The sequence below is a fragment of the Scomber japonicus genome, chromosome 12 (assembly GCF_027409825.1).
Source record: "Scomber japonicus isolate fScoJap1 chromosome 12, fScoJap1.pri, whole genome shotgun sequence".
Classification (NCBI taxonomy): Eukaryota; Metazoa; Chordata; class Actinopteri; order Scombriformes; family Scombridae; genus Scomber; species Scomber japonicus.
In genome coordinates, this window is record NC_070589.1 from 13,535,298 (window position 1) to 13,607,386 (window position 72,089).

General features: G+C 40.0%; 1 protein-coding gene across 1 annotated transcript; it reads right to left on the bottom strand.

Moving 5' to 3' along the window:
- Window positions 1–800: 800 nt before the first annotated feature.
- On the bottom strand, window positions 801–45,407 carry kcnn1a (potassium intermediate/small conductance calcium-activated channel, subfamily N, member 1a). Its single transcript, XM_053330569.1, has 9 exons — window positions 45,110–45,407; window positions 27,794–28,267; window positions 24,414–24,509; window positions 23,640–24,058; window positions 12,290–12,431; window positions 10,973–11,083; window positions 8,404–8,531; window positions 5,661–5,730; window positions 801–3,054 (listed from the first exon to the last, which is right to left on the bottom strand). The coding sequence occupies exons 2-9, from the start codon at window positions 28,181–28,183 to the stop codon at window positions 2,749–2,751; spliced, it is 1,662 nt and encodes a 553-aa protein (XP_053186544.1). The 5' UTR covers window positions 28,184–28,267; window positions 45,110–45,407; the 3' UTR covers window positions 801–2,748.
- Between the last annotated feature and the right edge of the window lie 26,682 nt (window positions 45,408–72,089).

Below are 72,089 nucleotides of genomic sequence, written 5' to 3' on the forward strand. Positions count from 1 at the left end.
CTTCGGGGGGGGGATGCATTCATTCAGCATCTCACAGGATTGGACTTAGACCCGGTTTAGCCCGAAGCATCTTTGAAATAATTAAGATCCCGGAAATAATGATGATTCTATTTGTCTGTGAGTTTAAGGGGCCATACAGATGATCTTTAGCACTAACATCCTTTTGGGACTCAGATTATCTACCATTCAAACTACTTTAAGACAGCATGCTAGCCCGCTAACCCGCTGACTGCTTCATCTGCTCTTTATATGTGCATTGGAAAAAAATAACTTTAAATTTACAAGTCATCACAACTCTAAGATGCGTCATACCATGCCTCTGATATTCTTAAATTTCTATTTTTTCATCTATCATAGTGAATGTGTTTCAATGTCATTTAGAAGGACAAAACAGAGGCCTGTAATGTTCAAGTAAAAGTTCAACATATTGGGAAATATGCTTATTCACTTTATTGCGGAGAGTTTTATGAGAAGATCTAATTTGTGTATGGCAAATATGAAACCACAGGTAGCAGCCAGTAGTTTGGCTTAGCATTAAGACCAGAAATAGCTGCAAACAACATTCACCTACAAGCAACTGTAAAGCTCATTGATTTACATATTATGTTACATTTGTTAATTCAAACAAAAACCATAAGTGCAAAGTGCAAAAGAGCACATTGTAACATTGTGGTTTTTAAGAGAGGGGCAAGAGTTTATTGTTTCCTGGAGAGTTTGCATCACTGTGTTGCCAGGCAACCAGTGGAAACTCCAGGAAGTAGCCAAGATTTAGTCAGAAAACCCATAAAACCATGACAGGCCAGGTTAGTTGTTTCCCACTGTTTCCAGTCTTAATGCCAAGCTAAACTAACCAGCTTTTGGCGGTAGCTCCATATGTATTGTAGAGCCATTAGACTGGTACCAATCTTCTCATCTAAATTAGCAAGGAAGCAAATAAGGTCCATTTCTCAAAATGTTGAGCTATTCCACTACTCTTGCCAAGAGACCAATTCACTGTCCTGTAACCATCAAAGTTTTCTTCAGCACTTTTATTTGTATCCTTTCAGGATTCTTTTGTTATAGCAGTTTTTCTTTACCTCATATTTTAAACAGGGAATGCATTACAGAATCACATTACTGCAACTCTCTAGGTTCCGCAACTCTAAACACCCTAAGTGTCCTAGTAAAAAATGTTTAGCAAAAAAATAAACAAAAGAAAATGAAAGAAAAGCAACAAACAAACAAAAGTGAAGATAATAAAATCAAAATCATGTAAAATCATCAAGCCATCCAAGGAAGATTGAGTTCTATTGTCATTTTTGCACAGAACCATGCAGGGGGGTAGGGCTGGGTTCTCAGTTCGACCAGTGATGTTTGCCTGTGTGGCCGTATACCAGCAGACCTCAAGCCATGCCATTATCTTAAGACCACAGGAAGCTCTAATTAGTGGTGGTGAGAAAGGTAGACTACATATTTCATTGTTGTGTGTATGAGTGTGCAGCATTGAGCTAAAAGTGAACTCATTCTCCGAGACACACTCACAGAATACTCTCAGCCAGTCTCACTTTTGCTTGCTCTCTGAACTTTTTCTTTTTTCACTGTGTTAGTATAAATAGAAAAAAAAGGTTTTCAAAACATTTAGAGTTGCTGTGTAATGGAGGCAATGTTATGCATTACATTAAGACATTTTCTTTAAAGTTTTGGAGAGGAATGTATCTGAAAAAGGAATGCAATGCTGTATTCAGACTGTTAACATCGTAAAAAAGCTCTGAAATTAGTAATTAAATAACCCTCTACTATTTATACATTCAGGCACTGAAAAATCACATGTCAATATGTAACTAAAAAAGATAGTCGCTCTCATTTTTCCCTTGGTAAGAACAAGGAAGCTGAAACCTTGAAGTTGGCAATTGTGTAAATGTTTCCTACCCAGTAGTAATGCCATATGCATCCCCTTTGCTTTTCTTTTGTGTGACAGTTTCCCCTCCCCCTTAAGTGCATTTCCAAACACTGACTTGAAGTCAGTGCTTTCATAGCCTCTCCTAAAGCTTTCGTCTTAACCTATGGGAAAGAATCCATGACACTAGTCTTTTGAAAGGGAAATCCAATGTTTTGTCTTACTCTCCTCACCGGACAAATAGACAGACGGACGGATGGGTGGACAGATGTCCTCCATGGCCTCGGACGGCCAGCAGGTGAGCCGAGGCCCTCAGCTCCACAGACCAACTTCCTCCCTCGTGGTTAAGGACTCTCTGGTGTGATAGCCAGCTCTCACCCCAGCGACCCTGAACTCAGTCATTTTTTTAACTATACAAGGGCTTTTACAAAAAAGCTAACTTGAACAGCCATACAATGGCTAAAACATAAACCATATCTCTACTTTATCTCGGTTTTTCAGTCATTTTTAAATTTTTTTGTCTTTTTAGTTTTTTGGATGCATTTGTGTTTTTTCTTGATTGAAGTCTTTGTTTGCCTTTCTTTGTTCTTTTGGAGTAGCTCTGATCCAGTCCTGTGCTGAGAGGCTCAGTCACAGAGGAATTGGTTTTTGAATTTGATGGGTGGGGAGGAAGGAGAGAGGGGAGGGATGGGAGGGATGGGAGGGAGCGAGTAAGGGCAAGGGTTGGGTCAGGGGTCAAGATTTGGGTTCATTATCAGTCCAGACATGGACTCACAGGGATTATAGGGACGGTTTAGGATGGAACAGAATGAGGTGAGAAGTTGGTTTGGGAAAGGCGGGACTCGGAGGTGATTGCAAAGGGTTTGTCAAGGTTATCCGCTATCAGAGGAGGTGTGTGGAGCTGTGGAGGGTGAGCGCCGCCTGCGAGCAGTGGAAGTCCAGGATCGCTCAGAGCGTTCAGAGCGCTCTGAGGCTAGTGAGGCAGGCCGAAAGCGGTGAACAAAGCCGTCCAGGAAGTCCTGCTGCTGCTGGGTTATGGCTTGGGAGATGAGGCAGGGCAGCGCCTGCAGGCTGCCCGTCACCGAGTCCAGCTTGTCCTCCAATGTGCCGATGCGCTTGTCCAGCTCCTCACTGCGCTCCTGCAGCTCTGACACCAGGTCATACATCACATTCTGGGTCTAATGAAGGAGAGAAAGTAAATGTGTTTGGGGAGGTGAACAAACAGGATGAGAGAGAATGATGGTGGGACAAAGGGAAGGGAATAAAAAAAACAAAAACTGCTTTTTAACTAAATATCCACAGGTAGAGCTATAAAGGCAACTTACAGATTTTGTTTAAAATTTTAAACATTAAATGTTAAATTTTATTCACCGAACTTGAATTGATGAATTTAAAAAGGGCAAACAGTTTGGAATCATGTGAAGAGATATAACATCAGTTGGAGGTACATTGTTTTAATATAATTTTAACCAAGGCTACATGCAAATAAAAACAACTGTCATTGCTTATAGTATGTACTTTCCTAAGAGAAAAGGGCTTATCATGTAATCATAAATTAGATGCTTGACGAAAATTGTGGTCTAATTCTGACTTACGCAACATGACACGAAGGAAATGATGACAGGAAGCAATATGAAGGGGTATTGGAATACTTTCAGCAAGTCAGCCCAGATGTTTATCTTCCCACCAATTCAACAACTAATTTCTCCAATCTGTTTATAGGCAGAGAAGGTCTTTCATGTCTAATGCATTAGCTTGACACAACTCATCCATGTAATGAAAAGTGTTTTTATTGTTATGGCACTTATTGTTTGGCAGTGGTGCCATGTAATCCCCCTGTGTCTGCATTTATGCATTATAAAATATATAATATATTCTATTCTGTATTTTGATTAATGAATTTCATGTGACACATAATTTAATGGTGACCAACACAGCTCAGGTCACAGACAACTTTATACCTTTCTGTTTGTCTTTTCCAGACATCACTGAATTCAAATTTCTTATGTATAAGACAGAAATCAAAAGATAACTCTAGGGTTTAAAAAGGAGACACTGAACAGTTAAACTACAGTAGGGTGTACACAGACGGATCTGATCATTGAGCAGAGTAAGGCCAAGTAAACACACATTAAAGGAGATGACCTTAGAACCTTTTAAAATACACACTGGAGTGCAAATGCCATCCACATCAAATGAGGCTGCAGTCCTGCACCTCCCTTTGAACCCCCTCTCTGCTCTGCTCTGGTGGGTCAGCTGACATCTATGTGCACCAGGACAGAAGCAACTGAGACGTGACTGCATTCAGCCTCTTACAGCCAGATACTATTTACAACATATGGTTTGGTTCAGGTAACAGTGTATTTAGGACTTCAGCTAATATTTTTATATAAACAATGGGTCACACTGTAATGAATGGGTAATGTGAAAGGTTCCACTTATAGGGCCATTTTTTTTGCTTTACTGCTTTAGTTCATTTTCACCACTGGAAACAATGATAAGAGCTAGTCACAAACTTTGAACTCTGTCATGTGCCATAACAACTTTATGAGGCAATAATGTCATTTTTGTATTGAAATGTTATTATGCTGTATCCGATTGGTTTATTTAATAATTATGCCATTAAAGATTAAATATGTAGTTCTGTCGTTAAATTCATTCTTAAGCTTTCAAAGCAATGCTAACATGAGAACATAATGAGGTTATAGGTTACATAACATAAGGTTAAAGGTCAGTTCATATGCCTTTTATCTATCTAAGGCTTTATTTGGTATTTCCTTTATTAGTAAGGTCACATTAGAGATACAAGAAACCTTATGAGTTTAGGATCAGACAGGAATCCATCAACCTCTAGCTGCTGGGACTTTCCTGATAAATGAGTATCCAGTGAACTAAGAACTGTCAACCCAGCTACATTGGCCTAGATTAAGCATATAATAGTACTGGAATACAGTTTATGACTGTTTATGATAAAATACTTTTTAGATTTCAATATTTAGGAAAACACACAAGATTTAGATGAGATGTTTGATAACGCTCTCATGTCTGTACCATAAATATGTAGCTACAACCAGGAGACTGTTCGCTTAGCTTAGGAAAAAGACTGGAAACGGGGAAACAGCTGGCCTGGCTCACTCCATAGATACTACATTCAACTTACCAACTACTCTAAAGCTAACTAATTAATACATTACATCTTGTTTAATCCATACAATCCATACAGTCTTTAATCAATATTCCAGTCTTTATGCTAGGCTGAACTGTTTACTGGTGGTAGCTTCATATCTAGCATACAAACATGAGCTCTTGGATACTTTTGCTGGGGCTAATTTGCAGGAGCTTTAGAGCCAACATCAACCAACCATGAAACAAACTATAGTAGTAGGATTTCACTGTTTAAAAAAATAATTCTTTACTGAAAATGTCAACTTCTCATGTACCATATGAGAGTGGACAATGCAAGCAACAAATGGAAAAACCTTAGCAAGCAATGCTGCAGAACAAACAGCTATTAATAGGCATGTAGGATGAGCCGACATCAGCTTGTTGGCAAGGTAGACACAAAAACTTGTAAAAAAAGGGTTTAGAGCAGGCTGATGCCTGAGCTTTTGACTTCCAGGAAGCATTTCTATATACTTTTGGAATTTTTACCATTTTTAACAGTTATCTGACATCATAACAGTATAAAATACAGAAAAACAAAAAAAAGCACAATATGTCCTTGTAGTGTAAAAAGATATGAGACTTTGGATCTTTTGGATCCTCCATCAAAAATGAGATTTACCTTTGCCAGGTCCACCAAAGTATTGGCCTGATCATTGAGTTTCCTCTGTTCCATCTTCACACTGCGCAGTCTGGGTGGAGGCACAAGGAAGTGGAAACAGGAAGAGGACGGAAGGAGGAAGTGGAGAAAGGAGAGAGGGAAGGAGGGAATAAAGGACAATAGGCGAGGAGGGTTTAAAGGGGGAGAAGGGAGTAGGGTGTTTGCAGTAGTGGAACGTAGAGAGACAGGTTGTATGGGGTCATGAAGGGGCAGAAAGGGCCAATGGGGAAGAAAGAAGGAGGAGGAACAACACATTTTTAATCAGGAGTGTTCTCTTACTGATGACATTGAAAAGAGAGAGGACAGCCTGCATGCATCGTAAATATATGCACTTTACATATCTATATATATACATATATAGAGAAATATATATGTATACATATAAGAGCATTCCTGGTCTTGGTCAATGCCATACCAACCAAAACATGCAAAATTACAGAAGCATACTACACTCATTTTGAAAATAGGGAGTGTGTTTATCATGTTTTGTCATGGTATTTTCTCGTTATAACAAGATCTTTTTCTCATCATACTGTAATGTTTTAAGTACAAATTTTTGCCTTTAAAAAGTTATTTTCACTACAATGAGAAACAGTCTTAATACTGAGAGATGATCTTGTTACAGCACAAAAAGAATCTGTTTCCAAACAAGAGGAAAAAAATCTCAATATGAGGCCAAAAAACATAGAATTATTATTATGACAAAGCATGAGGGTTTTTTTCCAGCAACAATGCAATATGCTTCTATACAAGAAAACCTCAAATATATGTTTGAAATTAAAACATTCCCAACCCTTACTGCCCAAAAATAAGACATTAAAAAACAGAAAAAGATGACATGCCCTTTGTCAGTGCTACACGCAGCTCAGTGGCAGGACTTCATATATACACACTGGTCATTCAGTAAGCGTGCAGTGACTGTGAGTGACTTTGTGCACAATGAGACGTGAGTATTTCAGTGGACTTGTGTGTGTGACTGTGGGTATGTACATGAGTTGATATGTGTGTGTTTTTCGAGGATGCCACAGATAAAAAATGAAGCCATAAATAAACTTTCTAATGACATTGCTGAACATACGACAACATAGAAATTTCAAATAACTTGTGCAATGATACACTGGACATGTTTTGTGATGCTTTGAACATTGTGCCTCCTTATCTCTGATCAAATACATTATGGCACTGTAAGAACTGTTAACGCTGATGTGAATAATGTGTCATTGTTAGCGATGGCATCACACAGCCATCATCTAGAAGTGTGAGGGGAAGAATTTCCCTGTTCGGCAAATTATGAGACAGGATGACATTCAAGGACATTTATTCATGTGCAAATCAGTATATCAGAGGAGAGTGAGACTGCTCGCTTACGGCTCTATCTCTGTGGGAAACCGTTTCAGCTCATATGTGTCTGCTTGCTCGGCTTTGTTATCCCTTATGCCTGTCGAAGAATTGGGGCTAAAAGCTAAAAGCACTACTTATTAGTGTAATGCATTATGGGCACAATTTCTAGAAAAACCCCAACCTACATGTTGTGTCATAGCTTTTTGCACAATGTATGGCATGTGCTTTGTCATTTCATCTCAAATAAGAAAGGGAGAAAACAAAGCAAAAATCAATATTCAAATCACAGCAAACATTTCAATCTCATTAGAACTACAGTACGTTACAGTGTGCGTGTTTATGTCATCACAAAATTATCAGGAGTGTAGGATGAAGGTTAATATAGCCTCCAGAGTAGCTATATTAATCATGGACAACATTGTACAGTACATTGTAGATGATTATGAACCGCTAGCCAGGCCAACAAAGCTCCAAGCTCATTCGTTGCAAGATGCTTTTTCTTTCACACGTTCTATCCAGACAACCCTCCACTATTGACACTGGTGGCAAAATGTTGATGCTTATTTTTGTTTCATTCCATTCAAAGGGGGTATGGGAGGGAAAGGGAAATAAATGGAACACTGAAGTAAAGTTAAAAAAAAAGAAAAGAAAAGAAAAACAATTCAGCATCCAGCATTTCTTTCTTTCTTTTTTTTGGATAACAAACGCTTTTTTTTTCATGCATGTCAAACGCAGACATGGAGAAAAGGGGAGGAGGAAGGAGGAGAATGTTGAGGAAACAATAGGAGGAGGATACATAGAAGACTCAACTTACTTCTGAGCTCTGCAGTGATAGAGCAAAACAAAGACAGAACACAGTACAGAGTTTTAACCCCACAACATTCACGAAACGAGTGAAACCATTACACTTCTCACTGTCAGCACAGGGTAAAAAAGGGGGGCTGGAGGGAGAGGGGTAAGGGTAGGGGAGGGGAATAGGAAGGACCATTATGCTAGATTGCAGTGTGTGTACTTGTATATGCGTATGTATGTGTGTGAAAAGAGACTTTACATGTGTATGAGCATAACAATCACAGGAAATGGTACTCTAGGAGAGTACATTGTAGCAAACAGTAGAGGTGAGTCACAGCTAGGACTATACATTCCTGCAGTTTAATGGAAATACAACTTATATCTAAATATTTTGTACCACAAATAGCATTAAAGAAAATCACATGGAAAGAACATCTTAATAACTGTATTTCAATAATATTATTTTTGCATGCTCTGGGATTCCCATTCATGGTTGGTGGTGAACAACATTGTCATATTCCCTTTAAACATTTCATTAGATAACATGTATCAAATGCAGTGCAGGACTTACTGGTGAATGGCTTGGAGAAACTTGCGCTGGTGTTTCCGCACCTTGGCATGATCTATCTTCTTGACCAACTTGGTGTGTTTGTAGATGAGCCATGTTTCCCTGAGTACATTGGCAGCTGTGTTCTTCACCTGTGAAACAAGGTTGAATGTGATGTTCATGAACTCGTCTAAAAGTTTGCACTAGCGCATAATGAGATTCGAGAGTCAAGCATACAAGATTAATATCCTCTGAAATGGACAGAAACAAATGAGCACGTAAATAGGCTTGGGCGGTAAAAATCTCGAGGGTGTGATTTTCAATACCGTGAAAATGACAGCCTCATCGAAAATTTGGAGTTTACGAGAAGTACTTGAAGGTGGCATGTAATCCCACCTCTGGCCACAATGTGGGTTCTAATGGTATAATGGCGCTGCCCGCATTTCTGTTGTTGACTCCACAGCAAGTGAAGACTACTGAAGAAGTGACTCAACGTTTCTAACTTTGCTGAAAACTTTCGCTAAAATATGAGATATTCGTGTTTGCTTGTGTTTTTGGTGAATGAACCTCGCTAAAATTTTATTTGTTTGGGTGGATATTCGTCTTGTGGCCTTCAGTGACTTTGTTCCTGACATTTACTCAGCTGCTTCTCCGCTATGACACCTGAAGAACAGGTAAGACACTAATTGTTTTCTCTCCCGCCCCATGTGTTGAGGCTACCATCTTCACTGCAGGCGACCCCGGTTTGAATCCTGCGCCGAGAGGCCCTATCCTGCATGTCATTCCCCCTCTCTGCCTCCAGTTTCCTTTCTCTCTTTCTTTTATACAGTCTATGGTCTCTACTAGACAATATGGTAGCTACTACAACTAACTCTTATTGCAAATACAGTCATGGTATAATCTTGCTGCATGCTGTGCATTTCCTTATACTGAAATCACTCTAGGAGTTGAGTGTTTTCCCCAGAGATAAATCTGAGCACCAGACACAGTTGTTTTGCCTCTTGTTCCCCTTCTTTCGAAGCATACCCGTCTGCAGCTTGCAGAAAAGGGCCGGGGCAAAAGGGTGGTTCAGGGTGGCTTTTGATTGGTACAATGTCAAATTGTCGCTAGAAATGTGGGTTAAAGGTCGGTTGTGATTGGTCACTATAAATTTGGGCGGAGTTAAAGGTCGACAGGTCGCTGGTTGTTTAAAATGAACTGTGCTTATCTTTGACCTGTTAAAATCTATTATTGCTTGTTTTTTCCAGCCTGTCCACCAAATAATTAATCTCCCAGATAAATAAGATCATTCCTATACATTCAATAGTGCACTTGTGCCGCTCTAAAAGTCAACTAAAGTCAGTAAACAAAATCTTTATAACATATGATCATAAATCTGCAGCAGATTATTTATATATGTATATATATATATATATATATATACATATATACATACATGTGTGTGTGTATAAAATTCTTACAGTAATATAAGTATAAAGGTTATGAATATATATAGGTATAAAGATTAAAAATAGTGTATATAAATGTAACCAAAAACCATCCTGCAGAAAAGTGGCAATAACAGTGTAGATAATGTGTGTGTGTGTGTGTGTGTGTGTGTGTGTGTGTGTGTGTGTGTGTGTGTGTGTGTGTGTGTGTGTGTGTGTGTGTGTATATATATAATATATAATTTGTAATATAAAAACAACACTGCACAGCTAATGTCAGATCATTTGTATTTTGCACACTTGAGTTGAAGATAATGAGAAAAATGAGTGCTGAGGCCCGGGCCCGACAGCCAGGAAAACTCGGGGATCTGCAAGGCCCAGGTACTCCAACTGTTTTCAGTGAGCGACCACATTTGACTTTCAGCCAATCACAAGCGACCTTTAGACCCACCAACCAATCACAAGCGACGTTTAGACCCGCCTACATCCATTCAATTCAAACAATCACATGTGGGCGGGGCTATTTACCTTTACCCCCACCCCTTTCTGCAGGCTGCAGACGGGTACACTTGCTTCTTTTTCCAAAATTAGGTTGTACAAATATATAAATGAAAAATGAAAAGTGCAATTGCTTTTGAAGTTCTTCCCCTACAACTTAGTGCTGTCTCTGTGTTACGGGTGTATAAATAGCTACAGGTCTGTCTTTGCAGTGTTGCTGAACTGAGCTTTTATGTTTTGGGAGAACCGAGTTTGAAAGATGAAGACTTATTTTAACAATTTAATATAGAAAAAATTAAAAGTGTAATAATTTTTACAAATGCAAATGATTTTGCAGCCTCAACAAATACAGGTACTGGACCCTCTGCACATCCCTAACTCGTACTGGGTCAGGTGTTTGGACCCTGTCATACTTCTTTGTAGGCTTGTTTTAATGTAATTCTATAGTCCTGTAAAACTATTCAAATATCTAAGTCTAATGTGAAAAATGAAAAAATTACTTTTTGGTCAAAGTGCTCAAGACGCATACCCATACACAGCCTATGACGAGGGGCCATATGAAGGTTTTGTTTGAAAGGGTTACAAACCAAAAATGTTTAGGCATCCTTGCAAACAACAATAATATATGATCACCATTACTTCAAAAACAGCACTAAACAGTGACTCACTCGTTTGCAGAGTTGTGTGTCCATCATGAAGTTGTGGACATGCTTCTCAGCCTTGGTCAGCTCCAGCTTCCTGGCTACCACTGCAACCACCAGCGCAGTGCAGCCAGCTCCCTGTTCAGAGACACAGTCAGGCCAAAAAACACAGTGAGTAACATCTTTGAAGCTTCCAAGGTGCCATTTATTCACTTTCAAGTTCTATTGAATGGCTAACATGGTTTCTTAAACATCTTGTTACAGTTTCACAGCCATTTAATGTTTGTGGGTTGCAAACTGCTTTAAAAAAAATCACGTACTTCATGAGTTGTATCCCTTTTTGCAGTATTTCAGACAACGCTGAGTTTTAGAAGTGATTTAATGAGAGTTATCTAGTGAAGATTACATTGAATGTGGGGAAGGGGACCCTACTTGGAGTGTGCATCTCTCCAATATAAGACGATCTGATACGTAGATCTAGATACATTGGATACGATCCGATTCAGGAATGATACATTTTGAAATGGAATGATTTGGTTTGATTCGATTCGGTATGATGATTTTACATTATAACTTAACATGAGTCAATCCCATAAATGTGGCATTGCCTTCAAATTGATTTTTTTTTTATAAAAGACCAGGGAACAAGTATTTTTTAAATTTGTGTTCCTTTTTACATGTATCAGTTTCGAACCATGTCACTGTGTTTATTACTGTAACACATTGTTTGTTGAAAACTTTGCAAAGTCCCCCTGACAATCAAAACTAGTTTAATATTCAATCTTCATTATTGGCACAAATTAGACCCAAAGAAGCTAGCAAAACTTCAAAACCTACAAATATCATTTTAATTTTGGAAACAGACTGATGATGTAAATTGGAGCAGGATGACACCTGGAGATGATTTATTTAGATAGGTTTGTCTGTCTTTATTATACAAAGATGCTGGAGCTTTGTTCTCTATTTTGATGTAAAAAAACAACAAAGTTAGATCTATGCTTATACTGAGTGTTCGTGCCACAGTGGTGCACGTTTAAACACTGCTTCAACATCAGCCTGGTCTGTAAGTACTGAAACATCACAGCAACTAGTGTCTGAAATACTTCTGATCAACACACTGAATCAGCACCTGCCTGTGAATCTTTCTCCTTTTCTTTTCATTTCTCTGTACAACATACAGCATGACATCAATAATCAATTTTCTTCAGCCATAAACATAGCTGGAGCGTACAACGTGTGTTTGACACCGCTGTTAGACCGATCCAGAGGTCCATGTACCGATGTGCTAGCATCTTTTAAATCAAAACCAATTTAGCGGTTATTTGTTAAACCTGTAGTACCTACCATAATCCCTGTAAGCAGACACACGCCTTTCCCACAGTACGTGTGTGGTACCATGTCCCCGTAGCCAATGGAGAGGAAGGTAATCGAGATGAGCCACATGGCTCCCAGAAAGTTACTGGTGACTTCCTGTTTGTCGTGATACCTAAAGTAACGAAGATAAGCAGAGGTGGGAGACACACAATAAGTAAAACTTGAACACAGTTTCTGGAAGGTGAGCATGCTGAGGAATGGCATGTGTGAATGCTGTGTGAATTAAACAGGAGTGGTGTGTAGAGGAGGTGGTGGTGGTGAGGATTGAGGAGGAGGAGGAGGAAGAAATTATGATGCAAAAGTGTAACACCTGTTTTGTGAAAAGCCAGTTTGGGACACGGTCTAAAAATGCACCAAAGTCCATTCTGCTTAAAAAAATGAAGGTCAAAGTATATGTTCAATGGATTTGCCAGAGAGGCAATAATTCATTTGCATTGTTCTTTGCCTTTAGGTCATTTCTGTCTGAGACAGTCTGATAGAGAAACATGTTTAACTTTAACTTAAACTGAAATGTATTCAGAAAAAAAACAATTGGGTCAGTTTTGAGAATTTGATGAAATGATTTGAAACTGAGATGGCAATACCACTGAACATGTAACACATGTAACACATGTTCAGTGTCTGTCAATACAGAAATTAACGATTTGGTGATATGAATGATATGAAAGAGCATTCAAAAAATGGGTTTGAGGCCAAATCACTTACTCTTGTTGCACATTAGCATAGAAATTACAATTTTAGAAAACATGTTTCAAATGACAAAAGAGACAGGCCATTTCGCCGTAAGTGACTGGACAAAGAGTACCACCGGTCAAACTTGATTTGAATGTAACAACCCAGCAAATGTAATATCAGTGCATCCAAAAATGCATATACTGCTGCATTCAATCAAACTAGCAATTGGCTTATTGGTCACGGTTTGCTGCAAATCTTCCTCCATAGAGTTTATGCTGCCCCCCAAAAAAGGTTTGGTAATGCAAATCATCACTTCAAACATGTTGGTTGCTGAAAATAGCTGACAGCCATGCTTGAATTGTCAGTCCAAAGGCCCACAGTGCATATGCAAAGATATTTCTATAAAAACACAAAAACAAAAAAAAACAACACAGTGTACAAAGCTGGATTGATGATGACATTCCCATACCTTTTGGGGCAAGACAAAAGTCCATCAATGAGGCAAATCTGCCTTATCCACCCACCCTCATTCAACACGCCTGATTATTCCCAATGAGCTGTCTAGGAGGAGATCAGATAAGATTTAATTTTTGAGTTAAAATCAAATATTCATTAAACACTTTGAGACAACATCTCGCTAACATCCTTCTGACAAGACGTCGTAGATGGAGTCTAATTTCTCAGGATTTTGCAAAAGCTTTTCTAAAGGGGATTGTGACGGGTCCAATCATGAATTGCTGATGACTTCAAACTATCCAGCAGTGACCCAGCATGTGGACTCAAAATGGCCAGAACAATCACCTCTAATTAGCACACAAGTACAGATGGGAACACTTGGGGCCTGACTATGAATTTCTTCAGTTCTTCTCTCTACCAGAAGATAAAAACCTAAGTTGGGTTTGTAAAAATACCCGCACTTCCTTCTCCTCCAAGACAGTTCACTGTTATCAATTATTATAGATGAACTAATCATGCCTTCTGCAGTTCTTAAAATCTCCAACTCTCAAGTTTCTAATCATGCTCAAAGTCAGGGAGAGAAATAACTATGAGCACTTTTTTCCTTCAGAATGACAAAAAAGTGTGTGGTCTGTGGGATTCAAGCTTCATATATGACATGCAGAGAAGCACTCTGTACAATACCATGCAGGAATAAAAAAGATGTCTGCATCCTGCATGCTTCAAAGCCAGTATATTGAGAGCAGGGGAGCGATGGGAAAACCTGGGGTCCATTTAGAGATGAAAACCACCTCTGACAAATGCTGCAGTATCGCCAGGTGGAAGGGGATTGAACGTCTTCTCGGACTGCTTTCATTTGTAAACAATAGGGTAGGATTGGATGAGTAACAGAGAAAGAAGCTCATTGAATTTGACACCCCTGTCTCTTTTACCTGCATCCCAACACTTCACCAGCTGCCCTTTGATAGCTGCCAGGGGGTTTAACTTGATCAGCTGGCTAAATATTGTAATTACAAGTGACTAGTATGTTAATTTCATTCATCTTGTCATCAAGGCGTGCAGAGAGTGAGTCATGTCTTGAAGGCAGGGAGAAATGTGCTGTACCTATTTTGCACAGTGAACAGTTTGTTACAGTGTAATACAGTGGCTCTCTCCGCCCAATCTCTCTCTCTTTTTCTCTCTCTCTCTGTTGTAAATATAACCCATAAATGTGTTTGTCAAAAATGCAGAAAGCATCGTTTTTTAAGCAAGAATGTTTTATTATCTGTTTTCTTAGCAGTAGGTGTGGCGATGTTTTTCAACACTTATATTTTAATGATTGTCTACTCAGAAAAAGAGCAGGAGACAGCAATACGGGACCAGAGACAGAGGCTGAACGTGGGGCTAATCAATAGCATTTTGGGGCTCTCAATATACTGTGTCAAGTTTTGGAATAGCATGGAGAAGAGCTGGCACCACTTTCAACCTATTCCAGGACAAGAGGTATATAATGTCTAGGACAGACAGTTTTATCCCCCACTTTTAAATTCTCCCTGACAGACACTCTGCAGCGAAAGCATTATCCTGGCACCACTTACTCAAATATTTCTGAGATGACATTATTTATCCAATACCGTATAAAATAATACAGTCATTTACATCCAAATGGGCTCCTAAACTTGGTTTCTGCAGTGGGTGAGGGTTAGAGGAGGGAGAACAGCATGATTCACACATAAACATAAAACAAAAAAGGTAACATCTTTATGATTACATCTATTAATTAAACTGGTCAAGAATTCATATTTATCAACATCAGCTTCAGATACACAGTTCATTATAATACTTTTCTTATCAACAACCAGTCTAGTCCGCCCTGCCCATCACTGAGATGTAAAACTGACAGCATGTGCAATCATGAACGATTTCCAGAGAGTTGAAAAAAAAAATTAATTTCCTCTGCTATTGTGTGTAGTCAAGCTCATGGTACATATGGTGACTTCTGAGGAAATACAACAGCCATAGCTGACAGCACAACCTCCAAACAAGCAGAGTAGTGATGGATCAAATGTGAAAAAGCCACACACACACACACACACACACACACACACACACACACACGCCCCTACCAACATACACACACACACTAACACACACACACACACACAAAGATCAGCAGGATTATTTGAAATGTTTTTTCAAATTTAAGAAAATATAGAAATGCCTTTCCCGCTTTAAAATACTTTAAAATACTTATTACTAGCCAAATTCAATTATTTTCAATGCAAACTTTTAGTCTATTTTTTAAGGTCAGCAATTATTACAAAAGAATGGGTGCCATTTTTTTAAATAACTCACTTAACATTCATGAAATCTGCTACACAGCCATGACACATATATTGCTTCTAAAGAAGAGAACAGTTAAAGATATTGATCGCATTTAAAAATGTACAACTGTGTTTTGTGTCCATAAAATTCACATCAGATAGAAGAAGGTAGATAAAGAAGTGTGTATTTTGTAAAGGAGACTCATTCATGCTAAACCTAAACTAAAATCTATATTTCAAACTTCCTTCTGGAAACACACGTCCTTGCTTTCCTCTGCCGGGTCAGCTGCTACAGCAAAGTAAATGACCTCATTCACATTCAAGAGCTGTGATCACCTGCGTACAACAACAACAACCTCCTCTTCCTGCATTCTGGTTTCACATCAGCAAAAACAAATGAAAAAGAGTTTTCCAGCGAGTGTGAGTCTTGTTGATATAAATGAATCTGTGCGCTGACTGAGATTATTTGGGGACAAATATGTTGGGATGCTCCTCAGGGAGTGTGTTAGTTGCAGTAAACATGAGCAGATTAAACTCAAAGTGATGATGACCTAATTTAAAAAACTGCAAACCTAACAGTGTTTTATTTTTTTTAATTTTCTTCTCCAGCGCAGTCAATATGTAAAGTGAGCAAGCAGCAGACTGCAGCAGGTTTATGACATGTACATGATGCATGTTTCCAAGATAAAAATAGAAATAAACCCAGCTAACACTATTTTAAGCATTACAATATCTACATTTCTAAATGTTATGTAATGTAGTAAATGTTATTTTTAATATTCATATTGCATCTTTCAGGAACATGTACTGAAGTTGGAAAGTTTGAAGTTGTTTGGGGGAAAAAAACACATTGATCCTACTACAAACATCTGTATACAAGCACATATTTGAAACATTTCACATCTTAACTACTACTTTCCAGATTTCTCTGGTATTTGTAAAAACTGATCTTAAAGTTTATCTAACCTTAAGAAAAGCTTTAATTGGACTGAAAGTAAATAAAGTCTCATTTAATTTTTTTGTTCCGTTCACTTTAATTTAAAGTCCACCTCTATTACAATTAGTGTTTCCTTCTTGTTCCTTCAGTTTGATGTTAAAGGGGCAGGCCTATGTACAAGATTTGTGACATCACAACTAGTTAGGGAGCTGATTCTGTATTTTCTCAATGATAGAGAAGCAGGAGATGTCATTTTAAGGATTTGAATAAGGTCATTTGACTTTTTTGGTGAAAAAAACATATTTGACAGATATTATTCCAAGCATATTGTTGATTATTGAATATGTGGTGGACATAAAAAACTGTAGTATGTGTCATCTTCATCTCTTGGCTTCAACCCTGGAGGAGTGGGGGTCTCACCAGGTGTGTTATGATTGTACAAGTTTAACATGCAACATGAACCAGAAGATAGCCTTCATGATTTTTTGTGTTGCAGAAACCAGATTACCATCACCTCTGTATGAAATCATTCCCTGTTACACTCCCTGTGTATTTATTTTGAGGAAGGCACCGATGGTAATATGACCGCACCTTGATCTTGAATTATACATTACGTCTTGCTGTCAACCAGCTCAGTTGTGAGTCCAAAGGGAAAGACATGATTTTCCAGTTTTGTCAGAAAGTTGGATCTGCTACACTGATATAACTGCAAAAATCACCTGCAAATAACTCTACTAAGAATAATAAAGTAAAATACATCATGTAAGCCCTTGTCACAGTCTTGTAGGACTCTACCCTTACAGACTTTCATACTGAAGCTGATTCAAGATTCAAGATGCTTTATTTGTCAGTCATCATGTCAGACATGTGAGCGAGATATAGTAGTCATGTCTCAGATACTAAAATAAATTAAATCTAATTTAAGAACAAACTAAAACAGGCTAAAACATCATATACAAAGCACTTGAGCTGAGCACTTCAGTCAGTGTTGTCTTAAAGTCAGGTCCTTGCTGTGACCTGCTGTGCACGTCCTTCTTAATCTGCAATGCCACTAGACGGGAAGCACTGTTCACGAAAGCCCTTAATCTTAATGTTTCAGAGTTGGAGTGTGGTTATGTCTCTGGGGTTATCAGATAGCGAGTACTTTATCACATGTTCCACTGAATTAGGCTGGAGACACCAAAAAAGTGAGTTCTGGTATGCTGGTCCCTGGAGGGCCATTCTCACTACAGACAGCTGTAAATAAACCTGTATCCATACTCTGAAAAAAACTTTACAATTGGCCCCCATGTATTTTTTAAAAGGTAATCTGCTTTCAGAAATAATATCCTTACGGTAATTATATATCATATAACCAGTAGCATTACAGTTTACGATGCTGCAAACTCTGGCTATCCAACCTTCAGGGGACACAGATAAGTTTTAAAAACATCACCTCTCCACCTCTGCTGCAAACTCAAAACACCTAAGCATTTCCTTCATGTTCCCAGTCATCCCACCGGATGACATCCCACCCTAAACTACACAAAATATCTAATCTGTCTCTGCCCACAACACCAAATCTGTCAAGGCTTTAAAGTGGCACTTGCTCATTAGAAACTGTGAGATTACTGAGTGCCTCCCTAATCTCTGCCCACGTTCACACACAAAATGTTGAAATCTTAAATTATTCCTACAAAGTGGTTATGATTTAAATTGTTCTTTGTTTGCTGCTGTGACACACTTGGACACCTTTTAGGAGAGATTCATTCCAGGAGTTTATCAGTTCCTTGGCCCAACAGTGATTAAAGCATACATTTACTTTTGTTGCTCAATCTCTGTCAAAAAAATAACAAATAACTAATTTACATACTTAAAGGAATGCACATTACAGCATATACATGAAATCACAGGGTTTTCATTAATATAAGAAAAAACTAAGTTTCAGCTTGTGATCTGCAAGTTTAGTCTCATGCTGAGTTTGGCAGCCAAGATCTGAAACAGATTAAAAGTCATACATTTTGACTTAATTTTCAAAATACCATTTCAGAAAAAATGGTCTACTTGTTTGGGCCTGGGGAAAAGGAAAAGGGTCTTTTTCTCCTCAAATTCCCTCATTTCCTGTTTCTTTTTTCTCTGTGTTTTTGCCCTGTAATTGCTATACACTAAGTCAGTGTTTTTTGTGTTAAGTTGTGTTAACAGGTGTGCATCAGCTCACCCACACCTGCCTGCACATTCTGTGACATTTAATGGCGTGAGCTTACACAGCAGTGTGGATGGATATATAGGCAACAGAAATGAATATAAAGAGAATTTATTTTGTCTTTAAAAAGTGAAGATTTTAGTGTGTTTTGTTAAATGCTGTCATAGTGAAGAGCTTGCTGATGTGATAGGACAAGTGGGTCAACTCTGCAAAGTTATATGACATATTTATGGAATAGTGTAAATGGGAATAAACAAAGCTCTACTGTAGCTTTAATATGATCAAATAACAGATTTGATCTGAGATAAGAGGGTGTACAAGCTTGAGGAAATGCAGCAGTCACATGCAAGCTATTAAAAACACTATCTCTGCAGCTGTTGCTGGAATTGTGAGTATTGCTCGCTTCCTCTCTGTCGTGGCTCAAATCTTACATGATAACATCAAGTCAGTTCCTGCAGTGAGGAAGTACAGCTATCAGATCTTTTTTAAAACACCACACAAACCAACAAAAACATTAAAAAATAAAAGTGACTATAGCTGTCATTTGTCAGTTTCACATGAAGAAACCTTGTACTTAAAATAAGCAAAGCTCATCATTGGTTTACATCATGATCCTTTATGCAGAGCATATCTTGGAAAGATTTTCACTTACAGATTCTCTGCTATGTAAATATGCTTTGTGGGCTCCGTATATGACTTTAGGCTGCAATCAATACTCTGACTGCAGAGCGTGCATAGTTTAAAACATGTCATCAGATCAAGTCATTAAACAATGGAGAATTAAAGGTTACAACGATGGGCATAAAATTCATCTGTCTTTGTGGAAGAGACTTTTAACATTAAAGTTAATCTTGTGAGTGATGCTGTATCAGACACTTTCAAAATGCAAGAAACTATATAGACAATTCACAGTATGAGCTTGAGATTCAGTGTTAGAGTGCACATTTTCTCTTGTCACTCATATTGCTGCATTCTGAATATGAATTCAATGAAGTTTAAGTTCTTAAAATGTGAAGTTGTAAAATCTGTCTGAATATTTCATGTAAACCTGTGGTTGGTGTGTGAAAGTTCAAGTTGCACTGGTGTGTGTTTCTCTGGTTAGACATTGGGACGGCGTGTTCTTGGCTGGAGCTGTTTGTATCTAGTGGCTAAGCGATGACATAATCTGGATGTCAGACCTTCGGTGTAGGTGTAGCTGACTAGTAATTCAAGCCTGATAATCTGGCGCTGCACTCTGAGGGAAAGTCAGCTAAACTTTCTGAAAGCTTGTCTTCTATGCTGCCTACGGGTCCTCGCTGGAGAAGCGAGGTGAGAAAATGCAGCCTCACATCGCCTCGAAATAGAGCGTTTTGTTTCAGATAACAGAGTTAGAACAGGAGAGGAAGAGAATTAGGTAACAGTTAAAGAGGAAAAAGGAGCGAGAAACCAGGGAGGCAGGCAAGGCATGCATGCAAGTGTGTAACTGAGTTCTGGCCAGATTAGGCCTGCTTGTTATGGATAAGGGGGGGCAAAGGGACAGGGAATCAGTAGTGGGGAGAGATGAGGAAAAACGGCAAAGCATGCCACGTTAGATGGGTACAGTAGGAGATCTGCAAAGGATCAGTCAGGAGTAAGAGAGAGAGGGAGGGAGCCTTGTGGTAGTGAGGGAGAAGCCAAAAGAGCTTAGTTTAGGAGCTTAGTTGAGGTAGGTTAGCTCTGAAGATGGGCTGTATTAAGTAAGAAGGGAGAGGGGGACAGTGACCAGCATTAAATCCATCTACTGTAACTGTAACATTAGCATTCCTCCTTACTCCACCCTTCTCTCCAACCCCTCCATCTCCATTCCTCTCTGTCTCCATGGTTGTGTGTCTTTCACTCCCCCCATCTAGGCATTTTCCAGGTAGACTCCGTGCTCGTCCAATCTCAGACTGTACTGCCCTTTGATTGGCTCAGGAGCATTGTCACTGTGACAGTGTAACAGTGCATTTAACAAAAAGATACAAAACTAAAACACAGCACTTTGGGAAACAAGCGCCTCTTTTTACCCCACCCTCCACCCCCCTCTTTTTTTTTAACATGATATGATGGGATTGAGAAGTAAACATGAAAACTGGCATGCTGTTTTAATGTTTACCAGAGGAGGGAATGAAGGGGTGTGAGAGTTTTCAGTTCCTGGATGTAAATAAAAACTGGAGAAACTGCATTCAGCACTGAACAAATCCCTTCTTCAAAAGTGTCTCTAATTAAGAAAATACTGTGTCACAATGGATAGCAATGCCCTCACTTACCTGCCTATCATAGTACTGTGTAACACTGCTTATATGATATCACTGCTGTGCTGCACCCCAGACCAAAGTCAAATGCACAAAATAATTTGACGTTAGTCTTCTCCGTGGATACTCAGACTGTCTTTGCTACAGGAGACAAACTGGCTTCATTTCTTGAGCAAAATCTTTGGGGTCAAAGAAACAAAAGTCTGTGGAAAACCATTACAACACTGTTCAATTAATTTTGTGACAGGAGACACATAATGGGATGGTAATGTGTGAACACAAAGAACAGAAAGGCTTTTGCTTCTCAAGAAATCTTTGGAGTAGGTGCTAAAAAGACTTTTGTGCAATATGGATCTATAACAATTGCATAAGGAGAGGGAGAAAAAAAATTAGAAGAGACAAATTGCCCTCTGGCAGACTTGTGAAGGTGACTTGAAGGAGCTGCTCCATTTTAGCACAAATGTCCTCCTCCTCCTCATCCTCCTCCTCTTTCTCCTCCTCCTTCTCCTCCTCCACCAGGCCCTACCAACCTAACACAGAACCGTTAGCAAAGAGACGCTTGCTTCAAAGTGCTGCTTACACCATTGGTCTCTGCTTTGCTCCTAGCCACTAAAAGTCTGTTTTCTTTGCAGAAGGATGGTGCCACCTTCGTGCCAACTAGAGGGCCCTTTGCCACACTGAGTTTGGAAAGGTTAATCGGTTAATTGTTTTAGTGGGGCTGACCCTTCTCCCCACTACCAACCCAAACCCACCACCCCTCAAAAAATAAACCCCACTCAGGGCAGCAGTGGCGCCAGCTCGGTGCAAAATGATAAGTTGTTTTATTTTTCCACGTCTAGAGAACGAGGACTCACATGGTATCCCTATGGAGCAGCATAGTGGGGAAATAGAAAGTACAACAAAACATTATACAAACACGCACACACACCCACACACATACACACACACACACACCTACATGCTTTCACCCTTCCACAATAACACACATAGACACCCATCTGAACACACATGTTATTCCTGAAACTGAAACCAAAAGACTATCGGCATGCACTGCTCATGGAAAGTGTGTGTCACAGAATGTGTGTGTGAGCAAACCAATCTATTGAGACTCTATTAAAGATTCTGCCCTTCTCCTCTAATCATTTAAGTCCATATTTCCTAATTGACCCCAGCATATAGTAGGGTTGGGGATGTGCTGAGTCATGTGTCCACTGTTGTAGTTTGTTTTTTAGCATCAATCAAGCAGCATTTCTGTTCTATTTGATGAAATGCTGGAGACCAAGTCATATCATAAATTTAGGTGTTTAGTCAATTTAAACTATTTCATTGTTAAATCTAAGTCTGAGAATAGAAGGAGAATAGGAATAAAAATGTAACAGGGAAACAGGTGTGTTGAGCTGGAATGTAAAAAAAACCCACTAGTTGTACTAGTTGACTTAAGGTTGAGTCTGATGTCAGTTACGCCTCATTCATCTGCCTCCAGAGGAGCTGTTGTGAAAGGTCAGCTGATCTTTTCTCTGCTGTATCCCCCTGTGAGGTTTAAACCCACCTTCCAACTGTTGGAGGTGCTGAGGGTCCAAGAGGAGGGTCGGGCGTGTGAGGAGAGGTGGTTAGTGACAGGTGTTAACACGATGGGGGTAGTTAAGAGGAGAGGTAGAGGAAGGGAGGGGTGGTGCTTAGTAAAAGCAGGCAAGGTGAGCTGCAGGAGTTTACTGAGCATCTGTAGTCAGGGCATGACTGAAAGACTGATTGCAAATCCTTCCTCTCAGCTCATGCTTAACTTTTACAGTGCAGCACGTGTACAGTATCATATTGGGTCTGACAAGAACTGCTGCTATAGATCTTCCATCCTCCACCCAACCTACTCAAGTCCCCCTTCCACTCCAACTATGCAAAAATGACTTTAAAACATCAAAGCTGGCATTAACGTCCCATTTCCCTATGCAAATGCAAAATGAGGGGGGAAAAAAATCTTTTCATTTTCTCCCTGCCTCTTTCATTTTCAGTGAGAATCGTTGCTGCCCCCTTGAGACGAAGCCCGATGTGCAGTTTTGGGAAGAAAACGGGTTAGGGGATTCTGGGGGCTGCTCTGCATTACCAAAACAAACCATTCAGCAAACAAACAATTAGACACTCATGAATTATGGACAAGCTGTCTAAAATAGCAATAAAAACAACGATCGGGGAGTCGTGGAGCGATTGCTGAGCTAATGAAACGTATGTCAGGGTGTTTTAAAACAGGCAGTGGAGTAGTAAGTGTCTGTGCATGTGTGTATGACGTCCTGTACATATGTGTACAGTATTTTTATGTCATCTATCCTGATAATTTCACAATTTTCAGTGGACCAGTGCAAATGAGCGACAGAAAACAAGGTAACACTGAGAAGCGTGGGACAAAACAGAGAGAGTGAAGGAAGAAAGGTGTCTAGTAATCCACAACGCGTGATTGTGCATCAGCCATTTTGTTTTTCAATTTGACCCCAGCAACATCTATTATTCACAACCCTATGTTTACCTCTCACAGACGCGCACAGTCCATGCAGCAATGATCCAGGAGGATATACTGAACACCAGCAGAACAGTTCCTGGACAGATGGTCATGAGGGTCTTCATGACAAAGCGTGTGTTGAAGTTGATCTTGTTGAGGGCGCCAATGCTGCGAGAGGAAGCGTCCGTGAATAGCTTGCTGTGAAGTAACATGACCCTGCCGATCAGGTAGAGTCTCAGGAACATGGGGATGGAGAGGATGATGTCCACGTCGGCATCGGCCACCGACGGCGTATATGTAAAGGCCAGCCGCGCCGTCCAGGTGAAGACGTACTGGCCCGGGATGGGATGGATGGCACACACCAGCAGCTCCAGCACGATGAAGAAGATCCGCTCATACGTCATGGCTATCCTCCAATCGTCCGCACCATTGTCCACCATAAATAACTGAAGAAAAACAGACATACACAAGTAAGCAAATTAGCAGTTTATTCCCATAAGTCACTTTTTGAAGTGCAGTGTGTGGAATTTTGGCTTTTTCCCTTTATGTCCTCCTTATAATCTTAAACCCCACACACCCTCAATGTGTCCATCATTACAAAGTCATGCTGTGATAAAAGGAATTATTTGAAACAAAACCACAGATTTGATTTAAAATGCTCATCAAGATCTCAAGAGGGTATGATGAATTAGAATAAAATATTGATAAAATGATGCATCTAGAAATTTTTGGAGGATTAATATTGCAGATATGAAATTGTATTGAGTATTAAAATGTGTTATTTTTCTGTAGTAAACTCACCTGGATTTCCCGGGCATGGTACATTATTATAAGACCAAGCAATATAACAGTGGAAAGGCTGATAAGGCATTTCAGTGCAAATGAGTATGAAGATTCCTATGGTGAGAGAAAAAGACATAAAAACATGCTTTAGAAAACAGCCATATCAAATAATTAAACAACCCTTTTTTTCATCACATCTGATCTCATATATAGGATTTGATAAATATTACTTGCATTTATTATATTACTTTAATAGTGGATTTAATAGTGATTTTTGTTTGTCTATATTAAGCCTCAATAGATAGAAATAATGACATTCTGAGTATCTGAGTTAAAAAGTTACTGCTTAGCAACAAGGTGAAGTGATGCTGCTGAGTAAAAGATGACCTTTTAGGTGAATTCAAGTAAAAGCTGAACATATAACTCAATATTTTATATCTGCTAGAGGTAAAAACAAGAAAACAAATGTTTCTAATTCTGGCTTAGATGCGTAAATGTCCTTATATAAACTCATGTACATAAATACAGGCACACAAAAGTACAGCTATAGGAAACACATACTTGCACACACCACTTATTAGCTTAAAAGTCTAGCTGAGACTAGATAATGGGGTTTACGTCCAAACAGTGCAGTCAGGATGTTACTAAACAATGCAGCTGCAGGTGTAGGTGCAGCCTAATATTATCTATGGATGTTGTTCCCCACCATCTAAACTACCAATTAATCAAATCGCTGCAGTAACAGGGGACTTTCCATTTAATGGTAGGTGAAGAAAAGGCAAGACTAGCATTAGCAGCGGGGCCACCACAGCAAGCGTTACTGGTGATAAATAGACCAGCTGGGTGCTAGAGCTGCAGTGTTCTGTGTGTACATGAGGGCCATAGATCTAGGAAATGAGAACCTGTAATACAACCCACCCCTCACCCCCCCTTCTATGTTGGTAAAATGCCATTTGATAAATCAATTTAAAAGCTATGGTGTAAAAATGCCGCTCTGCAGCAGGCTAATGATTGTAGAGCTGTTATTATTAATAATGACACTGACAACAAAATGACAAAAACAACAAGTGGAAATATCGTTCATAATCGTCAGTGTGATGACTGTGAGCGTGAGCTGCTCAATATTACTCTGTCCTTCAGTGGTCTATATTACAAAATGTATTTTTAGCTATCAACTAGATTGCTTTGCCCCTCAGGTCGGCAACATGTTCTCAAGACATTCTAATGTCGGAAATTGTTTTGAGAAGTCCCTGGTGAAATAACATTGAGTAAACCAATTAATCCAGGTTCAAGGATTTTTCAGTCCCAGTGCTCCCTGCCTTAACGTGTTTCCCTCCTTCAGGGCTTAGAAAATCTTGACTGGGCCTCAAGTGTCTGCTATGTGATGTGACGTGACATGGAAAATGGACCATCTGCAGCACATGCTACTGGTCTGATGTGAGAGTGGTGCTATGCTGCTTAGAGAAGGGGGTTCATTTCCATTTGAGCTGAGGTCAGCTTGATGAATGGACTGAACCTCACTCAGTAACAGTCACAGCTAGCCTATTGACTTTCTTAAAATCCCATAAATCATGCTATGGATTACCACACCAACTTTACTATAGCAAACAGAGGTGACACACACCTACGTGTAATCAAAAACACATTCAAAAATTCAAATAAATTGGACAGACACAACTGGAAAAAATCCATCCCTTGTTGTTAAAGGAACATAAAAGTGGTTTTGAATATTTTAGCCCATTGCCTACAAATCACATGTATTTGACATGAATACCAATGGTTTTCCAACGTACACCAAAAGCTTTTATATTCCCCAACATTTGAGGTTTCTACCAGAGACAGCTGACATATGACATTTCTGACAGTAAAGATCATGAATTGAAAGGTTTTGGAGGGTGACTCTTACATGTTGGTTGAAGCATCCTTGAAAGCACCATCAAGTTTCAAAAAATGGCTTTTTCTCACAGGTGCAATACCATGTAACAATGACTTAACTTTGTTAACATCAGCATGCTAACACGCTCACAATGATAATGCTAGGATGTTGATATTTAGCAGGTGTAAAGTTTACCATGTTCACAGTGTTGCTTGAGCTATAGACTTTAGCTAAAAATTGAATGTCAAAATAATCACAGTAAAGGCCACTGTGCAATGAAAACCTGGAGGTTCCTTTTCCTACTGTTGTATTCTACAATATTCATGTCTGAAAAAAGGTTGGTTGTTGGGAATATAAAGCAATGAACAGTGAGTTTTTAAAGCTGTATCTAAAAACAGCTTCATTCTGACTCAAAATGATGCTGATGAGAGTGAACAACCAAAACTGTAAAGTTGCGGGCTCTAACACCAAAACAATTAGCTGAAAGATGCTATGGAGCTCTATGAAATTGTGTGTGACCCCTTTCACATTACACATAATAATCTGCATCAATTTTTAAAAAGAATATTGATTAAAGCAGCTTTAAATAAACAAACAATTTGTAGTTAATGAGCTCAAACATGCAAATCCATACATGAAATCCTCAGTTCTGCTCAGTTTGTACACATAAAACAATGTTCCCAGAGATTACAGACACCTGTTCTGTGACTATTACACACTGCAGTGTACTGCAATGTCAGCTCCCAAGTAAACAGCCCAATAAATGCTGTGGTTGAAGCTGCTCTGGGAGAAAGATATTCTTTGCAAAATACCCTGACACAGCAGACCTGACTGGCTGGTCGAAAGGGACAATAACAGGTCAAGGGGGGATGACCTGGTCACCACCATGACCCTGAAAATGAAATGCACTGCTGGTGTCTTTGCCCAGGAGTCCCATTTGTTCCAATAGCTTGCTGTGTTGTCTCCACTCTGATCTCCTGAAAGTAGAAGATGCAGCTGGATACTTTGAAGCATCTGGATCTTTATTCCCATCTTTTATTTCTATTGACCTTTCCCTTCGTCTCTACTTGTCTTTATCTCTCTCTCTTTGTCTAAATCTCTGTATCTCTCTTCATTCCCTTCCCCTTGTTTCCCCCGTAATCCCTCTCCAACTCCCTCTCCTGCTGTGAGTAGATGATTTTATAGATGCAGGCTTCAAAGGGAACAACAGACAGCCACAAAGCCACCAGTAGTGGAACCAATTCTTTGGATAAACTCCAATCTGATGCCAATAATGAAAAGCATATCAAAAGCAGGCCTACAGTCAAGAAATTAATTAATAAAAAATTAATAAAAGGTAAAAATGAGTTTGAGTGATGCCAATGGATACTTTGTGTCACCTTTATTAAAGAGATGCCAGTGTCTGTGCTAATAATCACTCCTCATAAATCTGACAGCTGCCAACCCCACACAACTCAAACATTAACAATAGCAATGACAACATAATGCTCCCACTCACGCATCACACACATGCGCAACCTACCTTAGTGTAAACCCCCCATGACAGTTCCGTCTCTGTCACCATGACAACAATCCCAAACATCCCGAAGATGAGTGCGTAGTCGCTGAGCCGCTTCCGCTTCTCAAACAGTGCCCTCCGGTGGCCAAGCTTGTAGCCAATGTCCCTGTTCTTCTTCTGCGGCGCCCTGCCTCCGCCATTCCCGCTGCCCTCCCTGACCAAGCTCTCGTTGGACGCCTTGCTAGGATCTTCGCCGCCGTTGCCCTTGGACACCACCACCTCCAGGCCAGAGCTGTGCAGCGTCTGCAAGGGCTGCGTCTCCGAGTCGAGCTCCGCAAGGTTGCGGCGAGACGAGGACGCCAGACTGCCCACTAGTGGTCTCACCACTCCGCCATTATACTTGCAGGTGTTCATGGCTATCTGAGGGAGTCGGCCACTGCTCTCGGAGAGGGAGGGCTTGGATCCAGCATGGCTCAGCTTCTTCTGCTCAGTAGTGGCCTGTGAAAAGGAGGGAGAGTCATAAATACAATACTATCAGAACAAAAACGGTGCAAACTGACAGTAGCTTGAAGAGACACACAAGATTGGACTTTAAATAGAGAGTTGATGTGGGAGTTCTACCTCTGTGGCTCTGGAGAGGGCAGAGAGATGGAAGGATCTTGCAAAACAATTTTGGTTATAAAAGCATAGACAGATTTAGTGCTCAGCAGGACATGTGTCAAACATGCAGCATGAACCCAAAATAACACCCATTTTTATTTGAGAGTCTCAAATACTCTAAGTCTTCTTTCCAGCAAGATGTCGTGAGAGCTGCGAGCAGGGAAGCATCTGTTCATTTAGAAAGCCTGTGTAAGAAAGCTTTTGTATAAAATATGACTTCACAGTTAAACTACAACAGTAAACCCCCCCCCCCCATGTGTTCTCTCTTTATTTGACAGTATGTTGCAAGCTTTCCTTCACGAAAGTGGCATCCAAATTGAATGGCTTATAAACAAATAAATAATGAATGGACCTTGATATATAAATAAAACTATATAACCAATAGCGAACCTTACAAAGTGCAGAAAATTGAATCTTTGCGCTGCACAAATTTAGATATGAATGATTAATGCACGGCATGACCCTGTTTCCTGTCAGATAAACACTCTTCCCCTGCAGAGATGCTCAAATCAGGCATGCTGCAGAGACCAAATGTGAGATCTCATCTATTTTAAGAGGAAAACAAGGAAAAACGTTTCTTTTGAAACTCAAAAGATACTGTATACAGTACTGCTAGTATCTGTTGAGGTAAAGGGCAACTTAGGGACACGCTGAGGAACACAGGGTGTTACATGTATGTTTTGGCATATAAATATAATGTCCAACCAATCAGTTGTATATTCTGTACAGGATTTCTAATCTGAATGAGATAAAGATATACACTAAACTTTTTTAACCATAAATCCCCTGTACAAAATGTTCCCAAGTTTTCTGACCTGATATCATGAGACACCACTCTGCTTGCACTGAGTCGTCTATCGTTTCTGCTGTTCTTGGCAGATAGGAGCCTGTGAATTTCTGTCCCGGCTATGCAGACAGAAAATGTTCTATCCACACAATGGCTGTACAGCAGTCACCCCAGAAGCATCTATCTGGCTGTCTATCCCCTGCCCTTCAGAGACTCAGGCAGATTATCATAATGGGTTATGAAAACTTCACATGGAACAGTGCTTTTTCCGAAACAAGTCGGGGGTGTGTGATAGCACCGCTGGCCCTTTTTTATTAGCCTTGACAAAGCATGCCTAATGCCTTTAAATGTGCTGGTGGGAATAAAGAAGGGCGGCCCTAATGGAAATTTACTAACTCTGGTCCTGTGATGCTATCGTCTTGCGCATATTGTGGCTCCATGAGAACAGGACTAAAGGTTAAGGATTAGTGCAGCCCATAGTGTTTCTAATCCCCTTTTCTGTATTAAATTGCTTTTTAATCTGTGCCATTAGGACCCCTCTACACTTTTGAAGACTGCGCAGTGAGTGAACTTTAGGTTTGAATGACAGGAAATACTGTAGAAATAGCTACTGATAGGGCAGTATTGTGGTGGTCAAGCTTAGGAAGGAATAGCTTAGGAACAGCTTGAAATGTGGAAACTTAATATCAGTATCATAAAAATAACTGTGCATGATGTGCGGTGACAATAACAATGGACCAAGATAAGTTACACATAATCACAACAATATTGTTATTGAGGCCATGTACTAAGCAGTGTAACATAGTTTAGGGATATTGCTGGTGTGAAGTTGATCATCATTTTACTGCAGGTCCTTTTAGTAGGCTATTTTAAGAAGTTTTGTCCCTTAATGGTGCATAAATTAATACCTGCATCAAGATACACAGTGGATCAAGCTGACAGTCTTTTGAATGTGTTGAATTCACAGCGTAACTGATCCTGAGAAACTACAAAACGTCTTTACTCCTTTCATTTTATGGTTCTGAGAGTCACAACATGTTGGTGTCATTCATTCTCTAAAGAGACTTTCTTGCTTTTGTGTAGGAAGTAAATATCTCTGTAGTCCTGCTCTGAGCTTGGAGTATTTTTAGTCACAGTCAAACTTTCAGAGGGTTTCTGAGATGCTTGATATGTAAATATGAATTCTGGACGATAATATTTGATAAAAAGAAAATTCATGACACTCACTCAGACAGAAATTGTTGGTTATATTGTTTTGCACTGCTCTAGAACATGCTGCAATTTTACTGCTCTCTCACTACAACTTTGAAGCATTAGAAACGTAGGAGTCAAAGTGTGATTAGTGCCCCCTACTACAGTAAGTGAAACATTGTACAAGGTTCACTTAGTTGAGTGCATAGTTGTGTCTGAAGCCATGTGTAAAGACTGCATTTAAAGACCAAGTACAAAAGAGTTGACAAAACTGCTGTCTCATTTCAAAAGTTCCTCCAACCAAGAAGTGCAGCTTTCACTTGCCAAATTGTTGAATACAAAATCACCATATTAGCATCACTTGGAGGATTCTTATTCTGATACACTTAATTATGCAGAGTCATTGTCAGATCTAGGCATTTCTGTTTCTGTTTCTGTGCTCAATCACTGACTTTGGACAAGAGAAGATTATTTCTTTCCACTCATGTCCCTCAATTACTCTCAAAACTTTAAACCAAGTCACGTTTTGATGATATATACACAAAACACCACCAAGTCAAATAACATAACTAACCCAAAAATGAATGCTCTTATTGGTTTAAGGTGTGGATTCACAGGTCAAAACTCTGAACTTCGAACTCTGAGTGAGGGCTATGGCAATAAATATAATATTTAATTTCTCAAACATAATTCATCTTAAAAACCTTAAAACATTTGTATATATTGGGAACAGAAATGCTGAAAAACTAGGCTCAAAACAGACTCCTACTTAGGTTTCAGATGACCAATTACATGACGATTGATCAGAGTAATATGGCTGTGTTGTGACAAGTCATGGGACAAAACAGGAGCCTGAGGCGTAAATGGAGAATGTCTCAGGAAGTGTTGCTCCAGTAACGTAAATGAACAGGATTGATGATGGACACCGAGAGTGCAGGGCTGCTGTTACATCCTCAGCTTTAGTTACTCGTTTCTGGATCATTTGTCAATGTACCACATCAGGAGGACTGACCCAAATATGGGCAATCTTCAGTTTGTGTGAGCACAGACATTCTGCGTTTCTACACATAAGGGATCAAATGAAAGAGAGCATAAAAGAGACACAAGTTGCGAGATGTATACACGACTTTTCCTCCATAAAACTAAAGAGTCCTTCACAGACTTTGCAGCAGGAGTCCTCACATCACATTCCAAAACCTCCAAGCACTCAATCAATTCCACTTAGCCAGCCACCCGAGCCTCCATCACTTTTCGCATTTCCCCTGCAACCCGACTAAACAGCGCAGCGGAAGGGCACGGCAGGCCGACGTTGCCCTTGTCGTCCCCTGATACACCCGCAGAGGAGACAGAGGGAGGCTGCCTGTCCAGCCGACCAATGGCTCAATTTCATTCTGAATGGCACGCAGCATCCAGGCTCTATGAAATGGAGCCTCATAATCAAATTGAAAAGCCTCAGTGCAGAACAATTTAAATGAAGGCAACTCTCTGCCTCACTCCTCTCTCTCTCTTTCTCTCTCTCTCTCTCCTGCCAGCTCAAACCTAATAGAAAATCCTCATTCTTTAGTGTTGTATGGGGCTACTGTGCTGCAGTTTGAATGCTTATATACCCTAAAAATGGAATTGTGTGTTTGTGAGTTTGAGCATGTGGGTGCCAGTCTGTTTAATTATGTGTTTGTGTGTGTGTGTGTGTGTGTGCGTGTATGTGGGTGGGTGGGTGGATGTGCGCATATGCGTGCTAGTTTAACAAGCTGAGCCTCCGCCAGGCATTGGATTAGGTCGGATATTGACGCAGACAGTGTGCAGCAACAAAACAAGCACGAGGAAAAATTGTTTGAGAAGGTGTGCGTGTGTGTGCGCGTGCGTGTGTGTGTGTGTGTGTGTGAGAACGACGGACAGATGCTGACAAGGTTGACATGAAAGGAGGATTGCAAAAGAAGAAGAAGGGAGGAGGAGGAGGAGGAACTGAACAAAATAAGGCAGATATCTAGAAATGGAGGAAACATAAAAGATAGAGAGGGTGAAAGAGAAAGAGATAAATGAAAGAGAGGGAAGACAGCTCTCTGTGGGTGTCTTTGCCAGGCCCTGGAGTGATTGAGTGCTGCAGGCTACACTCTCCAGTTTGTCCCTGCACACTAGACGCTGTCACATTTCTCTGACAGGCCAGCAGGCATCAGGGCTCCTCCGTCCATCCCTGACCAGCATGTGGATCATTACTCAGCGCTGGTAAAGACAGAGGAAAACCAGAGTCTGCAGCCACAAATTCATAAAGGAAAATCCTCCATCACAGCTCCCTGAGTGCTGTGGTGAGGGAAACAAATAATATATATTTCATGAAGGATCTCGTCAGAACATCAGAAACTTCAAACATTTATAGCATGTTGAAGATGTTGATATAATACCTGTATATGGAACCTCTAAGGAACAACGCCATTAAGTAAAATTAGTCACCTTTATTTAATGTTGAGGTAGAAATACTATTTATGGGCGAGCCTCTGTGTGCCAACCCTCATCGCCCTATAGTCAGGCCTTCATATCTCTGTGGGGCTGTCTGCTGTTAAATAAAGGCTGCTCCTGCCCTTCTGTGGGATAAGTTCCAGCCATTAAAAGTGTTTCACCAAAACATGACAGTCCAAGGAATTGCGCAGTAAGCTGATGTTCAAAGAGCTTTCACAGAATATTCTCATGCTGACTTCACATGTCTGGTACGGATCGCAAGTGTGTGGACGAATGCTTGATGTGCACTGAAGTAAGTAGCTCAGATGTGTGTGTGTGTGGTGTGTGTGTGTGTGTGTGTGTGTGTGTGAGAGAGACACAACTGTGAAAATGCGTGTTGAAGCACATGACATGCATATTGCCAAGAATGTACATGTTGACTCAAGTGTACATGTGCATCATCTGTGATCACATACAGGAGTGTGTAGAACAAAAAGGCAGCAACTGTATTCTGATACTGTGACATGAGACTTGATATTGTGAATTTGGGTTATTATAACTACCATTCATACATGAGCTGTGCTGATTGGACAATCACAAGGCTGCTTGCTGATGTCTGAAGTCACTCAATTGAGACGAGGTTTGGCTACATTGGTGTGCATATAATTTATTTGAAGAAATTAGAGTTAGGTCAAACTTGTTTCTTTGTTTTTTGTTGTTTGAAAAAGCAACTGTCCAACAATATAGTAGCTTAAATGTGAATGTTGCCTTTGCCTGGTCATAAAAGCAGCATCACAGTTATTTTCTGGACTTGTCTGGCTCTTCTAAGTGGGTTGAACAGTCAGTGAAGGCCTACTTGTTTGGCCATCATATCCATAATTTGTTTTTAGAGATGATATCTCCCATACGTTTCATACCTCAAGAAGTCATACCTCAAATACATAACATTATCAATAGTCATCTGTAGTATTACATTTTGAATGGACTTCTTTCAGACTGAGTTGTTTGTTTTACTGCTTATTTGCCTAATAAAAGTTCAAATCTTTATTTCAATTTGCTAATATTTCTTTTAAAATAAGTACTAGTAGCAAGATTACATTTTCTATTTACAGGAAATGTTTATACGTAACACATTTTTATTGTCTCTGCCAGCACAAGACATATATTTCTACATCATTCATGTACACATATTTATTTTTTTCCATCTACAGTACCATATCTGCATATGGCGAATGAAGTGTGAGTGGCAAAGAGGCAAATCAAAGCTTGGCTAAGCTTTAGAAAATATTACAGTGTTAGTTAAATCTTTAAAATGTCAAAGCTAGACAGAATTGAATTAATTTTTCATTATTTAACCAAAACCACTATCTTCCCCTAAGCTCATTCATGTATTTTAATCTCTCAAATGTAAAAAACCAATGGGACACAGGAGGTGAACCTCGGTTTCATGTGTCAGCGTACTGTGCTTGGTATTGTTTTGAATTGGCCTTTGAGTGCTTGAGGTTTTATGGGTAAAACCAGATGAAACATATGTAATGGCCCACAAACCTGCCTGCACCACCACCTCACCAACTAAAGAAAGCTTAAATGCTCACCCTCGTTCTGTGTGGACAATTAGTCCCATGTGGTAGGGGGTCTGCTAAAGTTTCTTTTACTATCAGTAGCGTTGATGGGATCCCTGGGGAGGAGGGAGACCTACTACGGCTGCTCAGTTTATTCCATCCTACAATAAAAACACTTAAAAAAAAACACAAGTTCAGTACTGCAATTGCCTGAGGGATGCTATAACCTCTACTGAGGCAAAGAATTAGACTTAAAATATGGGACAATAGCATTAAGTCACAACAGACAAAAACACATAAGATTCTTATACTGTTCAATTCAATGTTGGCATCATTTTAAGATTGCATTCACTCCAGCTACTGTATGAATCATCTGAAACATGATGTGGCCATAATTAGTTTGCTTTTTAGGGAGTTTACAAAGTGATAAAAATATACATGAATAAAACAGGAAAACAAGCCAAACAGAAGAAACAGTAACTATTACTACTGAACTGAACACAAAAAAGACTGAAAACATCGCCTTTCAAAACATGTAAATAATGCACGATGGATAGCAGCATTGTAGCTATATAAAACAGCTAGATGTGCAGTATCAAAGGAAAAGAAATTTACAGTAATTCTAAGTCTCAGTTTCAAATGATCGTCGGCCTCTAGCAAAGCTCAGCCTCCTTTACTCTTACTCATTTTCTCGCTCTCTTGTTCTTCAATTAGAGATTAAAAGAAAAAAAGTAGCCAAAAACAAGTCAAACCCTCAGTGGAGAAAAACGGACACGGGTACACGCCTCTGGGAATTTGTTATTGTTAGGACTAATAACACACTGTGTTCAACGGAGACACAATGCTATTATAATTAGGACCCAACAAGGTTATTCCACGTGTACTCGTTTGAGTGTGTGTCTTAAAATCTAGGTCCTGGGGAGATGGGGGTTTGAACTGATTAGGAGGGGGGGATTTACTTTCCCTGTGGGACACCCGCTGCCTCATTAGGAACAATTTCAATTTCCAGCAAATTAAGGGGGAGGGCCTATAGAAACTTGATTTGTAGATTGGGGCCATAAAGGCTGGACTATGCTTGGTGAACATGATAAGCAAATTGAACCTTGAAGTTGCTACATGTGGCAAAATAATATGGACCAAATCCAAGGTGAAGAATGACATACAAAAGTGTGTCATAAAACAATAGGGAGGCGCAGAAGCAATCAATGACATGTTTTTCTCACTGTGATCATTCCTTCTGTTCATACTGACAAATAGAAGATCTTCAACTGCATTTACAATGAAAGTGATGAGGGACAAAATTCACAGTCTTCGTTTTGAGCTGCTGTCTGAGTTAGTAAGATTCAGTATCCTTGAAAGTTACAGATGAAATTCCCTCTTTTTGTTTCTATCTGTCCACTGCAGCTGTGAAAGAAACTGTTTATTGAGACACGAAGAGGGAATTCTTTATTAAAAAAGAACAAAACGAAGGAGGAATTATTATAGAGAGCAATGTTCATATGGGCACCTGATTATTGTTTAAAGATATACTTGAAAAATTGTTATCCTATCCTTTAAATCTCTTAACATAATCATCAGATTATTGGTGTGCTTGCTAATGAGGTAATATTAGAATATAATCCTGCAGATATTAAATGGGAGAAATGAAGACATTGTCAGCACTCAATACTGCAGAATAACGTTGGTTAAACTAAAAAAAACATACGACTTGGAAAATGACCAAAGCCCAGTGAGGTCGTTTGCACTCATTAGTGGTAAAAACCACTCATAAATAACAGTGGACGAGGCCACGTGGTGTGTGACATAACTCATTTGCATGTGCATGAGAGGTTTAGATATTTAGAGAAAAAATAAATTGCTTTTTTAATCTATAAAGTAGGCTAATAAAAAGGATTAGATCAATTTAAATGGATGAAAACATCTTTTGAAATGAGTTCTAACAGAGGAAGGTTTTTACTCTGATTGGGCTATTCTGACTATTATTAATTCAATAATTCCACTGTTCAACCATTACTTATGAGAAATACAGCGAGGGAGGAGACAAGCAAAAACTGAACACTTTGCTTTACTGCAGTTTTGCTATGTCATAAAATCGTACCTTTAATTTCAATAAAGTTTTGCCCAGTAAGAAAATGTGAATTACCAATAACCTCTAAAGAACAAAAGGCTGCTGTGATAACTTTTTCGGGGTGGAGTGAAAGACAGACAATAAATTAAAAAAAACAAAAAACACAGACAAGGTCCTTGAAAATATTACACTGCACATTACTTGTCACTACAATTTAAAAAGAGCCCGTTCCAGGCTGTCTGGATGAGTATTATCTTTCCTCCGATGTGCTGTGTTGATGTCAATGTTGGAATGTCTCCATAAAACTCCTGTCTCCTGGAGGTTTGACATTGAACATGGAAATAGGACTAACGGAGCATTTCAACGTTGCAATAATGAGCTCTCTAAAGCGTCCTCTTTATTTTAGCTAATCAACAGTATTGCCCCATTCGCCTCCATAGAATCCCATTGTCGCTGATTGCTTGATTGATGCCAGATTTGTGCTGATAACCCCCTCGTGAAGAGGCAGGTTCAGTCCTTGAGACATTCCCGCACAGACTGAGACGTATGAGAGGACGTTAAGACCAGAAATCGTACTTGCTGTCACACAACTTTGTATAAATATTCATTCTCAGTCACACAAACATGTTACTGTCCTATATTACATGTATTTAGCAACATTTTTGTCCAAAGGAACTTTTTTTGCATATTTTTACACTGTTACATGGGGAACAACTTGGGGTTCAGGGTCTTGCTTAAGGTCACTTCCACATGTGGACAGGAAGAGCAGGTGGTCAAACCAATAAAAAGAGATTAAGGGTGGACATAAGGGCACACTTATACCCTCTATGGTAGTGTACATGTACATATTTTTCACTGCCAACTGAATATACCTCACTGTCTGTTTTTAAATCATGTCACATTTTTATTCTTTGGCTTTTAACTCAGTATGAGAGTCGTCTTTCCTGTCTGTTTCACCAGTTTGTATTCTTGCTGTGTTGCTTTTATGTTGATTATTGTACAGCACTTTGGTCAATGGCTATTGTTTCAAATGTGCTTTATAAATACATTTGATTTGATTTGATTACATATACATACAAATATAAGCAAAATGTTCACAATAATTTTTTTCTTCTCCTGACACCTTTGTATTTTCATCTTCATTTCAGAGTTTGACAGTCAACATACAGACAGAAGCATAGCGAGAGAGACGTGCAACAAAGGTCCTCATCGTACTTGAATCAGGATTTTGCAGTTGCATGGTATGTGTCACAATCATTATACCACCTAAACCTCCTTTTTAACACTTGTGATAGCAGAATGTCACACTACTTCCTACATTGAAACAAAATGTTGACAACAAACATAAATCTCAATTACAAATTAACTGCAAATGAAAGTCATTTGAAAAGAAAGGGTTAATAGGGAAAGACAACAATGTTTTTAAGAGAGAGAGAGATGTCCAAGAGAAAAAAGAATAATAGAATAGTGCGAGTAAATTAGTATACTAGTGTATACAGTGTGTGAGTGTGTGTGTGTGTGTGTGTGTGTGTGTGTGTGTGAGAGAGAGAGAGCGAGAGAGAGAGCGAGAGAGAGAGAGAGAGAGAGAGAGAGAGAGAGAGAGAGAGAGAGAGAGAGAGAGAGAGAGAGAGAGAGAGAGAGAGAGAGAGAGAGAGAGAGAGAGAGAGAGAGAGAGAGAGAGAGAGAGAGAGAGAGAGAGAGAGAGAGAGAGAGAGAGGCTAGTAGTTTACAGTATGAAACCGCGGGAGTGTCTGTGTATGAGGAAATGGTGCGAGACTATAACTATGTGTGTGAGTATGAATATTTTTATTCTGTGGGTGAGAAATGATCACGGTGTATGCAAAAGACAAGGACAAAAAACTGAGTGATGAAAGAGTGTGAGAAACAATGTCAAATAATAGTGCGTGAGAAAGTGACTTCAGCCACTTCAGAGTTAAATATTATGTGTACACCCTCTATTGTCTTAGTGTCTCGCAGGCTTTCACGTGTAGTACAATTATGCACTCACATTATGGGAGAGTACAACATATGGATATAGTTGTGTGTTTGTGATAATAAGTCAGATGTAGTCAGTCTTTTGTGATGCAGGAGTAACATTATGAAAACAAGTATGATTTATGACCTAAATGGCCTCTCATATATAGTACTTCTATACATGTGGTCAGGGAAACAAGACACAAACACAGACAGACACACACACACACACACACACACAAACACACCAAAACTCTTGAAATACAGCTTTGTCTATGTGGACCCAGAAGACTAAACCATCTTCATTAGGTGACTGTTCCCCTGGCGGCTATTTGACATCCCAACAGGACCACAGTGGCCATATGTTCCACACAGAGATTATCACCCTTAAGTGCACCATAACCCACACTACAATCCCACAGTCTTTAACTCCCATCAAACTGCCTTCACTGTCCTGAGACCCAACAACAATATCAATGTATAAATGCCACCGCCTGACAACTTCTATTTTCATTGTGAGGTGATTGTAAGTCATTTGAAAACGAGCCCTCGGTAAATTCAGGCTGAGGCAGTTTCTTTCTTTCCCTGAGGCAAGAACATCAATAGCGGAGAGAGAAGCCAGGACAACCTATAGCACAGGACAGATCGATAGCGCAACAAACTCAGTAAAGATTGACTGGAGAGTTGCCTGGAAACGTCCTGCTTGAGATTTATGACGGGAGGAGGACACGAGCCAATGGGAGACGCAAGAGAGAACAAGAGAGGGAGAGAAACAGAGAGTGATGGCGAATCAGTGGAAGTATGTCTCTTTTTTTTTTGTATTCAGGGTCAAGTGAATCCTCAGCAATGTGTTACAGAGAATATATCAATCATAAATTCCAATGAATGGACACGTATGGGTTTTTCCAATTTAACCTGGAAAATAAACAGCAATAAAAACAGCTGGTTTAATCTCAAACTGTGATAATCTGAAAACCATTCACTTTTTATTTCTCTGTATTCACATTATCTTCCATTTTGGTTTCTGAGATGAGACCTTACTGCTGAGAAAAGGGGAGGGGGGAAAAAACTATATCTACTGAAGCAGACAGTATGTGTTTGACATTCCAATGGGGAAATTACTGAAACAGTGACAAGATGAAATGAGAAGATATCAGGTTTCATTGCTCCTCCACTCTAACAGAGAGCCCTTACCATGTGTCACCCGGCTCCAGCATGCTCTGACTGGTGCAGCGGTCTTCCATAGAGTCGAGCTAATTGAATATTCTTATCTGGCTCTGAACCTCCTTTTTCTCTGGTGAAGTGAAACAGAGGCCAGTTGGAAAAACAGCACATTTGTATTCACCAACAGACTGCTTACAGACCAAATGCAATACTTTACTGCAAGTAACCTTTTAGGTACCAATAATAAGCAGACCCCACACTTTACTGTACTAGAGTTAACCGAGGTCTTCCATTGAGAAGCTGTCTTTCATGCTACTCTATTATGTCTCACATGATAAAAGTTTTGTGCTAACAGCCTCAAGCTACAGTTTCCCTGTGTGATTTTTTTTTTTGGTTATGAAATTAAGTGCTGCAGTTCTCTAATGCCCCCTGGGGCCTTTAGTGTAAAATTGATTCTATTTAAAAAAGCTTTTTTTCAATATGACAGAGTAGAAGAGGTGGCTGGGGAGCAGAAACGAGTGATGGAAAAAATGGACCCTCACAGAAAGAGAACGGAGGGGATGGGAGGCCTCTTTGTTCGTGAAAGGGTTAAAGAGAAAATGGCAGCGACAAAAGGGGAAGTGTGCAGACCGCTGGCCCATTAAGGGGTTAACAGTTGGAGGGAGGCCGATAATGGAGGCTGGAGCAGCTGTATAGGAACTACAGCACGCAGAGAGCCAAACACCATAGAAACCACTAACATAAACCACAGAAAATCAGAGGGAGATGGAGTGAGAGAGGAAAAGAAGCGCTTCTTTATCTCCTTTATATAAGAGTCATTCTCCAGATAAGATATTTGAAAAAAAAACATTCACATATTTAACAAACAACACTGTTAACATGTTTTATCCATGGACACACATGTACTGTACATTCATCCTTTTCAACACAACTGCAGATGCATAATTAAGCATCGACGCCAGATGCTGTAACTGAAACTGGAAATCGTTCTTGGAGAAGACTACAATGCAGTGATACAAGATTCCTGAAGAAGAGGGTCTTCCACATGACTGGAGGCTGCAATAGATATCATGTGACCTATACCATCTTAAAACAAGACTGTGGCATCCACATGATAATGATATACTAAAGCTATCCTCCTACTCGTTCACTCACTAGCTCCTTCTCCTCTCCTCTTTCCCTTGTGCATAAACACAGGTACACACAAACACTCAAATATGCACAATGCACAATGCACAATGCACAATGCACGCAACAAATACATGAAAGATGCCACATTAAACAAATGTTTCTCTGCAAAGAGGCAGCTTAGATCAACTGTTAGGCAACTTCAGCAGAACTTCAACTAATCACACAGTTGCTGTGTTATCCTTGATAGCTGTTGTATTTCTGCAGTTGGGTGATTTGAGGTAACTAAGGAGGGAGGGAGGGGGCTAACAAAGCTGAAGGAAAGCATCTTCATTCAACTTGTCTTCTGTTTCAATTTGTAAAGCTTGTGTGTTGGAAAGGAGCCACTATGGCTGGCGATAGAGAATCACACACACATATGCACACAGTAGCACTTTGCATATGTTAGACACACATACACACAAATCTCCTGATTAGAGTCTGGGCTAGAGTCTTTTCTTATTCCCATAGAAACATTTTTGTTTGTATAAAGGTAACAAATAGACCCCACATTTTCTACAAACAGCTAAAGGCAGAGTGATCTGACTAGATGTGGATCAGCTAAGCCTTTTTGTTCTACCCTGAATATTTAACAGTGGCCAGAGGAGGCTTTGATTGAGTTTTACAGGGGAACGGTTGTGTATCATGTGCTGTAAATTTAGTAGCGCAGCAGCTCAAGGGATCAGCAGTCAAACTCTGACCTGAGGGCAAAAAGACCTGATGAGAAGGGGCACAGGCAGAGAAGGGAGCTCATCATGAATATACGGCAGAACACACATGCATGTACCCACATGCACAACTAGTGCCATACAAAGTAAACACTTTCTATATGGGATTTCACAATGGCAGAGGAAGCTTTCTAAAACTTGCATTTTCAAGGGCAGGCAGCAAGCAACGCTTTAGCCAATTGTGTGAGAAAAGTATGATGAAATCACACATCTCTCACATCTCTCACATCTCTCACATCTCGTTGCTGCACTCTGCACTACTACCAAACACTATGTTTAACAAACATTTGAAAACAGCCAGCAGGCAATATTGATATGACTCAGTGAGCTTGCATGTCGACAGTATTAGAAGATATGTAGAAAGACACATGCACACTCACACCCTCACTTTCACACGCAGTCACTTACACATATGAAGCCATCATTGCACATCTGAATCTCTCCAGGTCCCAGCAGTGTAATGAATGACAAATATCTGCTTACAGCTGCATTACTCATACTCTAATACTCTTTTGTGTTGTGATCATGCCCTAACAGGGAACTGCCTCAGATCAATAACCTAATTAGCCATAAAGCATATGTACTGCAGTGATACATTATATGCCTGGCATTCCTTGGCTAGCATCTCACAGGAATTACCATATAAATGAACTATGGCCATTTATTAAGCAAAGAGCCCTGGTGGGAACTTGGCATGCTACAGAGTCTTAAAAAAAATGTAAGGTGTGAAAAGGCAGCTTAGATCAACTGTTAGTCAACTTCAGGTGTAGAGAAGCAGTTTAGGATTATCAAAGTAAAGTTTGCAACAGCAGTGTTTAGTTATTTAATTGGCAATTTTTTTGACTTGATTTTTTTTTAATGTAGTTACCATAGGTAAACTACGGATTTATATTTGTGCCCCATTTCTGAGTGAGTGATTTTGAGCACTGAATATTTTTTGCAAGTGAATAAACCATGCCAAACAAGTTAGCTAGTTTACACAGTTATACACAGATTACATTACTTTTAATCAGTGCCCTCATCTTCTGCGTTTCTTATAGATAGAAAACAAATTTAGTTAATTTTTGCCTATGTTTATTAAATGACAAAAAACCCTATTTTGTTAAATTCTAAGCTATCAATACTTAGTGAGATGATGGATGCTAAAATGATAAACTTCACTGTGATCTACAGCAGCACAGTAAGGTAACTGTCTTCCCTCCTGCTCTCTGCTGTAAACACGCAGAGCTGTTAACAAGCAGCTGCTCTCATATCTCCCCAGTTCTCAGCGCATGTTTTTAGCAGAAACTCTCCTGCTCACAGCCTGCTCAGGTGGCAGGCAGGTTGCTCAGGTAATGTGAGCTGCATCCTCACCATCATATGTGCTCCTGCTCTGGTTTTCGACCTGACACTTGCTGTGCACTGAGCTATTAAAGGAGCTACTTGTATAACACATTTTAGTTTAGAAAACATCATAAATACAGCTCTCAATTGAGCCGTAGTTTCACCTGCGTAATCTGCTTCTGTCCCTTGATGTGAATAAGAACAATTCTATGATCACAATCTCTCAAGCATCAACAAAATGAAGACTTGTCACTTGTAGAAATAGTGTCAGTCATTGTCAAATCTAATGTGATAAAAAGCTGTTACTGCCATTAGCTCATCTGCAGTTTTGGGATTACTTGTTACTGTTGTTGTTTTACCTGTGTGCTGAAATTTCAAACCAGAAAAGAAGAGCAGCTGCTTTGCTTGGACTTCCACTTTACCTGAAGGAGGATCTCAGCAGGTTCATCTGTGTCTGTGAGGTGTGTGAGTTAATTTCAGTGTGGCATGGGAAAGTCGTATCACAGTGAAAAGTAATGTATTGATATAAGACAAAGTTAAATAACTAATTTTAACATGGTTTTCATTTAATTATAAGACTGTAAATGCACTTACTGACCGCTGAGCATATTTCTTCACATTTTCAAAACACGAGTCGTAGATGAAAAAGCTGCATTTTTTATCTTTTCCAGTATGATGAACTTAACATTGCAACTAAGATGAACTGTTCCTGGAAAAAAGTAACCTGCTTTAAAAAGATAAGTTCATTTAACAAGATGTGTAGTCAAGCCAACTTTTCTTATTGTTTGTACCACTAAACATTATAAATTGATAAGTTTAAACAACTGGGATTTAGATTGGTACAACTTGAAATGTTTTGTTAGTATCACTAAAAAATGTTTTGATTTAGGCTAATTTCAAGTATAAAGTTGATTTATATGGAGTATTTTGTCATATTCATCTTAGTCAGCCCAACAATTTATTCTAAATTTAAAGAACACTAGATATATGTGCACACAACTTAAGTTTCTTAGCTTGCCAGACTCAAGATTTTAAGGCAGACAGGTTACAAATTATTTTAAGCAGCAAATTCAATCTTACAGTGTGGTAAAAGAGCAGGAGCACAGCATAGCACTTTAACCCAGCGGACACAAAAGAAAGGTGAAACAACAATCAGTTATTTAAAGCTTTTCATGCTCATAGGCATATACATACTGTTGCCAGCCGCAGCTGAAACTAAGAGGCTCCCACAGCTTCAGCAGACCTTCAACTGATCACACAGTTGCTGTGTTATCCTTGTAGATGTTGTAGACTATTTATGCAGTTAGGTGATTTGAGGTGGCTAACAAAGCTGAAGGAAAGGAAATTCAACTAGTCTTCTGTTTCAATTCTTAAAGCTTGTGTGTTGGAAAAGAGCCACTATGGCTGGCGATAGAGAATCACACATTTCACAGGAATTACCATATAAATGAGCTGCAGCCATTTATTAAGCAAAGAGCCATGGTGGAAACTTGGCATGCTACGGAGTTTTTTAAAAAAAATTGTAAAGTGCAACACGCATTAGAAAAAGAAAACATCGTGAGAGGTCGAGCTGTCAAGTTACAAATTGCAGTGACTGCTGGCAGAGTGAAAACATCTGCCATGCTGTGACTGTACCGTGTGGTACGCAGTAAGTAAGCAGTGAGGCTCAGAGAGACTGAGGAAACCCCCAACACGCTTTCTTTCCACCCTTTGTATTCAACTGGACTGTAAGTAATTCAATACACCTCTCCTTGTGCCGGCTCACTCAAATGAAACGCAAAGCGAATGAACTATATCAAGTAGAGCACTATTTGAACACCACTTACAGTAATATCACTGTTTGTGTGGGCTGCGTGCGCGTGTCGCGCGCGCGCGCGGTCATTGCTAGTCCGCGCCGCATGTGTGTACTGCATGCGTGAAAGGCGAGTGTGAAATGAATCGTGAATTCAACCGATAATCTTGTTCTGCACATGATTCCTTGACCAAACTCAATACCCCAGAGAGGGACGGCTACATAATACAAGGCTGATCTCTCCATAGCAACACACATGGTAACACATAAATCTGTTTCAGAGCAGGAGCACAGCGTACCACTTTACCACATCTAACACACACAAAATAAAATTAAGAAATAAATAAATGTGTATATATATATATATATATATATATATATATATATATATATATATATATATATATACATATATATATATATAGACAGACAGAGAGAGAGAGAGAGAAAATAGCAATACATTATTTAAAGAGCTTCATGTTCATACTTACTGTCTGTGTGTTGCCAGCCGCTGCTGAAACTAAGAGGCTCCCACAGCTCACACCTACCTCTCTCCTTACAATAGTGTTATCAGAGATCTACAGCAGAGGCACTCCTTCGTCATATATAGAGGATGTGAGCTTGGATCTGCCCCTTGTCTGACATTTAATTGTTAAGCGGGTTGTGTTTACTTTCGAGGTGTTGGCTGCCCTAGCAGGACTTGGATGTAGAAAGCAGTGAAAAACACGGACAGAACGGGAAGGCCCTGTAACAACAACAAGGGAGAGATGACCGATAGAGAAAGTTTAAATCAACATAATGTTTCTCCCGGCTTGAGCCTGCTAGTTAATCATAACGCTGTAAGCAGATCTGTCGACATCAATTGTTCAAGGCAACGTTACCTCAGCATTATTTCAGGGCCAACGCAAACACGCAACTGATAAGACAAACTACTTTTTTAAAGGAAGCCGGCAGTCCAATTACCTCAGCGTTTTCCTTAATTTAGACAGGAGGGAAGCTGGAGGCACCAGTGCTTTGCTATGATTCACTTAAAAATAAATTAACTTTGTTATGAGAAAACTAAAGACTGAAAAGAGAAAAACGAAATACTAAACAATATGCGTTAAATGGATGAAAGCAGCAAACTGGAAATATTTTAAATATTATTTTTAAAAAAGGAAGTCTTTACTTTGTCTTTTTTTCTCTTGTAGAAAATTGTTCCACTTTTATTAATCTTCATGTTTCTGGGGAATGCAATCATGCACACACTACTTTTCAGAGTTTAACCACCGTGAAAAACAACCACACTAAATCCTCCAGACTGTGTCAAACAGACACTAAGTTGGTTGCAAGTGCCACTTTGATATATACTGAGTTGACCTTTTCTAGATCATATAGGGTGATTATAAGCGTGTTGGACTGCAGTTTGGCAGGAGCTGCACAAAAGGCTTTACTGTAATAGCTTTGCTCCTCTTTCAAGCCATGAAGCCATCCATTCTGCAATGACACATACAACCTTATGTTCTCCTGAAAGGTGGGCTGGCACTTACCTGACACACACACACACACACACACACACATACACATACACACACATACAAACGCTGTTACGGTGGAACAGCTTACAGACCCGCTGCACCCTACAAGCATGGGTGATGTGACAGGAGAAGACACCAGCCCATGAATATTTTCCTCCCGTCACTTCTTTTTAAACCCTTCATCTGATTTCTACATTTGCGTTTTCTTCTAGGCAAAACTATGAAAGGTTATATTCACATCGTGTACTAGTAGTAAACAGTGAATAAGCAGCACAAAGATTTGTTGTAATTTAAACCGTAAGACAGCATCACATAAACTGAGCAACAATCAGACATTTTATGTTGTTTATCTGTGCCTGATAATAACTAATCTTCATTTATTCAGGAAAAATGGCAAACATTCTGTGCTTCCAGCTTCTACAAATGGGAAGATATGCTACTTTTCTTCATTGAAAATCCAATATTTGATATATATAGTGATGATGATTTTACATTACTTCCACACATTTATTAGACAGTTAAATATATTTAGCAAAAACTATTCCCCTGTTAATAATTGTACAAACAACCACAAGATTAATCAATAACAAAAATAGCTGTTTCTTGCAGCTGTAAATCATTGGTCCATTTAGTCACCCAGAATGCACCAGGAGGGATTCTGCGTGCCTGGTTTCCTATAAATCACTTCTGCTGCTCCAGCAAGGAACCCCGAGTCAAATTAATGTCATATCAGAAAGTGAACAGGCTAAAATGTAAACAAGTAAAAATGCACTTCCTGTTATTGTTGTATTTGTTGTCTTCTTGTCAGTTAAACGTTGCATTTTGTGGTCATAGTTCAGAAAAAAGATGGCAGATAGCACCAAAAATCTGACAAACTGTGAAGTGATTAATCACAGGTTTTTCTTAACACGATGTCTGTGTATCCAGCAGTGTTTATGTTGCTACTACAGTGTCCCTGCAGGGGATAGCACCATAGCAGTAAGTGGCGGGCATTAGAGTACTTACACAGGCTAGTACAATAGAAGCAGCAATGCACCTTTCAAAGCACATGTTATTGAGGCAGGACACAATTTCGTACTACCTCCCGTCAGTTCAGTGGGCTAGCTATTAAGTTTCAGTGTGTGTTGTGTGGCTACTGTAATCGTATACACTTTATCAGGCTTGTTCTGTCACAAGTGTTTTGTTGAAGGGATTTCAAATAGGGGGCAGGGGTAGAGGCTGTCTCATTAAGGATGAGTCAATAAGATGTAACCACGATCCTGCAAACATCTGTGAATAGATAAGCACATCTAGCCGTATCAAAATACTTAGCGAGGTCGGATCTGAGCGAGTGGAAAAGGTTTGATACTTAGGCAGAGTCTGTCATGGGAGAACTTGTAAGATTTTTTTTGTCTTTTTATATTTCCAAAATGGGATTATGTAATAGTTGTGTAATAAATAAACCTGTACCTGTTAGTCTGGAATAATAGCTGTGATAATTAAGTCATATTGCCATTTTGATTATATTTAATTGTTTAAAGTCAACAAGTGGTGTGTTTCAGTGACTTCTTCATATTGCTGCCTCATTTCATTACAGTATCTGGGAATATTGTTGTCATGACTGATACTCTGCTGCATTCTCCAGCTTTTAATTTAGTCATCAGATTAGTTTAGAAAAGACAAAACAGTCTTCCAGCGTCGTAATCAGAGAGGATTGAAAAGATGTACAAATTGTTAAAATGCCACTGACTTTGCTCTTTGACTATTTTTTACCTCTACACTATAACTAGTACAATATGCGCTTTCATTGACATGCATTAATGTCAGTGTGACAACATCTTTGCATTTTTAAAGTGCCCCTTTCATTCAAAAACGTGTTTAGCTTCTTGTTCCTACAGTTGGATGTTTGAGCTACAAAGTGCAGAATGATGTATGTGCAGAGTTAAAAACTACAAGGCTGTTTTCACAGTCGTCTGCTGAAGGGGGAAAGTTTCTCTGTCCCCACCAGGAATATGATTTTAAGGGGTGGGCCTACGAGCAGGATTTGAGTTTGGATGCGGATCGTGGATTATGGTTAGTATGCAACAGTGGAAATGTGAAGCCTCCAGTGCACATACACTGCCAGTGGACTTTTTAGTGACGTAGAAGACATCTTGTCTGCAGCAATTAAACTTTTGAAATGTAAAAGACTTACATATTCATAGATTCTGAATTTGTCTATGAGAGAGATGGATTATGTGCCATTTTAAGGTCCACATTTTATTGTGGTACATGGATGGATATAAAGAATTTTTCAGTCTTTAAGATGCAATATAGGCAACAGATTGGAAGAAAACTGAGCCCTGGAATCTAATAGTATACTTCTCATAAGATTATATAACATTAGCTTTAGGTATTCGGAGAAAAAGCAAACTCTATATTCTGAACAAATACATCAGAGTAATTGTTATGTTATGTAACCACAGGAGTTAACTACACTATTTGAATTTACCACATTCATGTATTTGCTTTACTGTACAGTCATTCTGTTTCTGTACCAAAACACCCTCTGATTTTTACCAGAAACAGGAAGGTGTCAACTTCAAGAAAAAAAAAGTTTACTTTGACTTCACTCTTGTGGTCATTTTTGGTGTTTTGCTGATGTCCCAAAACTGAGCCAAGTTCAGAACAGTCATGTCAAATGTAGCAACTTTTGCTGTTGGTGCCAGCTCAGCACCTGAAAACAGCTGCGGCATTTTAAAAAGATGCTGCCCCCTGTTCTTGTCTGTGCTATGCTGCGATATAAAAGCTTCACCTCACCAGCACCTGGAGTAAATACTGGGGAGGAAAACAATAACAGTGATGGCAACTGAGCTGATTATTTCTACAAAATAAAAATCATACATTTTGGTTCAACTTTAACACATTGTGGCTTAATTAAGCTTTTTATGGTTTACCCTTACAGTGTCAGTTTGGTTTCTACATTTACTCAAATATCTTCAATATCTAAACTTTACCAAAAACGATTTCTTTCAGAACTCTGAACAGAGAACGAACATTGAACTCAAACTTGCATTGACAAAATATTATGTCTTCAACAAAATGCATGACTAACTTGTACTTTTATATATTTATACAGCTATTTACATATTTCTGCAGCAGCAAACACTTCCCTGAAATCATTAGTTCTCCATAAGATATGGATCTCGACAGGGCTGCCAGTTAATCTACATCTCTTGATAATTTGAAATAGATCTCTTGAACCAGCCTTGTACTGTCCCTTAGAACAACTTCTTTCTCCTCTCTTTCTCTTTTTAACACATGTACATGCTGACACACATAAGTCATATATCCTACTCAATACTATACTTTCACTGGGATTTCACGTTCTACAGGGAATTTTTAACTTATTTTATGCCCTTTGCCTAACATTATCTTCTTGAGATGTTTTCATCCATGTCGTTATTCAGATTCTTTTAATCTCTCAATGTGCGTGTCCTCTTTATTGTCTCATTGTCATTTATTTGAGATGAAAATATCCTTTGAGGTTTTTATTGCCACAAAATGTATTTACTTTTCCGTTTATGATACAAATGATGTATTATATGACGTTGGATGTTGTTTTAAGTGCTCTCCAAGCTGCACATAGAGCAGGCTACGTAATCTATTGTAAAGTGAGTTTGGAAGTGTGTTGAGCTCCCTGCCGACAACAGGTCACACTGAGAGGTACAGGCCTAATGATATGAAGCCATCCATTGTGTCAGAGCGGTGTCTGGAAGCCAAAATATTAAAATTCCCCTGTTCAGACGCGCCTCTGTTCTCATGAACCAACAGACGCTTTGTTTTCTAACTCACCTGCCAGCCACCGTCATTTGAATATGTTCAGCTGGTCTGCCCAAAACAACACTGCAACATGAACAGGTGTGTGCGCGCGCGCATATGTATGTGTCTGTGTCTGTGTGTTCGCTTAAGCATTCGTGTGCGGTTACGCGCGTGCTTGTGTGACCAAATGAAACTAATCATCTAGATAAGAAATGTCACGCGCTGGGTTACATGTATCATAGTTGCATCGGTGCTTCTTTTTTTTTGAGAAACTGCTCAACATAAAATGACGATTCAAATAGCCTCCTTTATATACACACACATTAATACCAAGCGCGTGCACACCACACACATAGCCGCCTGTGCTCTATCAAAATCATATGACAGGCGTGGTCATTGAATGAAAACGTTAAGACCAGTTTGTTTGTGTCATTAAAGGATGATTAGTCGTGATATCGCATGAGAAAAGATGGAAAATCTACCTTATGGGGGTCGATGCGTATCCTCTCCTCTCCTTTATGCGGGCTCTCTGGCCACAGGTGATAGCTCGAGCCGTAGTTGGGGCTGTCTTTGCTGCTGTTGCTGCCAGTCGCAGACGAGTTCCCCGCGTATGCCTGTTGTGTTACCGGGGGGGTTACGCGGGAGTCACGGTTGTGTGGCTGCGCCTGATCTCCTTGCGAGGTGATCCTCCCAGACTTATTGCGGTCTTGTTCACAGTGCTGCGGACGCTGGGGACAGAGCCCCAGTGCGCCTTGCTGCCGCTGTTGCTGCTGCTGCTCTTGCTGTTGCAGCTGTGGAGCCTGGTGAGTCCTACATAGCTCTCCTGAGCCGCTGGCGCAGTAGTTGATAGGCAAGCTGCTCCCCACCAGTAGCTGTTGCTGCGCTCGTAATTGTGGGATCTGTTGCTGCTGTTGCTGCTGCTGCTGCAGGTCCTGAGTCTGAGACTCGAATGCTCTCCTGTTAGCCTCGGTTGACTCACATACATTTAAAGAGCACCCTTTCTGCGAGTTTGCACGGATTCCTTCAGGGGAGGGGTCCCTCTGTTGGAGTCTTAAATGACTGTGCTGTTGATGCTGTTGCTGCTGCTGCTGTTGCTGCTGCTGCTGCTGTTGCTGCAACAACTGCCTGTGGTCTCGGTGCCCTCCTGCTCCTCCTCCTCCCCTGCAGCGTTCCACGATGCTCGCCTGTTGGTAATTATTGGCACTCCTTCGGAGCCGATCCCCCCTTTTAGATTCCCGGGAAAACAGCAGAGAGGAGGAGGACGACGTTGGTGGTGGTGGTATAGGCGGCGGAAAAGGTGGGGAGGGCTGCGGTACGAGAGGAACGACAGGATGGTGCTGATTTTGAGAAAGACTCGCCTCCTGCTCGGAAAAACTGCAGTGGCAGCTTGGAAAAACAGGCTGCTTCTCTGACTGCGACGGCGGCTGCTGCTGCTGCTGAGAGCCGGCCGGGGCCCAGGGATCCTGCTGCAGGTGCGCTGGCTGCCCGGTGCCGAGTTCACTGCCTCGGTGTGAAGGTCGCTGGGCGGTGTCGTAGCACGCCAGAGGTAGTGGGTCGCCGCTGTGAACAGGTCTCCGAGAGGGCTGACTCAGACAGGGGAGCTCCTGGAGGCTCTGGCGGTGAGCGGCGGTGGTCGAAGTGCGGTCTCGGTGGTGAGAAGAGGGCGGGGGCGGCAAGCTGAAAACAGGAGCGACTGGATCTCGGCTCTGCTTGCTGCTTCCTTGCTTTTCGTCGGGGATTTGGTGCTGATGGACAGCTCCCGCGTACCGATGCCGCATCCCCTTGATCGCCTCGTCTCGCTGTGGTTGCTCCTTTGCCGTGCAGAGCTCCGACACCCGTTCATTGCGATCAGTCCCAGCAGAATAGGACCGACTTGTATCATTGGTAGGTTTGACCAGGACCTGCCTTAAAACGTCACTGTACAGCCAAAACACCGCCTTCGACTGAATATCGGTCCATTGCCTGCTATGCGCACAGGTTGCAGCGGATCGATCAGTTAAGGGTGTTAGGATATGACAAGAATTGGACTATCGAGATGCAGAAAGGTGTTTAAATCTTGCTCACATGGTCGATCATCTCAATCCACTGTGCACCCAATAGATCGACTTTGTCAATGTTGCCATAACCACCCAGCATAATCAGAAATCACTTTTACTGCTACGTCACCCAAACAGATCTATCTATCTGTCAAACATTATGCTTTGCCCAGATATATCCTTTACTCCACTACAGTTTATGATCAACTGTAAATCATAACCTCTCCCCTTAGTCTGACGTCCAAACAGGGAAAAAACACATAAAAGGGAACAACACACACTCTAGATATCTAAACACAAAACACATTTCCACTTGTTGGTCCATAGTAAAGCATACAATGAACAGGGCTATAATGATTACCTCATGCTTTACTGCCCGAGCTTTGCAGTCTGGTATTAAATAATTTAGCAGAATATGCCTGGTTTTGTATTACCAGGCAGAAATATTTAGAATGGGTGCTGCATGCAGAGGCTGCAGTCGGCTCTGGCGACGCGCAGACTGGTGTGTGTGAGCTGCCGCTGCTCGCTGCTGCTGCTGCTGCATGCTCTCAGTGACATGGTAAATGCTTTACTGTCACAGCTGCCGGGAAACCGGCTGGATCAGTAGTCACCAACGCTGCTCCTGGAGAGCGGCTGCCCTGCATGTTTTAGGTATCTCTCCACTCTAACACACCTTATTCTGATCATCAGCTCATTACCTCGCAGCTTTATAACGAGCTATAAATTAGAATCAGGTGTGTTAGAGGTGGGAGATAAACATGCAGGGCAGTAGTTCTCCAGGAGCAGGGTTGATGGAGGAGGACGACGAGACTGGGCACCGACGGCGCTGTCCGTTGTGCTGAAACTATCACCAAATTACCCTCTGCTGTTGACAAACGGTTCAGCTAATTTCGATCAGAAATCACCTCTTAGGGTAATTCATTTGTCGATACAAAACTTTCTTTAAATAGTATTCGGTTTTTTAAGCTGTATTGTAAAAAAATTAAAAATTAAAAATTGAAATACCCAAATATACACTAAAAAAGTTATCGGTGTGTTGCTGTAATCATACATCCTGTCAGTGCTGGCCATGTAGGTGACCACCTTAAGACTGTAAGAGCTGGACGACAATATCTACAATCCTCCCTCTGTGTTTTCCCTGAGAGTTTTTCCTGCAATGGAGCAATAGGAATTTCATGCAAAAAAAAAAAGATTCCTAGACTCCAGAAATGCTTTAAGACATGTTAAATACACTGCTTACGATAAGAATGTATGTCTGGTATGTAATTAAATGGCTAGAATTTCTTAGAATAACATGTACTTCCTCTCCTGCACTGAGAGATCTATAAATATGCAAATATTTTTCATTTTATAAGATTAACTGCCAGAAGCAAGATGTCTCCTACTTTACTGAAAGGTGACCTGGATGCTTCATGTTTCCACATTATACTTGCATACTGATTGGCTTTCAAACTAGTTGTGATGTCACAAATTCCTGCTGGCCCCTACACGTCCTAATCTCAGATTTAAGGTGAGCAGAGAAACTCTTTCAGATCAATGTGAAAACAGCCTTCTAGTGTGAGACTGTGCACATGCATCATTCTGCACAGTGAAGCTGAAACATCTGAGTGAAGTAAAAAATAAGTAAAAACATTTTTGGGTGGAGGGGGACTATAACTTTATTCTGAACTTCTGCTTTAACTGAACTTTCTACTAGACTTCTAAGGTCATCGAGTGGTGGTTTTACAAGACTAAGACCATGTGGTGAGAGCTCTTTTTGAATACACCACATGATTACCTGAGATATGTCACAGTGGTGTCCATATTCAAGACCAACAGATAGTTTGTGTTTTCTCAGGTATATGACTGGTTACTGTTTGTGTTTGCATGTCCTTTTGGGGTTTTTTCTCATTTTGCTCCTCCTGAACCTTTAACATCTTTATTTTATTTGAAATAATGGATTATATGGGAAAATATAAGCACCACAAACATATCATTTTAGCACACGAGAGAGAGAAGTTGAGACTAAGCCAAAGAGACAGGAGAGGATATAGATGGAAAGGGAGCCAACTTTTACATCATACATTAGCCATTCTTAATAAGTAATAATACTTTCCTTAAAGCTGGCTCAGCCATTTGGAGTTTTGATGGGTTTAAAGACTGCAGCGGTGGCACACTTTTCCCAACCACTGGAAGAAAGCTGAGGTACACTCTGTTTTATAGCTACGTGAAGTACTGCAGGAATTTGGAGTAGCGCTCCGGCCAGGGCTGCATTAGAAACCTGATCATTTTCATTAAGTAATTGGTCGCTGCGACCTGTGTGAGTTCCTTGGCAAGATGGAGTTTCATTTGCTAGTTTGGGAAGCAATGTTACTGCTTCCACATGAATAATTAAATCGAACTTTACAACTACTGGACACACACAAACACTCATTCACCGGCCGTGTACGCCAGAGCCCACATTTTCTTTCTGACTTGCTTTTTCCACTCTCCCCCTCCCTCTTTCAAACATACACACACACATACACACACACGCACACACATGCATGACCATAATGACACTACAATATTTCACTCAAATGGCCTCTTTCTAGCATAAGCTGCCACCAGAATTTAGTGCCTCTTAGATTTGTCCAATGCAGCCTGCACACTTGACTGGTCCCGCCATGTTAAAAAGCATATAGTGTGTCTCTGCTGGCTTCTGGAGTGAGAGCAGCGGAAGATCTGTGACACTAAAATGGTAGAGGAGGAAACATGGAGGAGGCCAATGGCTGCAGTATGTAACATAGGAAGTAGATAAGAAGCCTGTAATTACAGAGAAAGAGAAAACCAACCGGGGCAAAGCAGAGGGATGTGCACATGTATACATGTGTGCGTGAGAGAGAGAAACTGATAGTGTGCACACACTCGAGTGTGTGTGTGAGAGAAACAGGACAGAGATGGAGGGGGGGTATCTAAAAAGAGCAGGTGTGCCAGCACCAAACAGATCAAAAGAGTTCAATTGAAAAGAAGAAGAGGAAGACAGAAAATGTGTTGTACTGTGAAGTAAACCAGAAATAATTACTCACAGGCACAGAGATTAGCCTGTTATCTCAACACAGAATCATCTAGATAAGAAAACAGTCACATGTGTAACTACAATGATCTGTTCCTTATTGTTACTGTATTTTGTGTAATGTCTCCACCAGGTGTCAATAAATATTAATCTCAGCAGTCTTAACTTTACAGGATTAACCACTAGACCACCAAACTGCTATAATGTCATCAATATATAGTTTATGCTCCTCTAATAGTGAGCTGCAGTTTTAGTTTGCTGTATCCTTTTTAAATGATCCGTGTGTCTCTGTGTCAGCAAATGTTGGCCCACTTTTATGATTAGCAGCATATCCCTTGACAATATAATTAAACTGATATGTTGTTTTATAAGTTTGTAGCTGTTCTTCATAACTGATGCACACTGAATTGTTTAAAATGCTGAAAACAAAACTGAATTGTTATCAACGAAGGTCTTCTAATAAAAGTTAGAATGGTTAAGAATGGGAACATCACTGCCCCAGTATCATGCTTTTAAATGCTCTCTTAATTTGTACTTAATATTTTAATTCTATGTCTCTACACAATGTCTGAATGTTAGTTGTGGAGGTTGGATTCCTCCTCTCTTCTCCAGGCCTGGGGTTTCCCATTAAAGAGTTTCTTTATCTGACCTGACAGTCTGAGATGTGTCATGTTGCACAAGATTTTAAAGGCCTCCGAGACAAATATGCGATTTTGGGCTGTATAAATGAAAATGAGAAGTGTGTATGAGAAATGATGTCAATTCCATGGTTGAATTGAGGGAGAAAATATGAAACTTTTTTGACCTATAATAAACATAGAACTTCATATTTATTTCTTAACTTCTGCTGATCCACGTTACTTTTTGTCCTCTTCTTTGTTAGATGAAGAACTTTATTCCCTCTGATCAAGCAGTGTAACCACCAGATACAATAGAGACAGATACAATAGACAGAGTGGCAGCAAAATAGAAACAACAACTGCACAGTGCTGTGAGGACTTAGCTAAAAAAGACAGACTCAGCAGACAGAGGTTTACAAGAACACTTCTTCTTGGCCATGTGTGCAGTTTGGAGCAAAATCAGATCCTCTTTGCATTGATTCTCTTTGGCTTGCTGTGTGATTTGGCATTGAGGGCAGCCATCTTGGATTGCTCTGTCAATTCGCTGCATGTCACAGCGTTGGCTGTCATCTCACTCAGCTGTGGCTAACTGAAGTGATGCCTCAAGGATAAAGAGTTTGTGGCTGCAGGAGCAACAGCAGACCTTGTGACCAGTGAATAATGTGACACATATACAGCTGGACTGATGTGGCTGGCCTGTGTAAATACTGATGTGTTCCACACATGATAGCGACCTGCGATGTGAGCGATAAGAAAGAGACGAGTCGTGACTCAACCCTGGTTGCGGCATCATTGCGCTGGGTGCAGCCAGTGTGAGATGATACTGAGGGCAGGCTTGAGACAGCACGTCTGGGAGATACAAGCTGCCAGCCACAGCCACAGCAGCGACAGGGCCCTGCGCCCAATGTTGGAATTTATCTCTGACAGCTAAGATCATTTGTTAGATTTGCACCAGCTACTCAAATGACTAAGCAGCTTTGCCATCATTCAGGAGGAGGCAGGTACAGGGAGAGCCATTGTTAAATATTAGCTGACAAGTTAGCATCCCAAAGTCCTATAAATGAGTGAAAAGACCTGTGTAAGGCGGACAACTGTGATGAAGTGTTTTCTATTACCGCCACAAGCAAAGCCAAGGTGCAGGGAATGATAAAGTGGCCTATGCAGGCAACAGCTGTAATGCACAGGCATGCCAGGTAACACCTGAGATGAGAAGAGACGAGATGAGATGAGATGAGATGAGTCAAGATGAGATAAAATGAGATTAGATGAGATGAGATCCCATTGAAGAAATGAGGAGGTACTCAAGAAGCTTCCTGGTAATCCTGACACACAGCCATAAATTTAGAGGAGAAGAGGGCAATTAGTCACCTTAGTCCACACAAAACGGCCTCCACCACACATACACACACACACACACACACACACACACACAGATACAGATATACCACCACGTTGTTACACTTGTTTCCACTTTAGCTGGCTAAAGGAAGGGCTATCACAGCACAGTTCTATTCATTTACTGTAATATTAGATTTGCTGTAGTGTTTAATTATGAGATTATGATTGACAATAGGAGGAAAATCTTACTGTCAGTGGTAATTATTTCCACACGAAACTGCAGAAAAACTTATTCTAAAAATTTCACATGAAGAAAATTTAAAAAGAACAGATGGTCTTCAAAGTTTTTCCATTTTTGTTTGATTTATCTATTTCCATCTGAGACGTTATCTCACTAGCTTTAAAACATTAAATGCCACCCCTTTCGTACCTCTAATCAAGGTGTGGCATTGTTAACGCAGCAATAACAGACATGTCTGTGGGTTTTGTCTGCTGCTGATTGTATGTGATGTCCTCTTGCTGCACAACAACAGACACCTGCCTTGTTTTCTCCAGTGTGGCCTTGGCAGAAGCACTGGACCATCAACCTCTGTTCACAGGGCACAATGATCTCACTGCATTAAATGGAGCTGTTGATGATGAGGGGAAGTGAAGAGGACAAAGAGATAGACAGGAAAAAAAACAGGATAATTTATAATGCAGTGTGTTTGTGAGGAACAGTATGTGTGTGTGCCCCTGCATGTATAGGTGTAAGGACGTGTGTGTTCAAAACATGTGCCTCCGGGTGTGTGCTTGTGCATCAGCGTATACACATGTGAACACGTGCATACCTGTGTGGGCGGATGGGACCAGCATTTGACAAGAGAGGCTCAGTTTGCCCAGTTGTAAAATATGGTGATGAGAGATAAAGAGAGGAGAAAGCTCATCACTAATGCAAAGGTTCAAAGACTCGGTCCCCGTCTCATCATCAGAGCCACAACAAACACAAAGGAGATGACCAACAGACCCCCCATATTCACCACCAGCAGGCAGAGATGGACCCTACACTGGTCTATAAAAAGCACATCTTGTGAAACATCCGCTAGAAACCACACACTTAAATGCCTTTCTAACTTCAATTGATCACCTTACAGCATCTGCACAAGGACAGAAAAGTGTAAACACACACACAGGTGACCTCCCCACTATCAGAGTAATCTAAAGCTGGGAACACCCCTTTGTATAGTCCTTTTCTGCTTCAAGGTGTCTGATAAGAAAATTCATTCCTGCAAAAAAGAAAAGTCATGCACTAGTGCTTTTAGGTGTGATCATGCAAATGAGGTGGACTATAAAGGTTATTAGCTATACAGAAATTAGGCTACAATTGCAATTACATCATGCAGTCTTCTTACACCCCCCTTTTTGAACTAATAATGATAGAAATGAAAATGAACTGCAAGGCAAAGGCAATGAGAAAAGGGAAAGAAGGACATACCTTTTATCTGATGGAGGTAGCACAGGCTCTCTCCTTGCAGAAGACACATCAACGATGATTATAAATGACAGCAAGAAAATCAATAGTCTCCTGCTAAGAATAGGGGCTCCCCCAGTCATTGCAGTCTCCTGTCGCTTGTAGCATGGAATAACGGGGAATACACGCTCTGGATTTTTTTTTCTCTTTTTTTTTTTTGCAAGCACATGCTCAGTTTATTGTTACAGCTATTGGCTGCTCCCTCTTCTTTCTCGTGTATTTTTCTTCCTCTCCTCTACCTGTTTAAGCACTGCTTTATATATGAACCCACCTTCTGCCATATGAAGTCCTTTTTATTTTGTTTGGGTTTTGTTGTTGTTGTTGTTGTTGTTTCGTTGCTTTGAATCCGCAGTGAAATCTCATTCCCACCTTTGTGACATGGAATTAATTGTAGGAGGGGGCGTTTAATATGATTTACAAGGGATCGATACGATTTCGACTTTTATCAATTCAGGACGATAAAATAAAATCTGACATGGGTCTCCCGGAGGAAAAAAAAAATCGCTGATGGGAGCTGTGACAAATCAAGAAAAGCAGTGGAGGAGGGGGTTTTTATGACCTTGTGTGCGCTGACGTCCCCCCCATACCCCCTACCTCCCCTGTCCTCCTCCTCCTCCTCCTCCTCCCTCTGAATTGATGCGGGGATTCCTGATGCTATTTTTAGACACTCGGTCGTGGAGAGCCGTGCGTGGGTGGAGGAGAGAAAGAGACGAGAAGGAGTAGAGGAGGAGGAGCAGCAGGGAGAGGAGAAGGGAGAAGGAGGAGGTGGAGGTGGAGGAGAGGAGAGGAGGAGGAGAAGGAGAAGGAGGGGTAGTGGTGGTGGAGGGGTGGGGGGGACTCCAACTGCAGCAGCACCAACACAAAGCTCCCCACTGTGAGGGCTTTGAATCGTGACCAGACAGCCAGGAAAAACAGAAAAAGGAGCGCCGTGTCATTTCCTCCACAGAGGACGGTACTGCTTTCTTTGATTTAGCATGATTTTCTCCTCTTTTTAATTTTTTTAATTTTTTTTTTTTTACACCAGTCTTAAATTACACAGGTCTTTGAAAAAATGATGGTGGCGAAAAATCATGCCGAATTTAGAGTGTGTAATGATATGATGGAAAATGAGGGTGCTAGACACAGTAATAAACCTACTGTAATAAACATTTAATGGCATTTAGCTTTAAAATATAGGGTACTCTCACAGTTACTAATGCAGGCCTATATGTCACAGCTCTTTGTCACTTCACGTCTGACTTGTGCAGCTGTAAACTAAAACAATTGGTTCAACATATTGAAGTTAGTGTCAGGATTTGGCTGTGAAATATTTTATCTTATTTTTCTGTATTTTTGCTGTGACACACCTGATGGTCTTTCTCTTGTGGTAGGTATAAATAACCCTCCAATGCTTGTACAGAAACTAATGAAGATTTATTTTAGTTTTTTTTTTTGGGGGGGGGGGGGGGGGGGGGTTGTCTTCTAATCCTATTAGCTCAACACAATCTCACTGGTTTGAGGAGAACTGTAGCCCGAACACTTACATGTAGCCTGCAAATTAAGCCATACAATTAACCGCACAGACTGCAATCAGGAGGAGAGCAGAGGGACTCACGCTCTGCATACGGGGAGAGGTTTTATTATTTATCACCGGCGGACTATTTTTAGCTCATGCTGCCGTGTTGGCGTCAAGGGTTTCCGGGTACATTGATGGCAGGTTTCCCCGTCACCCGCAGGTCACACACGACGGGGGAGACCCAGGCATACCATACCACAGGAAGAAAAAAAAGAAAAGGAGAAAAAGCAGGCATCAGAGAAGTCCTCCAGCTGGTTGCATTATTCACTCAGGCACTTAATCAGAGGCGTATAATTACTGAGAGAAACACGAGCAGGAAAACTGCCGCAGAGGGGACGTACATCGAGGTCCATGTGATAAAAACAACATAAAACATATAAAGGACATTGTCTTGGATTTAAAAGCTGTTTCACGTTTGAAGGCACACCTGTGACCGCATAACAATTAGTAGACATATGATATTACTGCGCCAAACTACATCTAATGCAAAGGGGAACTTAGATGTTGTTATAGCAACCATATTATTTAGATATTTTAACAAAAATGTTAATATTAATGTATGTAAATGTGATGTAATGTTTATGTATTGCTTGGGGAAAGGATACTTTAGAATAGCTACTTGTTAACATCAGGTTTTCATCACACAGCAGGCAGTTCCCCATTATTGTCCAGCATATTTGACAGACAACTAGCAAATGTTGTCTGGCATAAAACTGGTAGACAATTTTATTGCTCCTGGTGTGTATGAAAACTGAGCATATGTCTCATGATCATTTCACCATTTACACAGTCGTTAAGTTGTTAAGGCTGCAGCTAACAATTATTTTCATTATTCACATTTGAGAAGAAAGAAAGAGAATTTGGACATTTCATGACTTCAAACCATGAATCAATTATAGAAATAGTTGACGATAGTTAACAACAAAACGATCAATCAACAAATCATTGCAGCTCTACAAATCACGTGTTAAGCCAATCTTTCCTCTGTCATGCTTCCTTAATGTGTCTTTGGTGCATTCACACCTTTGCTTGGCGCTGTCCACTTGTGATCAGATCCCCCAAGACACATGTTAACACCTGGTGTAAACAGGGCCTTAGAGACACCTGGATGTGTTTCTTTAAAATAATTAGCTCTTGCTTCTGGGAGTGCACAACATCTGGGAATTATCAAGTTCTCACCACAGAGATTTTAGGCCAACACAGGTGTGAAAAACACAGCTCAGATCTTGAAAACAAACTTCACGGTGCTGCTAGGACAAGAGCAAGAAGAGGAATAAAGACATAAAGACATAAAGTGGAAAGACAAAAATTGGGAACAATGGAAGAGTCTGAGAGAGAGGGATAAAAACATTGTTGTCTGATTGAGTGGGAGACAGGGGGGGGCGGGGTGCATTAGAAATGATTGGAGAGGAGCGATAGAAAGAGCATAGTGGATGGGGGTAAATTCAGATGTTCTGGTTGATAATGCTGCTTTGTGTCCTAATGAAAAAAAAACAGATGCTATCTGGCTGCTGGAAAATGCTGGACCCTCTCTCTCTCTCTCTCTCTCTCTCTCTCTCTCTCTCTCTCTCTCTCTCTCTCTCTCTCTCTCTCTCTCTCTCTCTCTCTCCTTCCTTAGTGGGGAGGAAAACCACTCTCTCTGCTCTTGAAGGGCCCTAACTGGCTAGATTAGCTTTAGCATTTCCTTACTACCTGAGTGTCCTCGAGGTGTGGAGAGGCAGCCAGTCTGTCCCTGCTGCCGGTGGGCTGTCTGGGTTTCCTCCCTGTCTGCCTGCTTGTATTCATATCCATCAGACTGTGTGTGTGTGTGTGTGTGTGTGTGTGTGTGTGAACTCACCTGCCTGTCTTTGTCTGTTTGTCCAGTCTGTATACTATTTGTATTCCACATGAATCTTTGTGCTGGTCCATCTTTTCTCTGTCTTCCTCCTTGACAGCCTCCCTCTCTCACATGTCTGTCTGCATGTTGGCTCTGGGTGCCCCTCTATCTCTGTTTGACTACCTCCATTTTGTTGGACGTCTTTGCTGCTGGCTGTCTGCTTCACTGCATGTTTGCTTCTGCTCTGCTTTAGAAATAAAAGTGTAGAAAAAGAAGGCCCAGCCCCACCCAAATGTAACAATGTCACCTTTTTTTTTTTACTATACCTGAAAATATACAGTCTGACTTCCCTGCATGTGTAAATTTGGGTAACTGTGGCTAATTTAAAACAGAGCTGAGGGAAACACAGAACAATGATACAGACATAGTTCCAATTAAGGAATTAAAAGCAGCTTAGGTTTAATTTGTAACAAGGTCCGTTCATCTGAGAATTGAACTTCATACCTTGAATTGGCTGTTACAGGATGCATCATTTTCATTATCTTTAAGTGTGGTGGAACAACAGCTATTAGCAGCGTGGTTTTAACCTTCAAGGGACACTGTGACATTCAAAATTGTATTCTATTGTATTTTTTTCACCAAACCCTTGAGGCTACTGTGTATTTCTGGCCCACAACTGCCCTGGAGATTCCCTGCCACTACCAAGACTCTATCTTTTTTCCATTTTCACTATCACAAAGCGTATACAAGCAATTTAACATAACATATTGAAATGATGTTAGACCTGCATACCTTATGTGTTTATTTTTATATATTTTCATTCCATTTGAGGCCAATATGTAGGTGATCTAAATCTGCTAACATGTCTGCTCATTACTGTGTTCCATATGAAATAGCTTATCCTCCACACTATCACAATACAGCTATATAAATTGACATACGACAATGGAAAACTTTTTTATACTTGACTGAAGCGTCTTCCAGACTGTATTTTGGGGCCTGATGCTGTTTATTGGTAATGGGCCAGACAGATGTGCTTGCTATCCATCAGTCCACATCATCTTCCATGTGTCACTAACAGTCTATTTCCCTTTGGTGCTGCCTCTCTTTAAAATGTGTCATTTTATTGTTCTGATTCCTGTCTCTTCTCTGGGGAGCGGAATATGATTTCACAGAACATTAAGTGGATGGGATCTAAGGGAATAGTGCAGGGAACTGTGGATCGTGGTGACGGTGCTGGTGCTGGTGAGGGGTGATCTGGCCTAATTAAGCCCTCTCCTCCTCTCCTCCACCCTCACTCCCACCCACCACCCCCAACACCCACCCCCTACCCTACATGCTCTTTTATAGGTTGGTGACTTTCACCGTGCAGTGTGAAGGGCGAAGGAGTACTCCTCAAATCATAATCCGCCTGACTTTGGGAGAAAAAGGATTAGTCTAGCAGGAGTCTGAGCAGTCATGCAAAGGCACATGCTTCAACATCTTGTGTCTGTTTAACTATATTCAATATCTCCAGAAAGGCAGAGAAATAGATAGACACATTAAGGCATTACTGCAGTAAAGGTTATTCCTCCGTGGTCCTGGGCTGAAATTATATGAATCCATGCTGGTGTGGAAGCTACAAATCAAACCACATCCACCTTAAATGCTGTATAATGCAATCTGCTGTGATCTCATACAGTTGGGGTTTACATATATTTCCCATGAAGGCGTGACCTCATGTATTCTTAATGGCTCTGACCCATGTATCACTACACGGGTGAGTGGCGCCAGGTGGGTCTAAACTAACCTTGTTTTCCCATTTGCCTACACAATTATTACCCCATCGTCTCCTGTCATTGAAAGCTGTAGGTGCTTGGCTACATTGAGATGGAAAGGAAGATCCACAGAGGTCATGCGGGGACAGAGGGCCAAGATACAAAACACATGTTCGCACCATTCAAATGACGAATGACTGTGAGTGTTGGCGTCACCATCATGGAGGCTCAGGAGAGGCGGAGGGAGGGAGTCCTGCAGCTAGAACACATGCCCCCTCCCGCACATTGGGCACGGAGCTCGGGCAAGCGTAGGGTGATTGATAGCGGTGCCAAGACAACATCTCGTCAGGGGCCTAGTGTACAAGGGTGCCTAGCAGAGCAATGATGGACGAGCCTGTAGACGCTACATAAAAATCGAACCCAGCATATATAACACATTCCCAGCTCCCTTTCTTAACCTGTAATGTATAGTGATAGAAATTTGTTTCGCAGTCCATTGCCACGGACAGTGATGGATGCCAAAAAGAAAGAGAGGGAAAGGGGGAGAGGAGAGAGAGGGGTGAAGGCGGGGAGTGATTCAGTGTGTGTGTGTGTGTGTGTGTGTGTGTTTGCAGACACACTATAGGAATCAGATAAAGTCTTGAGTTAAATATTTTGCAGCCATGCTTTTTGTTTTTGGCACTTATACACACATACACATGTAGACACACAAACTTATATAGAAAATAGGAAAATTGTTGTTTTATGCAGTACCAGTGTGCAGTCATCTGCCTTATCATCTTTTATCTGAAAATGTATTGTTTATTTAGATTCATATATTAGTATTATCCCTATTTTATGTATGTAGTATATTGTCATATTGTGGCATTTAGCCATCCATTTACACTTGAAACACACAGTGCACACGTGTGCTGTTACATGACCTATCATCACATGTCATACTCTACTGAACACATGGACACTCTTACTGACAGACTTCATTATACTTTAGCTCTTGTTCATGCTGAATTCATAGTTATTGTTAGTTATTTATTAATGTATGACTAGAAATAAGTAATAAAGTAATCAACTACATTTCCAATTAAATTGAACTATCAAAAATGTAAAAAAATTATATGAATATGAATATGCAAAATTATTTTAATTTTATTATTGAAATGTTTTTTTTTCAAATTATGAAATTATTATTATTTTAAATAGATTTGTAAATTGTAAATTTGTATAAATTAATGAATAAATTGATTGACTACAACTCCCAACTTCCATGCACATGTCCTTCCATGTGTGTACTTTTATACCTTGTTAATATGGACTCACATACCTACGTACTGTATAGCAACAACGACCACCTTGGTGCATTGTTAACCTATCAAATTGACTTGTCGTCACGAATCACCCAGTAGCTGATGAATATTAGATGGGAGTAGATAATACCTCGACAGAGGAGGCCTCCCCCCACCAAGGCAAGAGAGGCTGCACACTCAGCAGTGAAGCACTGCCCACTGAGACCGAACCCAGGCTGCTGAAAAATTCTCTTGCAGTTGTGAGCAGGATGCTGTATAATTGTGGGTGGATTTCATGTAACTCCGTGAGTGTGTGAGTTCATACTTGGCAGAGAGAAAGAGAGAGGGATGACGGAGAGAGGTATTCATCTCCATCTATCTCCATAAACCTCCAATTGGATTTTACAGCAGTTGCCTCTTCATCATGAACTGCAATGGATTCCATTGCAAAGCCCTGGCTATAAGAGGAGGATTTCAGGGCTTACATTTTTTTTAGTTATGTGTGAGAATGACAAGGAGGGGAGAAAAGCTGTGCATCAGAGATTTTATACATACATATGTATGGCTGGCTTTGGAGTACAATCCATGCATGTGTTGGGCAGGCTGTATGTGCACGTTTTCAGTTCTGCATATGAGGATGAATAATTGAATGTAGAATTACTCAGCATATATTTGTCATAGAAGATTAAGAGCTTCTTACTTGAGTTTGCTCATTTCTTAAAGCCACAGTCTGTGATCCAGATAAATAAATGTGTGAACCCACCACTGACAACTGAAAGAGATTAAAACCTCCTGTCAATCTCGACAGATATTTTCAACTATCAGTACTTCTATTACAGGATCTAACTCTAAAACACAATTAAATCTAAGTTATAAATGTATTCAAATGTCATAAAATGTTTGGTAACATAAGAAATGTTTATCCTAATCACTCTATAATGTAAAATGCTTATATTTTTAAACTTCTGTTCAGTTATCAAACAAGCAGATTTTTCATGTGTAACTCTATTCAATAACAGGTGAATCAATTATTATTGTCAAAAAAATTACAGATTGGGCCTTTAAGAAGGAAGGATTAAAGACTGAGGTTATTTTGACAGTGTTCCCATTACGTCAATCAGTCCATGCAGAATCACAGTTGGATGGATTGTAATATCCATGCTCCCCTTAAGAAGACTCATAATAACTTTTCTTTCTTCATCTAGTGCCATCATGAATTTGATTTATTTAATATATTTGGTTCATGAATAAATAACTCCTTGACTGTAGAATCAATATTAGGACAAGAGGTGGATGTTTCTTACAATGCTTATTGACGTTAAGACATACATAGAGAGAGAGAGTGTATATGAACATGTTTGCAATTTGTTCTTTTAATAAGTAAATGTTCAACAATTAAAGAGCATATTTTTAGGATAAAATGTTCATCAGTAAATGTGATTTTTTTTTTTGGGGGGGGGGGGGGGGGGTAAATGATGGTATACAGGGCTGTACTGTAATTGGATTGTATTTTACAGGTAAAAATGGGAATTTTATTTAAATTAAATGAAGCTGAACTTTAATTAAAACAAATACTGATACTGTAATTTTGTTATTAAAAACAGCACTAATGAAAGTACAGTAACAACTGTATATGAAAATACAGTAATATTGCAAATATAAATACAGTAATATAATGTAGATGAAAATACGGTAGTGATACTAAAAATGAAAATACAGTAGTTAGACTGTGATTTAACATACAGTTATATCAATTAACTTACAGTAACTTTAAGGCTTTTTACACTGACTAAAGGTCTTATCAGAGATTTGAATAAGCAGAGTGGTAAAACTGAGAGAAAACATGGACTGAACTCACATATGCAGTATTATTTATTTAACACTGTGTAGTTAAACTTTAATTTGTTTACATCATTACTTTAATTTAAATCAGGATCAAAAAGGACTGGACTTGAGTAATTGATGGTGACACGCTACAAGACAGTTGCAGAGTGTATGACTGGCATCCTCTGAACATCACATAGTACATAACTCCTCTATATAATCCAGAGACATCCAAGCATAATGTAAGATGTACAACATAGAGCAGCACACTGCAGTACAGAGTATTTACACCACTATATGGACCTCCGTCTTGCTTCACATTGAAAGCCTTTCACCACCGAACCACTGACATGTTTTTATTGTAAGCAGCATAGTAAGTAACACCATTACTGTTACATGACAAAGTAGATGCCTGTATTTGAACTATATATAAGAAGTTCTATATATGAGGGATGCATGTTGAGTTTTCTTGTAAACAAACTTATTGAATGTACTTTCTTTTCCTTTTTTTTCTCGATATTATGAATTGTTTACCTTAAAGAAAGCTATCATGCAGTCATCTCCTAACCCTTACCTTAGCTGAAGTGCTCCTATGTATTTTTTCTTGCTGCCAACTTTTGATCAGCAGACTACCCTAACAACCCAGCCTGCACATTAGTATGACTAATTGTAAGGGAGACTAGTAGCTAGTAAAAGCTTTGTCTGAGAGTAGCTGTACTTGTATAGTCACAAGTACATAATAGGGTTTCCACCTACTGTAAGAAGCAAGGCTGTAAATTGTGAGATCATCGAGTGATCTTTATTCAAACTGCTTCACACACTACGGGAGGAAGACCCTTGTGGTTACATCATGAGTTTGTTCTGCGTCTGCTTACTCCTCTCCTTTCTGCCTGTTGGGAGCTGTACCACAGTTGGTAAAAATGGAAGGCTCCAGTTTGTTCCTATATTCAAAGCAAAACACATTTTGCATCAGATTTGAAAAATGTTCCACTTTTCTTGGCTTAGATCTTTTGTTGTTGTTGTTGTGTGCTTGCTGGGCCTTCTTCTATGGTCCATTTTTGTTCTCAAGTCTTTTATCATCATAAAATACATCACAACACATGACTTATTCAAAATACATTTCCAATGATATAAAGTACTTTTTCTGAGTCAAATCTTTTGATAGCAACATAAATGATAGCAAATATAATCACATAAATTCTAGTCATGTCTCATGTACAAGCATCATGGTAGATTCATGGATTTTCACATAATTCATGTAGATAGTAGAAGTCAGACTGTCAAGAAAACATGTCAGCATTAGCACTTTACTCAAACAACTTATGTTTACCCATCAAGGACCTCTAGATGCCACTAGAATTATGAATCTTGTCTGTCAGGGCCGTAGTAGCAGTATGATGTTCTAGCACAGCAAAATCTAGTAGAAAGAAGGTCTAGGTGAATGGACCCATCACAAAAGCATGTGTGTATGACATGGGAGACTCAAATTTCTCCTTCCAACCAAAAGTTAATGCTGTTGTGACTTTAAGGCAAGGCAAGGCAAGGCAGTTTTAATTATATAGCACATTTCATACACAATGGCAACTCAATGTGCTTTACATAAAACAGAAAAACATGTAATTTGAGAAAAATTAAAACATACAATTAACCCCCTAAACATGTAGTCCTTCTTTTAAACAGAAAATAATCAGTTCATAAAAGATTTTTGTCCCTAAACCTAAACCATAGTGCAAGCAGATCAGAAAATTGTCACATGAATGATTTCTGTAATGGTTATTTAGCATGTTTTTGGGTGAAGCTGATAAAACTGGACTGAGTGGGCCATGGAACTGAATTGCCCTTCTGGGGTGAATAAAGTTGTCGGAATCTGAAACTGAAAACATGTCATCCTGTCACATCAGAAAACACTTATATAGGTCATTTAGGAAGGCACTGAAGACCAATGTAAACTGTCGCCTCATTTCAAGGATTTGTTTGTAGAGTTGAAAGAACTAGTAGCATTTTAGTAGCAGTATTTTATATAATCCTGTCATCATTCTCACGTATAACAAACTAATCAGTATGCAATCACATCATTGTTAATCATGCCAAACATTTTGCTCCTTTGAATGTGTTCACTTGGTAGTAAATTTCAGTCCGTCTGTTGTTTAGTTAAATTTGCATTGTACAAAATCAGGCCTAAATTAGGATTAAACTGTTTATAGAGTTAATAGCTCAGCAAATATATCTGCAAAACACTTATTCCATCCTAAATGTTGCTGTGGTTTTTCAACCAAGAGGTACTGTGTATCAGGGCTGAGGTGATCATTTTGTCAGCGTCACTGATGACTCAGTACACGAAGTTCAGCTTGAGGATTTGGTGTTTTGGTTGATTTCTTCATTCATCTAGTGATCATCTCTACTTGTACACTGACCTATTCATTATCACTGTAAAGAAATACCTGATTTGAATTCCCATAACCTTCACATGTAAACATTTGATGTTTTTACCAAAGGTGGTGACAACACACTGAGCTTTATGTATCTGAAAAAATCAAACATTTAGTAATGAACAGTAACGTTGCTTCTCAAGGAACCCTAACCCTTACCACAGGTACATGTTCATATAAACCATCCAAATCCAACAAATCCAAATCCCTCTGTGACAGATCTCTCCTCTCCTTCAAAGACACTGTAAGGTCTCAATGGTAAATAGAAAAGATTGGCACAACCTAATTAGCATATCGAAGGATCTACCCAACAGATGGCCTTGGATTATATTCAAGGCTTGGCTCAAGTTAGTGCGATGGAAATGTCTGACAGAGGAACTGCCTCTCTCTCTACTCATGGCTACTAGATACATGTTATAATCATGAATAAGCACTTACCTGATCTCCAGGAAAGGCTCTCTTTGGATGGACTCCAGTGGTGACAGTAAACATTTAGTAGGTTTGTAATCTGTTACAGACAATGATGTAAGACTGAATGATGATCTGTATGTATATGATGTTTTGATACAAACCATTCATTTTGAATTACTTCTTGCCTGTGTAATGTATCTCTGATATCCTAGCCTAATGCCGGCCATGGGTGAGCAACCAGCCAGGTACATTACCAGTCTAAATCCTGTAAAGCCTTAAAGCTTGTGATGGGGCCACTGGTGGGTCAGTAGTACAGTAGCTGCTGGAATATGCATTAGGTGATAAGATGGACTACTGTGTGTAATACTGAAACACTATAGGCTAACAAGCTAGTCACCCATCATTTCCACAGGGTATGTTAACATGAAGATCGAAACTGAGAGCAAATGTGAGTGGCAGTTTCAACGGGCTTCCCTAACAAGGAATGGTGGAAAAGGTGAATCTACTATTAAAAGATTTCAGAATTTCAGAAAGAAGGACTTTATTAAAAATGGAAGTACATAATCTGCCTGACGTCTTCATATTTCTGTGTTCATCAATTTAATTCTGTGATACTTTTCATATTTGTCTAGCAAAATATGGGAATCTTCTTTCAGAGTATCTAATGTTTGCTGATTTTTAATGGATGTAGTAGTCTATCAAAGCAGATGATATTTGTTTTAAAACATTGTGAAGTGGAAATAGAAGCTCCAGATTTTGAAGTTTGATTAAAAAAATCTTGATTAATGTCTTAAATCAGTGACTGTTTTGCTTTGAATTAGAGAATCACAAAAACTGATTTCATAACACATGAATAGATAATCTTAGAGATTCTTATATCTAATGTTACTGTATTGTGGAGCAAGAATTTTGGAGTGAAACTGAGAGACCATGAATTTGACCCAATGTTTTACTTGCTGAATAAATAAAAAAGACATGAAACTGAAAGAAAGAAGGAAGTCTGATACTTCAGACTCATTAACATGCGCATTAACATGGCGTTGGTCAGGCCTCAAACATCACCTTGTCTGACACTGGAAGAGAAATACACAGGCTGATGGAGCTCCTGCATTGCGTATTGATGAGTGTGACTGGATAGGATGACAGCGCAAAGTGAAACCAGAGACCATTCCTTGTATGAGGTGGGTAGGGAGGCGGTGACAGTGGTGGCTGTGGTGGTGTGATTTAGCATTTTAACATTATCGTTTAACAAGGCAGGCCTCACACTCAGTCCCAGTGTAGGCCTGAGGAGAGCGGCAGGTAAGGGAAGGAAGGAGACCAGAAGAAGAGGAAGACAAAAATACCCAGCTTTCCCAGACCGGCCATATCTTCCTTATTCACAGGAGATCAAGAAAGGAAGACAGAACGAGGTGGAGAGAATGAAGGAAGAGAAACTGAGAAAGAGAGAGAAAGGGTGGGAGGGCGCACTTCCACTAGAAACTTAATTATGCATGGCAGGGCAGCTGGAGCAAAAGAAAGAGAGATGGATGGAGAGGGAAAGAGGAGAGGAGAGTACCCACCTACGCAGTGGGATGAGGGGGTAGGTGGAGAGGAGGGGGAGTTGGAAGGGCAAAGGAGATAAAATACGTCAGAGTTGGCAGGGTGAGGGGATTTGAGGGGGTGTTTCTGTCATGCTTAAGGGGTGTTTAAGATGGGTAAAGTTGCAAAGGCTCAAGAGGGCTCGTTGTGTTGTAGAGCTGTACATGATTCTGCATTAACAGTTCATCTGGTCTGATAATGGAACAACTCATGTGTAAGTGTGAAAACAAATGTCGGTCATTGTTCACTTTTTGGTCCACAAAGATGCTAACAGACGTCATCTGTATTAATACCTCTAACATTAGCATCTTTAACATGCTCACCATAACATTATTAGGATGTTATGGTGAGCATGTTAAAGATGCATTTTACTCCATACTCCATATTATGTTTTTCATCATAACAATATGTCGGCAAATAATCATGAGAAAGAGGATCATCATAGCTTAGGATTTTTTTTTAAATAAAAAAAATAGTAATATGTTGTGTTAAGTGCAACTTTATTGATTCAAACAACATTTGATTGAGAATTGATTTGAAAGTTTTTGCTTTTCAGAATGTCTTTGTAGCTTAAAACTCTATCATACTGTCCCTGTCCATCATGTAGCTTTAGCCCCTCTAATGCCTCTACCTTAGACCTTAGAGAAGGTGCGCTCAATTTGCTTATCCAGCTGTCCAGGAATGATATTAATATTATTAATTAGTATTTTGTGCGCATGCTATACCTATTTTATGGCCACAAATTAATATTTTGTGCGCACGTTATAGCTATATTGTGGCCACAATTTCTTTTTTTTTTGACCATGTCAGCAGAGGGGCTCCATAGATATGCCCTTTTTTGTAGAGCAGAAAAATAAGAGGACTAGCTTGTGTCCCTCACCCTGTTCTTTTTTTACACCTGCCAGGTTCAGGTGAATCCTTTTTAATGGCACATTTACCACAGAGAGGGTCTAACCCTGAACCATTAAGTCACTGTATTCATT

Bases quoted from the DNA above. Each gene is read 5' to 3' on its own strand.
- kcnn1a (XM_053330569.1), bottom strand. From the start codon at position 28,183: ATGAACACCTGCAAGTATAATGGCGGAGTGGTGAGACCACTAGTGGGC. The intron at 24,059-24,413 runs GTGAGTTTACTA...GTTTTTCTTCAG, and splicing joins ACCATGCCCGGGAAATCCAG to TTATTTATGGTGGACAATGG. The intron at 12,432-23,639 runs GTAAACATAGGG...TCGTTACTTTAG, and splicing joins ACTGTGCGCGTCTGTGAGAG to GTATCACGACAAACAGGAAG.